Source organism: Pipistrellus hanaki, assembly GCF_964339955.1.
Source record: "Pipistrellus hanaki genome assembly, chromosome: 3".
Classification (NCBI taxonomy): domain Eukaryota; kingdom Metazoa; phylum Chordata; class Mammalia; order Chiroptera; family Vespertilionidae; genus Pipistrellus; species Pipistrellus hanaki.
Window position 1 is genome coordinate 169,550,574 of NC_140505.1, and position 72,089 is coordinate 169,622,662.

A 72,089-nucleotide genomic window follows, 5' to 3' on the forward strand; every position below is an offset into this window, starting at 1 on the left:
TTTGCAACAAAAACCAAACCAAACACAAACTTTTTCAAGCAAAACTTGTTAATTGCACTTCACACGTTCTGTAGATACCACGTGTTTGAAGGTTATGTCAATACAAGTCAACGCCAAGCAAGATTTTAAACGAATGTTTAAAAACGACATTAATTATTACTAGACCCGATATATCAGCCAGGAACTGTTAGTTACTTATTGAATGAGCTTAGTAGGTGGAGTGAAATAATGTAAAGAAGAGAGACATAGGATAAAGGGGCTCAATTGTACCGATATGATGATGGATAGAAAGCTAGACTTTTGATAGTGAGCATGACATAGGACACATAGATGTTCAGTTATAATGTTGAAGACCTGAACCTTGTATACTGTTTTAAACCAATGTTACTTCAATAAAAAATAAATAAATTTTTAAATAATTTTAAAAATAGATTATGACTCGCTGAACACTCATATGCTGGTTACCATTGTTAGCAAAAACGCATTTTACATTAATGTATGTATGTATACTGTATTTTGCACGGAATGCTATCGCACCCTTAACGTGTGACAGTGTCATAAATGTAACATTTATGTGCACCGAGAAACAAACAAAATAAATGTGTGTGACTCGTGTTGTTGCGGTATTTGTTTCGTTGTGGCGGTCTGGAATGGAACCCCGCATCCTTTCCGATGTGTGCCCATATAAAACCTAAAATAAGGGTTTCATTGAGTCCCTTACACTCGCAGCCCTGGACTCTAGCACTTTGCAACACCCCCCTCCCCCCACCCATCCTGTCTACCCAAACAAACCCAAGGTCTCCGACAGCTTCTGAAGCATTCTCTGCTTTATTCAAATTGCTTTTCTGGGCCAAGAATGTTGTAAGTCTGCCTTCTAGCTACCACCCCCTCCCTTTGCGGTTTTCATTCCGGAGGCTCTTGCACTGGATACAATGGAACCCGGGTCCGGGGGGTGGGGTAGGGTGGAGTAGGGTGGGGTGAATTTGTCCCCGGCTTTCTGGCAGAGACCCCCATCAGCCAAGAGCAAAGCTGCTGGTACCCGCAGTTTAGAGAGCTGCGGGAAAACTAGGCCTGGTGGCCTTGATCGTGCTCATTTACCAAACGGCTAATGGAGAGCCAGGAAGTCAGGTGTTCCTCTTTATTTATTTCCCCCCTCCATTTTATTGAGATGTAAACTGGCATATGACATTGAATTAGTTTAAGGTTTACAACATAATCATTTGATATATGTCCGTGTCACGAAATGATTACCATATTAAGTTAACATCTATTACCTCACATTCTCTTTTCTTAGAGAAACCCTACCCTTTTTTAAATGAGTCACAGGCCATCTGCCTGAAGCACCATGTCTTTCTACCCCCCACCCCCCCCAACCCCCCCACCCCCGTGTACTGGACTCCCCTATGCCTGACCTTCCTGCTCCAAAATAGTGGTCTGCAAAGACAAAGAAAGGTTACGAAGAATTTCCACCCCCTTGCTTGAACCCGGCAATATTTCTACGCTCACAAATTGGCATCTTTGAATTGTGAGGGGGAAAAACAACAACAGCCGAAACCGGTTTGGCTCAGCGGTAGAGCGTCGGTCTGCGGACTGAAGGGTCCCAGGTTCCATTCCGGTCAAGGGCATGTACATTGGTTGCGGGCACATCCCCACTGGGTGGTGTGCAGGAGGCAGCTGGTAGATGTTTCTCTCTCATCGACGTTTCTAGCTCTCTATCTCTCTCCCTTCCTCTCTGTAAAAAGTCAATAAAATATATATTTAAAAACAACAACAACAACAACAACAAACAAACAAATAAAAAACACACAGCTTGCACAGGGTCAACACCAGCAGCTGTAGGTGGAGACCCATGTAGCAGAGTGCATGGGGCGATTCGTCAAGAGTTGTATTTTAGGAAAATAAATGCTTGCGATTCCCTAAGGGTTTATTGTAGGGGTGGGAGATTGAAAGGGGGGAAGAAATCTTAAATTTCTTGGATGTTGAGTTTGGAAATGGGGAGGAAAGTTGAAAGCTGTAGACTGTTATTATCCTTGTCATGAATGTATTAGTGCTGGTACCCAGCTCTACAGACTGTCCCTTCGGAAGGCAAATGGAAAAGCACAGTGTGGGGAAGGAGTGTGGGTTGGAGGACATGACCAGATTGCCAGGCCAGAGGAGAAAAAGCTGATTTAGAAAGAGCCATTGGAGAGGAAAGCCAGAAGATGATGACTGTTTGGGGGAAAGGGGTAGAGAGGAGAGCAACCATTGACTCTAAAAGGAACCTATCAGAAACCTTCGGCAAGTCCACCGTAGGACTATCCTTTGCCTACAGATTATTTATTCTTCTTTAACTCCTTTCCATTGGGGTGGTCAATACGTTTTGGTATTTTGCATCTAGTAATTCCCCAGGCAAAATGAAAAGGTAGGGCTCTCATTCTATCACCTTGCCTACTGGGTGAATATAAAAGGCGTGACCACAAAAGGTAATTTGATGTTGAAGGTCATGGGCATAAGATCCTGGTGCAATTTCTATTAGCGGCCACCGTAATAGTGCATTTGGCATTTTATTTCCTTTAATTCTTACAACAGCACAGAGAAGGTACTTTCGCTCCTATTGATGGATAAGGAAACTGAGACTTTTTAAAGTGTCTGAACCAAGATTCTATCCAGGAACACGTGTAAAGAAACGAAAAATCTTCCCTAGTAATAGTATGTGCACAGTTACTACCAGGGCACCAGAGTGTCTTAGCAGTTTGCAGCTTCTTTCCTCTGGCTTTTGGTGAGAACAAGACAGCAAGCATTCCAGTTGGGAAGACCAGGTCGGTCTTTCTGAAAGCTGAAAAGCAAGAAGCAACTTCAGTGGAAGTTGCAGACGAGTACTATTTTTTGACATCCATTTAACACACAATGTGTGTTTTATTGTGGCCTCAGGGTGAGTCCAAGAGGAAGACGGAGCCAGTTGCAGCTTCTGCACATCTAGCCCAATTTCTAGGGGGTCTCGAGATCAAGAAATTGATTGTCCTGGTGGGAGTTTCATTCACCTGAGGTGCATCTTTGATTTTAAAAGGTGGAAACGGGATGAACCCAGAAGCATAGGATTGTTGGGTTTATGGCCGTCGGTGGCCCCAGAGCTCTGGTTCCCCTCCCAGTCTGAGTTATTCCGCAGCTACCTTTTGCATTACAATGGCCGTGGTGAGCCTGGCAGACGGGATTAACTGAGAATTCGCTAGGGTGTGTGTGGGTGTGGGGCTGCCAGAGGGCGGGCCTACATTGGGTTGAGCCTCCTTTATAAATCCAGAGCCTCCAAAAGTTTTCATCTTTTTGCAAAATTGACTGGTTGGGTCCTGTCCCTGCAACGCTGACCCATTTCCTCCTCCTTTTTATTTTAATTTTTATACTTTTATCTCTGGAGCTTTTCATATTTCTCTATGCTCTTCTAGCTAAATACTTAAGCCCGGCTCTTCCTTACAATCTACCTTTTTGGTGTTTTGTTTTGTTTTTCCTCTCTCCTTCCACTCAGCAACATGAGTATGGATTCGGCATATCCCCGGAGCCTGCCCTGCTCCGAACCATCCGATTCTAGGGATCCTGCACCAGTGCCTGAGACTTATGAGCCTGAAGAAAACTCTGCATCCGACTCCAGGGAGCCCTCACCAGTGCCTGTGAGTTATGAGCCTGAAGAAAACTCTGCATCCGACTCCAGGGAGCCCTCACCAGTGCCTGAGAGCTATGAACCTGAAGAAAACTATGCATCCTTGCAAATGTCATCTGCTGAGACACTCCACACGGAGACTGGTAAGGAAAAATGGGATCCTCAAAAGTCTGAGTTCCTGAAGGAAGAGGGGAAGGACGAAAGGGTGGCTGGTAAGGGTCATTATTTTGCCTCTTGAGCAATCACAGCCCATTTATGTATAACTTATATAGAGACAGGTGTCATTATCTACTAATCCTGGCAACACCTCCCTTTCCGTGGTAACTTAGTGGTGCGCGCCCGTTCACCTGCGTGCCAGGTGTCGGCTTGTGGGATGCAACTGGGGACGTGGAGCTCAGATCAGCTGTATACTGTACAGTTGAGCCTTCTTTATAAATCCAGAGCCTCTACTCCAGACTTTGTGAGCAGACACAGCGAAAACAAATGTGTCGAGGTGAATAAGCTGATGTTTATGTCTTAACACACATTAACAGTAAACACTACTAAGCGGTAACAGCACAGCTTGAGGTGTGGGGGGCAGGGTGTCTGCTGGCGAGGAGCATCACCTCCCAGGCTCGTCTCCTCCTGGAATGCCAGGAATGGCGCGGCTCAGTATACCAACACCACCTGGTTGAAACGTTTCCCCTTTCCACAGCTCTGTGAGCACAGGCGATGCTCCGATCTCCTCAGTCCCAAGGAAGTGTCCGTTCCTCTTTGTGGTGGATCCTTTCAGGAGGTTTCATTTAATCTGCTGACAGTCAAAGTGGCCAGAATTTGTAATTGATACCCAGTTTGGGTATCAATTAAAAATTTCAAAACCTGCCAGGACCGGTTTGGTTCAATGGATAGAGCGTTGGCCTGCGGACTGAAGGGTCCTGGGTTCTATTCCGGTCAAGGGCATGTGCCTTGGTTGCGGGCACATCCCCAGTGGGGAGTGTGTAGGAGGCAGCTGATGGATGATTCTCTCTCATTGATGTTTCTAACTCTCTATCCCTCTCTCTTCCTCTCTGTAAAAAATCGATAAAATATATATTTTTTAAATACTTCAAAACCAGTACTCTAGCACACAGGCTTCTGAATAATGACTGTGGGCGTTGGGGGATACTTAACGCTGGTACCATTTTATTTTATTTTTTTAGAGATCAGTTTTTTACAAATGAAAAAGTAAACCAACTTTTACCCAAGAGTGCCACTTTTAACATAGTGCAAAACAGTAGCTTAGCCCTGCCTTGCGTGTTCAGTGGTTAGGCGTTGTCCCGTGAACCGATGGATCTCATGTTTGACCCCTGGTTCTGTTACCTGTAGGAGGCAACGGATCCATGTTTTTCTGTTGTTTTTTTTCTCCATGTCTCTCTCATCACTGAAGAATAAAAGTCTTTGAGTGAGGATTTAAAAAATAAGAGCTTTAAAACTGTAAGTGAGGGAGGAATAATTTTGGAAATGAGGTTTCAGAGCTAATAAATACTAAGTCTAGGGCGGAAGAGGGCAAATGAGGGGAAAAATCCAAGAAGACATCTGTAATACTTTCAACAATAAAGATACGTTTTTAAAAAGGACAAAGTCTGGGGATTGAAATGGAAGCCTATTGAAAGTCATGTCCTGGTTGTCCTAGTATTTAGACATGGTAAACTGCTGACTTTAGGATGGATTTTCAGAATTGAATCATCAGTTTATATTTTTATTTTATTTTTAGAATGAACCCCTGTACTACATGAGCTAAGATGGGAAGAAGGCTTTGTTTGCCTTTCTGAGTCTTGATTTTCCTCAGCGGGAGCCCCGGCTCCTGCCCCCCCCCCCCCCCCCCCAGTACTGAGCCTTCTGCGCGGCCGCGCCGGCCCGCTCCTGGGGTGATGCGTGCAGGAGCTGGCCTGCGGGAACCGCTCTCCGGAAGACTGAGATTCTGGCATTCTTTTTCCTTTCACCATGTTTCTTCTGAATTTCCTCTGATTGTGTCTTTTTAAAAATTCTCTTCCTCCTTAACGTGGCCCCCTAGTTCCGGGTCCAGGGGCGGTGCCTAGGGGTACCCGTACCACTTGCGGGTGTGAGGTGCTGTAGTGAGCACCGTGCATTTCTTCCCTAAGCTCTTGGTGTGGGTACCAGCTCGTTGGTGGAATGTGTTGTAGACGACATCAGTAATCCTTTGTTTTTCGCGTACAACACCCCGAGTCGCAGGAGAAGTTGCCCGTGTCCAGCTTCAAGGTGCAACATTTGTTGCTGCTGCCTCCCCAAGTGGGGTGGTGTGTTTACTGCGGTGGGGTGGGGTGGGGAGGGGGGCAATCTTAGTGCTGGCAGCAGGGCGTCTCAGCTCCTATTTTGACTTCCTGTGGTGGAGCTTCCTCTTGCTTGCCCCCTGTCTTGGGGTGCTTGTGCACGTTGTCCTGAGAGATGTCCATGGCCCAGTGCTGGCTGGAAAGAGCTGATCATCAGTTTAAACAATTATGTAGATAATCATTAAAATTAGGAAAGGAAGGCCGAAGCCGGTTTGGCTCAGTGGGTAGAGCATTGGCCTGCAGACTGAAGTGTCCCTGGGTTGCGGCCACATCCCCAGTGCCCGGGGGGGGGGGGGGGGGGGGGGGGGGGCGGCGGCGGCGGCGGCGGCGGCGGCGGCGGCGGCGGCGGCGGCGGCGGCGGCGGCGGCGGTGCAGGAGGCAGCTGATCGATGTTTCTAACTATTCCTTTCCCTTCCTCTCTGTAAAAATCAATTAAAAATGTATTTAAAATTACAAAAGGAAGTTACCATGGGACATGTAGGTGGGAGTCAAGTAATCTGTTTTGACTTTTTTTGAACAGCCAGGGTGTTCAAAAAAGAGGCTGGAGTCCCACTCTGTTCCCCGGCAATATTAGCCACGTCCTTCGTATTGGCCTTAGCCATGTCCACTGTGTGTATACGTGGTGACACTGGTACACGTACTGGATTGTACAAAGGTTGCTTAGGGAATGTTATTACTTAGCTCTGAGATTGTGAGGACTTACTTGGAAAGTGCTTTGAAAATAATAAATTTGTGCTCAGCCAGTGTTGCTCGGTGGTTGAACATTGATCTATGAACCTGGAGGTCATGATTTGATTCCCCGTCAGGGCACATGTGCAGATTGTGGGCTTGATCCCAATATGGAGTGTGCAGAAGGCAGCCGATCAATGATTCTCTCTTATCATTACTGTTTCTATTTCTCCCTCTCCCTTCCTCTCTGAAATTAAAAAAAGAAAAAAATAACAATAAATTTGCATATTTAAGAAGCTTTAGAGGAAAGTGTCGTTTTTATTCCCAGCAGTCTCTCCTCTTCCTTCCTCCATGGACCTGCTTATTCAGAACAGCCCTGATTCTTCCACCAGTCCCAGCGCAACGCTCCCCGCCTCTGCAGAGAACGGGGCCGGGAAGGAGGAGCAACCCCAGGCCAAGAAACAGAAGATCCGAACTGTCTTCTCACAGACCCAGCTCTGTGTGCTCAATGAGAGATTCCAAAGGCAGAAGTACCTCAGCCTCCAGCAGATGCAAGAACTTTCCAGCATCCTGAACCTCAGCTACAAACAGGTGAGGCTGTTTTGTTATCTTTGCAATAAGAAATTAAAAAACAAACAAAAACAAAAAAAACAGCCGAAACCGGTTTGGCTCAGTGGATAGTGTGTCAGCCTGCGGACTGAAAGGTCCCGGGTTTGATTCCGGTCAAGGGCATGTACCTTGGTTGCGGGCACATCCCCGGTTGGGGGTGTGCAAGGGGCAGCTGATCGATGATTCTCTCTCATCGATGTTTCTAACTCTCTATCCCTCTTTCTTTCTCTCTGTAAAAAAATAAATAAAATATATTTTAAAATAAAATAAAAACCACACACACTAATTTGCAGATAAGCATTGCTAACATCTTTCTATGCACTCTGTTTCTATGTAACTCCCCCCCCCCCCAATAATTTAACATGAAAATGGGATTTTTTTGGTAATAACCATCTTTCATTAAATAGTCTACTGTGTAACTGTGTCTCAATTTATTTAACATTGTTCCCTGTTGCATAAACCAAAATTGTGAGAGTGTTTCCAATTTTGCCTTAATCAAAAGAGGCATAGACTCCCACCTTCCGGGTTAGGAAGTCCCAAATCAACACTGGTTCTTATTAAAGTAAAAATTGCATCTTTTGTTTTTCATCTGTGTGCCTTAGGTTACTAATGAGATTTATCATTTTTCACACACTTCTATTTTTTCATACATTTATTGGTATTCAGTGAAAAAATTTTTATCATTGGTGCCATACTTTGAAAGTTCTCTATCCCATGATTTTATAACAGGAATATATATTCTTGTCCCTCTGTGATCTCATTTTCTAACTCAAGTTTATACACAAAATGGACATTTTAGTTTATGGTGTGCTGCAATATAATGTGTTTTCTAAATAATTGCATGTTTCATAATTCTGAATTAAAATACCACTATTATGAACTATGTAATATGCTCATATTGGGGGCACATTATATTACAAACAGATTACCATTAACTATAACCAATGGCATGGGTAAACCAAAGGGAAATGAATAGACCCTTAAAGGTGCATTGCACTTTCTGGTTTAGTAGCGTTGCACTCTGACTGGTTAGGTTAGGTTAGGTTTTGTTTTGTTGTTTTGTTTTGTTTTGTTTTTAAATATATTGTATTGATTTTTTACAGAGAGGGAAAGAGAGGGATAGAGTTAGAAACATCGATGAGAGAGAATCATCGACCAGCTGCCTCCTGCACACAACCCCCTACTGGGGATGTGCACGCAACCAAGGTACATGCCCTTGACTGGAATTGAACCTGGGACCTTTCGGTCCACAGACCGACGCTCTATCCACTGAGCCAAACCAGTTTTGGCCTGGTTAGGTTTATAAATACAAAAAGCAGCCAACTGATTTGAGGAGCTTGGAAATTCATTGATAGAATATTAGATTAGTTTATGATTTTTAAAAAGACACTAGAAATCCAAATTTTGTTTCTGAGCTTTAGGTGGTTGTAAATGTCAGGGGGGGAAAATGTTAACAATATTCTTTGGTCCCTAGCCTTATCTGCATTATTTTTATTTTATGCTTTTTTTTACAGATTAAGACGTGGTTCCAGAATCAGAGGATGAAATGTAAGAGGTGGCAGAAATACAACTGGCCAAAGTATAGCCACCGTACGACCCAGGTAACAGTAAATGTTATTTATTCTGCTCTTTCCTTTCAATGGCTTTCTAGTTTTGTCTGTTGCTGAACATAAAACTCCAGCCACAGACAATGCCGATGGTCCTGTACCCTTTCGGTTCACCCATCCTTCTCTTTCAGATGAACTCGGCAAATACAGAGTACCTGGGCCTCTCCTCCTGCCACCAGGGATGCCTGCTGAACACGAACGCTTCTGGGAACCTTTCCATATGGAGCAACCATTCCTGGACCAGCCCGTCTTGGAACTACCCTGCCTGGAATAGCCAGACCTGGTGTCCCCAATCCTGGAATAACCAGGCGTGGAACAACCAGGCGTGGAACAACCAGTTCTGTGGTTATGGAGAGGAATCCCTGCAGCCCCAGATCCAGTTCCAGCAAAATCCTGTCAGTGATTTGGAGGCCTCCTTGGAAATGGCTGGGGAAGCCTATGATGCAATCCTGCAAGCCCCTATATATTATGGTGCCCAGCCGTCCGCGGATTTATTCTCAGATTTTTCCGTGAACATAGTGTGATGATGTGTGTATGACTCAATCTCGGTTTAGGCAGTGGCTGCATTACCTCTCTTAGGATTTTTCTAGGCATCTCTGCCTTGATATGCTGCTTCTTATTATGCCTACTGTGCCATTGGAGGGTGGTGGGAGGGTTGGGTATGACTGGAGTCTTAAGTTAAAGAGGCTCCTAGAATCTTGCTGCTGTTAGACAAATGATAAAAGATGCTTCTGGCTATAGATAATTAGATATAATACTAGATCTAGCATTTGGATGACGCTAGATCTAGAATCTTAACCTCAAAAATAGAAGGTAAAAGTACAAAGGTGTGTGAGGAAGGATTCATGTTTTCTGGGGTTGGGAGGCTTGTTAAAAGCCTCAATTCAGGTGAATGGTTAAGCTAGGATATGCTTCACTGATTTCCCTTTTGCTGTTTTACTACCTTTAATTTGTTTATTACTCAAGTATTTGTAAAAGATGTCTTTTGTACTTTGCTGACATGACAATAGTACCAGTTTGGCTGGTTGGTTTACAAGTTTACATTCAAATAAATAAAACGTCTATTTTATCATTAGTTGGCTCTACCCTGATTTCACCCAGTGGTCTAATAATTTGCTAAGCGTGGGTATTTATTGGATTTTTTTTATGGGGGGAAGGGGAGGTTTAACGGAAATCTTCTCTAGACTTTGGGGAGATTGCCATCTTAGAAATGAGCAAAGGAAAGGCCACGAGGATATGATGCAGGGGCTGATTGATTAGACCTGAACAAGCTTAGTCCTCCTTGTGTGTGAAACAATTTGTGGTCATTTTCAGTTATGAGAAGAGGGACCCATCTGGAACGTGATGAGCAGAGCTCCTGGGTCTGCGAAGGGCAGCAGAGGGGAGAGGCAAATGCTAGAATGTCAACTTGAAACGCATGAGTAGTTCTGTGATTGCTCTTCTGTGAAATTATACCCTGCCACAAATAAGTTTATATTTTTTAAAAATATATTTTTATTGATATCAGAAAGAAATAGAAATAATCAATGATGAGAGAGACTCATTGATCTGCTGCCTCCTGCACACCCACACTAGGGATTGATCCTGCATCCTGGGCATGTGCCTTGACAGGAAATTGAACCGTGGCCTCCTGGTTCATAGGTCGACACTCAACCATTGAGCCATGCCTGCCAGAAATAAGCTTATTTTTATTTTTTTAAAAATATATATTTTTAAAATTTTTTATTAAATTATTATCTTTGTACTTTTAAAATATATTTTATTGATTTTTTACAGGGAGGAAGGGAGAGGGATAGAGAGCTAGAAAATCAATGAGAAAGAAACCTACCAGCTGCCTCTTGCACACTCCCTATTGGGGATGTGCCTGCAACCAATGTACATGCCCTTGACCGGAATCAAACCTGGGACCCTTCGGTCTGCAGACCGATGCTCTATTCACTGAGCCAAACCAGTTTCGGCTATAAGCTTATTTTTAAACATTTAAAAAATAAAGTGCTTTTGTCTATTTATTTTTGGTTAATCCTCACCTGAGGACATCCTTTCCATTGATTCCTAGAGAGAGCTGAAGGGAGAAAGAAACATCCATAGGTTGCCTGGTTCGAGGTAAATGCCCTTGACTGCGACCTTCAGTCCATCTGCTGACACTAACCATTGAGCCAAATCAGATAAGGCAAAATACTTTTACCCGACTAAGGTTAAAGCACAATTTAACATGCCATTTTAATGTATGGCTCTATAAGTGTATTGATAACACTGAAGAAAAAAGGATCAAAGACCAATAGATATGTAAACTCTAGGGCTAATTTGAAATAAGATTATTTTTTCAGGTAAACTATGTTCTTGCCTTATAGGATCTAAGCAGGCCTCTAAAAAGTATGCAAATAATCCCCCTTTTACTGTCCTTTTCCCATCCAGGCTTGCCCCAAGTTTATTGGTTAGGGGCACTTTCATTCACTACTCTGCCTTTTGCTCCTTGGAAACCTCCAGCTCTCTGAGGCATCAGAGATGCAGAGAATAGCCAGGGTAGTTTTCTTGGCCATTTTCCTCGTGGTGTCCCCAATTGTCCAGTGTTCTCTAATCTCATCCAATCCAATTGTCTAGACAATTGACAGAAGAAGGCAGGGATAATCAACTTCTGCCAAGACCTAAGGACAACAAGCTATTCCTGTAAGCTTTTTAGTTGTGTGCCAAGTGCTCTATTATGGACCAAGGAGATAACTGAAACAGAAAGCATTCATTGGACAATGAAAATGCCATTCTCTAAGTTACTGCTACTCAAGCAGATTTTATTCTGACTTTGAAAATAACTGATCTGTTCCTGCCACCTGCCCTTTTCACTTATATTTTAGATGTATGAGTAAAGGGAAAAGATTAAACTAGAGCCTTTCTTTTAAAAGGCAATTTGTCACTTAACTTTTCTACAAAATTCTTGGCTCTAAATAAATGTACATAATTTGAGGAAATACTGAAAGGTGAACTATAGTCTAGAAACTTGGGGAAATAGTTATTACAAAGTGATAGGGTCCAGTCAGGATGTCATGGCTCAATGGTTGAGCGTTGGTTGACCTATGAACCAAGAGGTCATGTTTTGATTCTGGATCCCCAATGTGTAGGAGTGGGAGAGGCAGCCAATCAATGATTCTCATCATGGATGTTCTATTTCTCTCCCCCCTCTCTCTTCCTCTCTGAAATCAATAAAAATACATTAAAAAAAAAAAAGTGTTAGAGCCCAGCACTAAACCATACCATGGGACAATTTTTTACACACACACACACACACACATACGCCTGTTTGCTTCTTGTGCTTGCTTGGGATTAAGTTGGGAATAAGCAAGAAATGGCTAAGAATTCAGGAAGATTTAGAGTGGCAAAAAGGACAGGAGCACCCATGAACTTCAAAGCATTGTGCTAGATACTGAAGAAGAAAAAGGAAAGCAAGTAAGGGAGAAAAAGGAAATTAAAATTGAAAAGTAAGAAATGGACTGATTTTTAAAAAGATATATTTTATTGATTTTTTTACAGAGAGGAAGAGAGAGGGATAGAGAGTCAGAAACATTGATGAGAGAGAATCATTGATCAGTTGCCTCTTGCACACCCCCCACCAGGGATGTGCCCGCAACCAATGTACATGCCCTTGACCGGAATCGAACCTGGGACCTTTCAGTCCACAGTCCAACACTCTATCCACTGAGCCAAACCAGTCTTGGCTGGACTGATTTCTGATGTTAATAGTTTGCTTTTGAAAATTAGCCATTTATGGAAATGCCATTCATTTATTGTTTCTTATACCCAAAAGGTACATATTATTAGAGAAAGATGGAAAAACTTAAGGCAGAGAATAGTAAAATCCACAGTCATCAAGGAACCAAAGAACATTTCTAAAAATTAATTAATTAATTAATTAATTAATATATCTTATTGATTTTTTTATAGAGAGGAAGGGAGGATAGAGAGTTAGAAACATTGATCAGCTGTCTCGTGCACACCTACCACTGGAGATGTGCCTGCAACCAAGGTTGCAGAATCAAACCTGGGACCCTTGACCAGAATCAAACCTGGGACCCTTCAGTTTGCAGGCTGACGCTCTATCCCCTGAGCCAAACAGGTTTCGGCTGATTTATTTTTTATAAAATCAGACATTCTGATCACAGCACTAAAATTTGCTGTTAAGAACAATTTAAGCAATAGAGAAAATACATAATGAAGAGATTCTAGTGAAAATATCTATTCAGTGATAAACACTATTCCTACAGCTATTTTGTATATGGGTGATTTTACATGTGAATTTTAATGGATACATTATAACAGGATTATACCATATATTCTCTCTGTCTCTCTTTTTTTCTTTACTGATTTCAGAGGGAGAGAGAGAGAAACATTGATGTGAGAGAGATGGAACCTGTGACCTTTTTGGTGCATGAGAATGTGATCAATCAACTGAGCCACATACAATGTATGCCCAGGTCATACATTCTTTTCTTCAAAACTTGTTTTCACTTAGCATCACATCTTCAACTTATTTGCATGTTAGAATTTAGAAATATATTTATTTGAAAGAATCTAAGTATTGGTAATTACATTAAAAAATAGCAAGGTTCCCTATTTTCCCTAATTATATTAGCCAAGGTTGAGATGGTTTCTTTCTCCAATATTCTCTACCAAAGCATTTCTGATATGAAGAAATGAGTGGAATTCAGGTAGCAAAAGAAGAGAAAGATTTAAGTTTGGGCTCTTCCTAACATCTCAGTGTGACTTAGTCATTCCCTTAAAACAAAGAACAAAAAGACAACTATTAACAAAATATTAAAACAAAACCATTACAGTTAACTTTGTTAACATGTTAACTTTGATGTCTTTCCAGACATTCCATGCAAACACAGACATAAATAGAATTACAGCACTTCTCCCTATTCAAATATGGAATTATAGCATGCATTTTGTTCTACAACCTGCTTTTTCTTTTCTTTAAAGATATATTTTATTGATTTTTTTTTTACAGAGAACAAGGAAGAGGGACAGAGAGTTAGAAAAACATCATGAGAGAGAATCATGGACCAGCTGCCTCCTGCACACCCCCTACCGGGGGTGTGCCCGCAAGCAAGGTACATGGCCCTTAACCGGAATCGAACCTGGGACCCTTGAATCTGCAGACTGATGCTCTAGCCACTGAGCCAAACCAGTTCGGCTACAGCCTGCTTTTTCTACTAAGAATATATCATAATACAGCCCTGGCCAGGTAGTTCAGTTGGTAAGAGAATCATCCTGATATGCCAAAGTTGTGGCACAGCACCTACAAGAATCAACCAATGAATGCATCAGTAATTGGAACAACAAATCAATGTTCCACTGCCTTCATCTCACTCTCTAAAATCAATTAAAAATTAAAAAAATAATTTGTATAAAGAGTATATCATATTACAGATGTAATACAACTTAAGCTGTTTCTTTTTTGCCACCAAAAATGTTTGTTTCTGCCACCAAAAATTATGTTGCTACTAACATTTTATCATTTTAAACATAGACAGATGTTTTAAAATATGGAAAAACATTTCATAAATAATAGAAGTTGAAATTCGCCGAAACCGGTTTGGCTCAGTGGATAGAGCGTCAGCCTGCGGACTGAAAGATCCCAGGTTGATTCCAGTCAAGGGCATGTACCTTGGTTTTGAGCACATCCCCAATAGGGGGTGTGCAAGAGGCAGCTGTTAGATGATTCTCTCTCATCGGTGTTTCTAATTCTCTATCCCTCTCTGTAAAAAATCAATAAAATATGTATTTTTTATTTTAAAAAAAAGTTGAAATTCATACTTGAAATTACAGACTATTTTTGGATTGGCACTTTGTTCTTGCAGATTTCTTGGTTAAATAAGAGCTCATTAACTGGCTAAATTTATTAAAGCACTATTTGGTCTATAAGTGTTTAAAAACTTAAACATTTATAGTTAATACCTAAGAAGGTTGATCATGCCGAAAGGTCCCGGGTTCGATCCCGGTCAAGGACATGTACCTTGGTTGTGGGCACATCCCCAGTAGGGGTGTGCAGGAGGAAGCTGATTGATGTTTCTAACTGTCTATCCTTCTCCATTCCTCTCAGTAAAAAATCAATAAAATATACTATATTTTTTTTAAAAATAAGGTTGCTCTCTGAGAATTAAGCTAAAAGATATTAGAGCCAAATTACTTACCATCTGGATAAGTAAGCCACCATAAAAACTGGAAGAGGCTGCCAAAATGAATTAGGAGAAATACAAAGCTTTTCAGCTTATCTCTTTTGGCCACAGATTTATCAATATAAACTAGTATAACAGGACACCAGGTGAACATAAAATTAATTATAAATTCACTTGCCATCCTGTCCCATCTTTTCACATCCTTTCTCTTCACAATATTGCTCTCCCGAATCTCCTCCCAAAAGGAGGTGGCTGTTTCTCCCACTGTCATATTTCAGCTACTTTATTATATTGTACAAAGTGGGGCAAAAGCAGATTGACAGCTGTGACTATCTAAAACAGTTTATTCTTGTATTCTTACTTATTGTATTATTTTCCATACCAACCATTGTAAGTCTACTTTTGTCTCACCCTGTATTTTAGCTTTTAAAAATCACTTGGCCTGGCTTTTCAGCTCGTATCTCCGTTTCAGTTTGTACTTGAAGGAAACCAGCACACTGGGTTGACTTGCCTCCAGGCGTCTTCTGACTTTCCTGGTTTGGATTCAAAGTTCAGCAGCGGAAAAGAATAAGTAGTTTGCTTAGTGAACTTCAAGCACCCAATTCTCCTGGTAAAGGACACGTTTAATTCTGTCCCGAATAATCGTGCTGTTCTTCAAAAGAGCTGGTGTCTGCGGGGAAGAGGTGGGCGTCTGCAGGAAAAAAGGCCGTGACTGCAAACCCAGGGAAAAGGCAGACGACTGCCAGACGGAGGTGGGGAGGTGGGGGAGGGCCTGCCCCCGCTCCCGGGGCCCTGTGAGCTTAGCCTCCAGCGGGAGATAAAGGGAATTTGTTAAATAAAGAAGCCAGTGGGCGCAGACAAAAGCTTTGGGGGCAGGAAGTTGGTTGACTCAGGACACCGAAATGTAGGCATTTGAATAGGGTTCCTCGGGGTGAGGTGGAAGTGAAAGCGGATTGAAAAGGAGCAGCAGCTGGTGGTCAGGGACTCCCTAGGATTCCCGGTATCCGGGTGGTTGTTACCGACTCTGTGGTCCTAGAAGGATGTGCCCTTGAGCATTTGAAATGGCCTTTTAAGTGACTTTAAAGATAGCACTGCCTCCCTGTACACTGCTACGCAAGCTATCGAACAAACAAAAATCTTTCTCACACATGCACACACACACACACACACACACACACACACACACATCTCACAGATCAAACGTAAATGCATGAAGCAGATTATTATTTTTTTTTATAAAACACATCAGAATTTTATTGCTTGAAGAATACAGCATATGAAATGACAAGAATGTCCAAATGCAAAATCACTAGGCTTCAAACATATAATACATGATCAGATGCAGTAAAATATTAATTAACCTGAACTCTGCATCAGTAAAAAAAAGGTGTGAAAAAATATCTAAGTTGTTTACTTAAGAAACAAGTACTTAAAATAGCAAGTATAAGGATGTTACAGTACAAATTAGAAAAGCCAACACTTATTAACTTACTGTGTCTCAGACCAGACTACCTTTGGTACGTAAACTTTAAAATAACACACAATCCCTTCTATGTTGTCCAAAGCACGTCATAGATACAATGTCAACTTCAACTTAAAACATTCTGCAAAATTAACCTTTTTGAGGCATGGAGAAGTGTATTTAATAAATGTATAACAATATTTCATTTTCCTAAAAGTGCAAAATCTGATCCTTTATCTAATACTTGTAAACATTATTTAGCTCTCCAATTAAAATTGAAATCCGGACAGCCACAAATTATCCTTGGGCTTGGTGAATATAGAAATTTAAATAGTTTGGCAACTGACAAAGGAATTTAGATTAGATTACCTCATACAATGTTAAGTGGCTTTTTCCATTGTTTTCAAAATACAAACAAGATGCCATTTCTTCAATACACTGGATTACTATATAAATCGCTGCTATACTTTATTTATGAGAACCAAATTAAAGCTTCCTCCCTTTGAATGAGCAAGTTGAAACTCTTTTTATGTTTCATATAGGGCTGATTAGTTATGACATGCTTTTTAAAACAAAACAAACCCATTTAAAAATATATATATATTTTATTGATTTTTTACAGAGAGAAAGGTAGAGGGATAGAGAGCTAGAAACATAGATGAGAGAGAATCATCTATTAGCTGCCTCCTGCACACCCCCTACTGGGGATGTGCCCACAACCAAGGTACATGCCTTTGTCCAGAATTGGACCTGGGACCCTTCAGTCCGCAGGCCGACGCTCTATCCACTGAGCCAACCCAGTTTCGGCACAAATCCATTTTTTTAATTTAATTTTTTTATTTTTATTTTTTATTTATTTTTATTTATTCCCCCACACACAAATCCATTTTATTTATTTATTTATTTATTTTTAATATATTTTATTGATTTTTTACAGAGAGGAAGAGAGAGGGAAAGAGAAACATCCATCAGTTGCCTCTTGCACACCTCCTACTGGGGATGTGCCCGCAACCAAGGTATATGCCCTTGACCGGAATCGAACCCGGGACCTTTCAGTCCACAAGCCTACGCTCTATCAAACTGAGCCAAACCGGTTTCGGCAACAAATCCATTTTTAAAGCTATCACTCTAACATGGAGATGATATCATTTCAAAAGGAAGCATTGGACACTGTAGGCCATCTAGTAAAAAAAATTTAAGCGTAATGTGAAAAACAAACAATAACTATAAGTTAAATTACAAAGAAAAACAAACAAAAAAAAACACACCCTCTTTTACAGCAAGCATGCTCATTAACTTTCTTTTCCCCCAGGAAAGGTTTGAATATTCATTAACCTCAGTTAAACCAATAGAACCTAAGCAATTGTTTCACAAGTTCCAATAAAAATGGATGGAATGAGCAAGTAATACTAATGACAATTAATGGAGTGAAATAGTAATAATCATGACAGTCCTCAAAATTGGGCACTCTTTGAAATGTCACAGTGTAGCTTAAGATGAATTAATGCCATAATAAACCATAGGTTTTACCTCTACATAAAACAAAAATAAAAAACATGACCCACCAAATTTATGCACTACTATGGAATATACCCTTCCTAGTTTTTGAATGTCTTATTTTGAAATTCTTTCAAATAAATATATTTATCTGAGTATATATATATGTGTGTGTGCATGTATATATCTATGTACGTAGATATACACACACAAACATTTATATATGTAGCATATACATATACTCATTTTTTTATATATTTTTTTTATTGATTTTTACAGAGAGGAATGGAGAGAGACACAGAGCTAGAAACGTCGATGAGAGAGAAACATCGACCAGCTGCCTCCCGCACAGCCCCCAAAGGGGACATGCCCGCAACCAATGCATATGCCCCCGACCGGAATCGAACCCGGGACCCCCTAGTCCGCAGACCGACGCTCCACCACTGAGCCAAACCGCCTTCGGCCATATACTCATTTTAAAAGACAAAAAAAACACATACTACAGAAATGAATTAGTTCTTTTTAACCAATCTGGTCTAATGCCTACTGTATTACACAGCGCACCCCCCCCCCCAATAATTTAATATTCCCAATTTTTAGTTTAGTTAAAAGGAGAGGGGAAATGAAAATACACATTTAGGGTTTCTGTCACACTGTTTATTGATCAATAAAGGACTCACTGCTACCTAAAAATCTCATAAACTCCATTAAAAGCTCTAAGTTGACATTATACCGAACCATACATTATCAATTGTTCATAGAGACAGTTTTCACACGAATAGCACACAACAGATGAAAACCAAAGGCAGACATCCCCAGGGTACCAGTGGCAAGTCCATCCAGATGCACAGAAAGTTACAGATAAGCATTTCTTTCGCAGTGTCCTTGTGCAGAGGAAACAGAACCTCAGCTGGTGAATTTCAGATAGCATCATCATCACCATCATCGTCTTCATCCTGAGAAGACCCTGCCTGGTTAGACGCACTGGCTGAGGCAGCGGTGAGCTGTGCTTGCTGGGCAGCTTGCTGCATCTGAAGCCACTCCCACTGGGCCAGTTCTGCTTGTTGCTGCCTAGCTTTTGAAAACAGTTCTTGCTGCTGCCTCAATAACTCTTCTTCCGGAATGCCGAGGTTTTGCAAACGAGAACTGGCTTTCCTTCTTTTTAACGATACCATCTTGCAGTCTTGTAACACTTCTTTGACTTCGCTGATGTAAGAGCCAAAGCCCAAACTTTCTAGGGCTCGCATGACATGTTCTGGGGAGATGTTCTTCTTCGCCGATCCGTGGCAAATCTCATTGGCTTCCGAAGAGATGAGGTGAATGAATTCGGTGCAGCAGTTCACCACCAGCTCCCGGACCTCGCTGGCCACCCGGATGTTGGGGAGCGTCTCTTTGATCATCTTGTTGACAGCAGCTCTGGGGAGAGTCAGGTCCTCGTCGTTGCCACAGGAGGAAGCCATCGTCTCTTCCTAGCTCTTGCACCTCAATTAAAAAAAAAAAAAAAAAAAAAAATCCCCAGTCCTGGTCCACTCCTCCTCCAGGCAGGTTTTTCCAAAGGCCGCCCTCGGAGTGACGCAGGGGCGCTGGGGGAAGAGGGTGCAGACAGTGAAGGGGGACGGGCTGGCACCGGAGGAGGAGCTGCACCCCCTGTGAGGCTCTGGGTGAGGTTGGGGGAAAGTCGGGGAGCTGAGGGTTCTGGGCTCAGAGCTGCTGGGTGGGGTTGGGCAGGGAAAGAGAGGTGGTGAGGGGTCTCAGCACCAGGCACCACCTCCGTGTATCCCGCGAGAGGAGGGCGCTGTCAGAACCCGGGAGGGCGCCTGTGTGGGATCCCTTAACACAACCCGCTTGGTTCAGGGCCCACTCAGGCAGGGTCCGGTTTCTGGAGGAGGCCGCACACTAAAATGAAGAGACTGGAAAAAGAGTTAATTTGGAAAAATGGGGAGCCAGCAGGGAGTCAACCTCTAGTGGGAAGACTACCGCCAGGCTCTGGCCTTGCCAGCCCTTTTTATGGAGGCTGTGGGACACACCCATTCCCCTTAAGCGGCTTTGGGAGACGCCCAAGGCCCTTAGGCAGGTAATAATGTGATTATCATATCAGTAAGGACTTACAGGATTACAAGATGGGGAAGTGGCCTCAGTTATTACCACTGTCTCCATTAGATAGGGAATGGCTGGCTCTGACCTTTCAGAGCTTCAAGGTTGACCAGCCTTTTCCACCTTTCTGTTAGCGAGACAAGGATTGGTTTCGGGCACCCCTGCCAGCGACTAGGGGTAGAGTCAGACACAAGGAAAAGGAAATGGCACTCGGGAGCCGCCATGGCCGTTTGGCCCGAACCCAGATCGTGGAAGCCACGAAACCTTGGCAACCATGGTCCCTTAAGAAGCCAGAGAAGGTTTGCGGGAAGCCTCTCCCCAGACCCTTTTCTGTGTGAAGCAGATTAATTAAGCACAGGGCATGAAGCCTGGGGCCTGAGGTGGGTCATACGAATGCATAAGGTGCCAATGGGGTACAAAGGGTTGCAACGCTCTGATGACCCATCTCTCTGACCTGTGTGGGGTGACAAGCACTGAGTGCAAGGACTGAGGGCCAGAGCTTGAGGTTGGAGTAGGGCCAGGGTTCTGCGGAAGGAAGGTAAGCTGGACACAGCCACACAGGCTTGTACTATCAGAAACACTGAGGGCAAGTATTTTTGGCCACAAAAGGAGCTCTCCTTAGCTTGGTGAGGAGCAATGGAATTTGTTTTCACTAGTTGGTTAGAATCCTGTGAGCCTGGAATGGGTGTCACCAATGGATGTCCAATGAAAGGGATATGGATTTTGAGCACTTCTATGAAGAGAAATCCTTGTTTAAATATCTGCTACAGCCGAAACTGGTTTGGCTCAGTGGATAGAGCATCGGTCTACAGACTGAAGGGTCCTGGGTTCAATTCCAGTCAAGGGCATGTACCTTGGTTGGTGGAACATCCCCAGTAGGGGGTGTGCAGGAGGCAGCTGATGGATGTCTCTCTCTCATCGACGTTTCTAGCTGACTATCCCTCTTCCTTCCTCTCTGTAGAAAATCAATAAAATATATTTTAAGAATAAAAATAAAAATAAATATCTGCTACAGCACTAGCCAGTTTGGCTCAGTGGTTGAGTGTCAGCCTATGAACTAGGAAGTCCACTGTTGAATTCCCAGTTCAGGCTCTATCCCCAGTGCGGGGAGTGCAGGAGGCAGCCAATCAATGATTCTCTGTCATCATTAATGTCTCTTTCTTTCTCTCTCTCTCTCTCTCTCTCTCTCATCTATCTTTCTCTCTCTTCCTTCCTCTCTGAAAATTATATAAATTTTTTTTTTTTAAAGAAACTGCTTTATCTTCAATGCACTGCAATCCATTTTCTGTCCTTAACAAGCCATTGTAATCAAGCTAAAATTTTTAAATCACCTTAAAGTCACCCTTCATTAGTTCATTAAAAAACAAAACAAGCCGAAACTGGTTTGGCTGATGCTCTATCGGTGGATAGAGCATCAGCCTGGGACTGAAAGGTCTCAGGTTCAATTTTGGTCAAGGGCATGTACATTGGTTGCGGGCACATCCCCGGTAAGGGGTGTGCAGGAGGCAGCTGGTCAATGTTCCTCTCTCATAGATGTTTCTAGCTCTCTACATCTCTCCCTTCCTCTCTGTAAAAAATCAATAATATACATATATATATATATATATATATATATATATATATATATATATATAAAATAATAGGATGCTAGACTGCCCTGGCGGGAAGGAGACAAAGGCTCCAGGCTGGGAGGAGCCTGATGAGGAGCAGGAGCCGCCGCCAGGCACCGGCAAGGAGCCTGGTGATGGACCCTGGGGGGGAGGTGCCACTGGACCCTTGACTGCTGATCACCGGCCTCCAGGGCTGCTTCCTGGGTGGTGCCGACCCCGGCAACAGGCTGAAGCCATGCAGGAGGCCGAGGAGAACAAAGGGGCTCTGTGGGCCAGCCTGCTGAGCTTCCAGGATGAGGAGGAAGAAACTGAAGTTTTCAATGTAAAGAAATCAAGTTATAGCAAAAAGATAGCAAAATTACTTAAGAAAGAATACAAAGAAGATCTTGAAAAATCGAAGATTAATACAGAACTCAACTCAGCAGCCAACATTGCAACATAAATACGTTAAAAAAAAAAAAAAAAAAAAAAAAAAAGACAATGTTGGAGTGGCGGCGGGCAGCGGCAGCCGGACCTGGAGCAACAGTAGCCAGGCCAGGAGCATCCAGGCCTGGGGCAGTGGCAGCCAGGCCTGGGGCAGAGGCGGCCAAGTCCAGGGTTGCCAGGCCCGGAGCAGCCAGACCCGGAGCAGCCAGCCTTGGAGCAGACAGGCCAGGAGCGGCCAGGCCCTGAACGGCCGGGCCCAGAGCAGCCGGGTCGGGAGCCGCCGGGCATGGAGCAGCCCGGAGCAACAGAGGCCAGGCCCCGAGCAGCCGGCCCAAACAGCTCGCTCCTCGCCTGCCCATGCCCCAGGGCTGCTTCTCAGACATGGCTGGAAACTTTCAAGGGAACTTGAGAGTCTGCTGAATCAAGTGATGAAGGCTTAGATCTGGATGTGTTGAGTTAGTATAGCGCTGGGGTCTTGATCTGTGAGTGCCTTGTGTGGGGCCTGAATGAGGTTGGTTGATCTATTTGGAAATGTCTTTTGTGTGAGGTGTATCCCTGGGCATGTGGAGATATTATTGATTTGAGAAAATGCTAAGTAATTGATTTACTACCTGAAAAATTTAAAGTTCTGAAACTTTAAGGTCTCTTGCCAAAAAGAGGTTTTAAAGCTAACACCTTAATTTTAATGGAGAAAGGGAATGACAAGCCCTTCCCACCCAGAACAGGTAATCCAATTCCAGCCAGCAGCTATCTTTAAACAATGTGTTCATTTACATTTGAATGGCTACGCCTTTTGATAGCCTAAGGGCAAGTTTACATGTAAACAAGTTTGCTTCTCAGTTTCCAGGGCAGAAAAAAAACAAGGTTTAAAATTATTAGATTTTAAAATTTATTCTTAGAAGTGTAAAAGTTTATTAATTAAAAAAAAAACCAAGGAAATTAAAAAACCTGATGAACAATATTAACTGTTGATTATAATAGAATCAGAGATAAGGGAGGGGAATGGACTGACAATTCTCAGGGAAAAGGGGAGTGGTGGATGCGGGAAGAGACTGAACATAAACTGTGCACCTATGGATGAGGACAATGGGGGCTGGGGAAAGGGCAGAGGGGGGAAGAAATGAGGAACCTTTGTAATAATATGAACAATAAAGATTGATTTAAGCCGGGACTGGTTTGGCTCAGTGGATAGAGCGTCGGCCTGCGGACTGAAAGGTCCCGGGTTCGATTCCGGTCGCATGTACCTTGGTTGCGGCCACATCCCCTGTGAGGGATGTGCAAGAGGCGGCTGGTCGATGTTTCTCTCTCATCGACATTTCTAACTCTCCGTCCCTCTCAATTCCTCCCTGTGTAAAATCAATAAAATATATAAAAATAAAAAAAAAGAAAGAAAAAGAAAAAAAAAGAGATTGATTTAAAAAAAAAAAAAAAAGAAAAGAAAAGAAAAGAAAAAGAGCCGAAACTGGTTTGACTCAATGGATAGACCGTTGGCTTGGGGACTGAAAGGTCCCAGGTTCGATTCCAGTCAAGGGCATGTACCTTGGTTGCGGGGTGTGTAAGAGGCAACTGATTGATGACTCTCTCTCATCGATGTTTCTAACTCTCTATCTCTCTCCCTTCCTCTCTGTACAAAATCAATACAATATATTTTTAAAAAAAGAAAAAGAAGAAAAAAGAAAAAGAAAATAAGTTGTAGTGATGGTTGGACAACAGCATGAATATGCCAAAAGCCATTGAATTGTACAGTTTAAATGGGTGAATTATATGGTATGTGAATTATATATCAATAAAGCTGTTATATTTTTTAATTTACTAGAAAAAATGTATTTGTTAGTTTAATAAACCAAAAAGAGCCATGTTAAAATAAATAAATAAATAAATAATAAGCCGAAACTGGTTTGGCTCAGTGGATAGAGCGTCGGTCTGCGGACTGAAAGGTCCCGGGTTCGATTCTGGTCAAGGGCATGTACCTAGGTTGCGGGCACATCCCCAGTAGGGGGTGTGCAAGAGGCAGCTGATCGATGATTCTCTCTCATCAATGTTTCTAACTCTCTATCCCTCTCTCTTCCTCTCTGTAAAAAATCAATAAAATATATTAAAATATATATATATATATTTATAAGTACCTTTAAAAATAATAATAAAAAGAACTTGTTTTTCTCCATGTTGAGATGAGTAATATTTACTGCCTATCTTCTTAGAGATAACATAAAAGGTTCAATTTTTTTTTGAAATATATGTTTTTTTATTTTAAGAAATTATTACTCATATTTATTTTACAGATAAGGAAACTGAGTTGCAGAATCAGGTTGGCATACTAGTAAATGCAGACACCAAGTGGGCAGACATGTCTAGACTATAGTTGCTGCAAACTTTTAAACTATAGATACATATTTGTGAACAGTCAGCCTAGAGGTATGGAGATGCTAGTTAAAATTATACATTTAAAAAAAAAGTGTGTATATATATATATATATATATATATATATATATATATATATAAATTGATTTCAGAGAGGAAGAGAGAGATAGAAACATCAGTGATAAGAGAAAATCATTGATTGGCTGCCTCCTGCATACCCCACAGTGGGGATCGAAGCTGCAACCAGAATTGAACTGTTGACTTCTTGGTTCATAGGTAGGTCAATGCTTAACCACACTGGCTGGGCAAATGTTTAATTCAGTAACCTTACATATTATCTTACTTGACTCCAAACTAACATTTATAACAATTATACTGTTATACTGTGATAATTACTATAAATGCACTCTCAGTAAACAAGGGGAGATACCATTGTCCTGTTACAGATGTTGAGGGTTAGAGCCAGAGCAATGACTTCCCAAGAAACACTTACCTCAGAAAAGCTGACTCCAGGACCCCTAATCTTAGCTATACTTTTATATGAATTTCTCTCCATTTCAGAATGCTATATTAATATTGCTCTATATCCTTTAAAACACACACACAATCTTTTGTTCCGTGGCCTGTGAATGTCTCTCGGATCTCTGCCTTGCAGATGTTTAAGGGTTTCTCTTCCTGTGCTAATCAGGAACAGTGGTATTCCCCGGGATTCTGTCATCAGACCTGTTCTGTTCTCTGTCTTCCTGCTTCGCCCTTGTTTTTATTTTTTATTTTATTTTATTGGTTTAATATTTTGTTGATTTCAGATAGGAAAGGAGAGGAAGAGAGAGAAACATCAATAATGAGAGTCATTGGTAGGCTGTCTCCTGTATGCCCCTGAGGATCTAGCAACCTGGGCATATTCCCTGGACTGGAATCGAACCTGGGACTCTTCAGTCTGCAGGCTGAAGCTCTTCCCACTGAGCCAAATCAGCTAGGGCTTTGCCCTTGTTTTTAACTAGCATCTCCATACTTCTAGGCTGACTGTCCCCAAATATGTATCTTCAGTTTAAGAGTTTGCAGCACCATATGTCTAGATATGTATTCTAGACATATCTTCCCACTTGGTACCTGCGTTTGAAGCATCCATCTTGCATGAAAACTGCTGTTTGAAATTTTAATCCTGCTATTTGGCTTCTGTAAATTTAACCTTCCCCAGACAAGGTCATCAGTGCTGTCGCCAGGCTAGGCCTCAGGTTGAAGTCTCAAGGCCCCAGTACATACGAGCTCTTTAAGAACTTGCAAAAGGGGGCCAGAAACACTCCATATTTGGGAGACAAAGAAAGTAAAATCATATAAATAGGGAGAATTCCTGCATGTTGGGGCCCAGAATTTGAGATACATTTTCCTCTGAACCCGCGCGTAATAAATGTAATTCCATCTCTCTAAGTACTGCTATGTTCTTCTTCGGTTTTCTGTAACACATTTATACCAACTTAATTCTGCGACTCAGGTTCCTCATCTGTAAAAAAATAAAATAAAAAAAAATAGGAGTAATATTTTTTTAATTTATTTTTTCACGTCACAATTTATCCCTTCTATGCCCTCTTCCACACCACCTCCTCACCCCCACAATCACCACACTGTTGTCCATGTCCATGAGTTCTCTCTTTTTTTCTCTCTCAACCCCTCCTCTTCCCCCTCCACCTCCAAAACTGTCTGCTCACTCTCTACCTATGAGTCTGTCTCTATTTCACTTGGTAGTCCAGTTTGTTCATTAAATTCCCAATATGCCCTTGACTGGAATCGAACCCAAGACCCTTCAGTCTGTGGGCCAATGCTTTAATCACTGAGCAAAACCAGCTAGGGCACAACTTCTTCTTCTTCTTTTTTTCTTTTTTTTTAATTGATCTTTTACAGAGAAGAAAGGAGAGAGAGAGCTAGAAACATCGACCAGCTGCCTCCTGCACACACCCCACTGGGAATGTGCCCGCAACCAATTGTACATGCTCTTGACCAGAATCGAACCTGGGACCCTTCAGTCCACAGACTGATGCTCTATCCACTGAGCCAAACCAGTTTTGGCACAACTTCTTGAAGTAAGCATCGGTTAGATGTTTGGGGACTTTCACACCACTGATACCAATTTACCAGTGGAGGTGGCAATGACAAATTGCTGGTGTGTTCCATGCAGAGGAACTCGACTAAGAGACGGAAGAAGACCAGTGACACGTAGCTGGCCACTGCTCTGCTGCCTCAGAAAAACTATCCTGCAGCCTCTGTGGAGCCCAGGGAGGATGATCAGAATCGTCCCAGGAGTGATACTGGCCCAAAGTTTTCTCTCTTGCTGACTGAAGTGTTTCTTGGCTCAACAGTGTAGAGGTACATCTTCAGTAGGATAATATCTAGGCATTTTGTGACCTTGAACCACTCCGGTACCTACCACCATTCTTGTTGCCACCAACTGGTTTTGTGACAGTAGCAAGAACTTTCTCCTTTTCTTTTCTTTTCTTTTCTTTTTTCTTCTTTTTCTTTTTTTAAAAATATATTGTATTGATTTTGTACAGAGAGGAAGGGAGAGAGATAGAGAGTTAGAAACATCGATGAGAGAGAGTCTTGCACACCCCCCACTGGGGGATATGCCCACAACCAAGGTACATGCCTTTGACCGGAATCGAACCCGGGACCTTTCAGTCCCTAAGCCGACGCTCTATCCATTGAGCCAAACCGGTCTCGGCTCTCCTTTTCTTTTCAATCCTGGTTCTAGCTGCTGAATACTTCCTATTGTACATCTTCAATGGGGCTTCCCCTTCTCAGGCGTCTTGGCTTTGAGGTGACCCTTAGTAACCTTGCCACCAGCATCAGCCTTCTGGGCTTCAGTTTTCTTCTCCTCAGTATTTGGCTTCTCAGTTTTATCACCAGCCATTTTGCAAGATGGGAAAGAATGAGATTATTATTATTATTATATAATAATATAATTATTATATTATTACTTTCAATATTTGATATAAGTCATTATCTGGAACTGGAGATTGTTGTGGAGCAATTTTTTTAAATAATGAATTCAATTTATTTGACAGAAATCCAATGAAAGATGAATCAGATTAATGCCCATTTTGTGCCTGTCAAGGAATTTTTCTATATCATCAAACTGTTAAATTTGGTTTAAAGTTACTCATACTAACTCTCTGTTATTGTTTTGATGACTGCAGAATATTTCATTTTAAAAATTTCTGATGTTGGTAAATTGTATTTTCACCCTTTGTTTTTTGGTCAGTCTTGTTTTTGATTTATCAGATTTTTAAATCTTCAAATAACTAATTTTTCACTTTATTTTCTCTAGCCTATCTGCTTTCTATTTCATTGATTTCTGTTGTTTTATTATTTATTTATTTATTTATTTTAAAAATATATTTTATTGATTTTTTACAGAGAGGAAGGGAGAGGGATAGAAAGCCAGAAACGTTGATAAGAGAGAATCATCAATCAGCTGCCTCATGCACACCCCCCACTGAGGATGTGCCGCAACCAAGGTACATGCCCTTTACCGGAATCGAACCAGGGACCCTTCAGTCCACAGGCCAATGCTCTAGCCACTGAGCATTGAAAAAGCCAAACCAGTTTTGGTTCTGTTGTTTTATTTTATTTCTTCTACTAACTATGTTTTTAATTTGCTTATCTCTCTCTCTCTTTTTTTAAAAAAATATATTTTATTGATTTTTTACAGAGAGGAAGGGAGAGAGCTAGAGAGCTAGAAAAGTTGATGAGAGAGAAACATCGACCAGCTGCCTCTTGCACACCCCCTACTGGGGATGTGCCCACAACCAACGTACATGCCCTTGACCGGAATCGAACCCGGGACCTTTCAATCCGCAGACGGACGCTCTACCACTGAGCCAAACCGGTTTCGGCCTTATCTCTTTTTTTTAGCTTCATAAGGAGAAAATGAATATAAATGATTTTAAATATTTTATTTATTTTTAAATATGTTTTTATTGATTTCAGAGAGGAAGGGAGAGGGATAGAGAGATAGAAACATCAATGATGAAAGAGAATGATAGATTAGCTGCCTACTGGGGAATCGAATGGTGACCTCCTAGTTCATAGGGTCGATGCTTAATCACTGAACAACACCAGATAGCTTTTTCTGTTTATATTGATCTCCTTCAATAATCCTTTTCTTTTAAGAAAAATATGTGTCTCTTTTTTTTTTTCAGACAGACATTTTAGGGAGAGGGAGAGAGAGAAACATTAATGATGAGAGAGAATCATTGATTGGCTGCCTCCAAAAGACCAAAAGACCAAAAGGTGCCAGTTCCAGGTGAGAGAGATGGTGGGAGGGGGGGAGAGGGAGAAGAAGAGGAGTGGGGGGGGAGAAGGGAGGGAGGGAGGGAGAGATTGAGAGATTTGAAAAGAGAGAGAGAGACAGGAGGGGGGGAGGGAGAGGGGGGGGGGAGAGAGAGAGAGAGAGAGAGAGAGAGAGAGAGAGAGAGAGAGAGAGAGAGAGAGAGAGAGATTTGAATTTAATCTCTGAAATCTATCTTAATTCGGTGATTCAACCCTACCAATCAAGTCACAAAGCCTAGAGCCACTCAGAAAGGGAAAACTCACTTCGGAATAAAAAGGGCAGGAAAGTCCTGCATCGGAAGGTTGCTCCGTTCCAAAGGAGCCCTGGGTCAGAGGCAGAGATGGTTTTGGAGTCGCGGTCTGGAACAAAAACGGGGTGACAAGTTCCTGGGCCGCTCCCGCCTGCGCAGTGAGGCGGCTGGGCCGGCGGGGACCAGCCCGGCCCAGCCCGGTTCCCCGGGCTGCGGTTCCGCCCGGACCCGCGCCTCCAGCCACCGCGGGGCCGGGGCGGGGCGGGGGCGGCCGGTCGCGCCCCTCGGGGTGCCCCGCGCTGTGCCCTCTGGCGGCCGCGGCCCAGGCTGGGACCCTGAACCCGCTGGACCGGACCCGCGTGGCAGGACTCGTCTTTAGCGGCGCCCCTGCCCGCACCAAGGGCACAGGTTTGTGGTTAGATGCTTAGTCGGCAGGTTCTCCATGGTCCGTGGCGATAGGGGACGGTGCAAGGTCATCACGCAGCTCTGTGGCTCCAGTTTCTTTTTAAATATATTTTATTGGTTTCAGAGAGGAAAGGAGAGGATGAGAGAGATAGAAACATCAGTGATGAGAATCATTTCACTGATCGGCTGCCCCCTACTGGGGATCGAGTGTGCAACCTGGGTATGTGCCCTGCCTGGGAATCGAACCGTGATCTCTTGGTTCCTAGGTCAGCGCTCAACCACTGAGCCATTCCAGCTGGCTCCAGTTTCTTTTTAAATATATTTTATTGATTTCAGAGAGGAAAGGAAGAGGGAGAAGCATCAATGATGAGAGACCATGGTTGTTTGGCTGCCTCCTGCCTCCTGCACGCCCCCTACTGGGGATCGTGCTGCAACCAAGGCCCGGAATCGAAATCCGGGACCCTTCAATCCACAGGCCAACACTCTATCCACTAAGCCAAACCAGCCAGGGTTAGCTTGATTTTTTTTATAGTAAACATTCCATGTTTAAATCAATGTGTAATTCTGTTTTTCAAATAGGAGCCAGACTGATACACTTAATAAACATCAATTATATGTCAGGCAGTGTTCTAGGCATGAACAATGCAGATAAGGTACTTGCTTTTATGGAGCTTATGTCACACAGAGGTGGTGTTAACTAAGACCTCACAAGATAGACAGCCATGCAATTTTTTTAAAAAATATATTTTTATTGATTTTTTAAATAATTCTTTTATTTTTTAAAAATCAATTTTATTGATTTTACACAGAGAGGAATTGAGAGGGATAGAGAGTTAGAAACGTTGATGAGAGAGAAACATCGACCAGCTGCCCCCTGCACAACCCCCACTAGGGATGTGCCAGCAACCAATGTACATGCCCTTGACCGGAATCGAACCCGGGACCCTTCAGTCCCCAGGCCGACGCTCTTCCACTGAGCCAAACTGGCTTCGGCATATTTTTATTGATTTTTTACAGAGAGGACGGGAGGATAGAGAGTTAGAAACATCAATGAGAGAGAAAGATCGGTCAGCTGCCTCCTGCACAACCCCTACTGGGGATGTGCCTGCAACCAAGGTACATGCCCTTGACTGGAATTGTACCTGGAACCCCTGAGTCCCGCTCTATCCACTGAGCCAAACCGATTTCGGCAACCATGCAAAATTTTGAGGCAGAATATTCCAAGCAAAAAGGGATAAGTATAAATACCTAAGTGATAATGAATTTGATGTGCATGAGAACTAGAAAGATCAATGGGTCTAGACTTCAGTGAACAAGGAGAGCAACAAGAAATGAGGTTGACATAGCAAACCTTGTAGGTAACCACAGTTGTCAGGTTGTTTTGAGAATGCATGAAAGGAATATACTAAAAGTTACACCAGGGTAATAGGAGTAAACTGGGACTTATATAGTCACCCAATATAAAGGTCACAGTAAAGGAGTCTGGATACTATTTTAAGTGTGATAAGATGTAATTGGAAGGCTTTAGGCAGGGAGTGACATGATCCGATTTTTTTTTTTTTAAATATATTTATATTTATTTCAGAGAGGAAGGAAGAGGGGAAGAGAGAAACATCAATGATGAGAATCATTGATTGGCTGCCTCCTTCATGTCCTCTATTGGGGATAGACCCCGAAACCCCGAGCATGTGGCCTTGACCAGAATTGAACCTGGGACCCTTTGGTCTACAGGCCATTGAGCCAAAACAGCTAGGGCATGATCTGATTTTTATTTTTTATTATTATTTTTAAAATCTTTATTGTTCAGATTATTACAGTTGATCCTCTCCCCCCATTTCCCTCCCATACCTTCTCTCCACCGGGTTCCCACCCCACCCCATGCCCTTACCCTCCTCATCCATAGGTGTACGATTTTTATCCAGTCTCTTCCCACACCCTCCACACGCTCCCCCCCCACCCCCACCCCGCTCAGGATTGTAAATCCACTCCCTTTCTATGCCCCTCATTCTATTATATTCACCAGATTATTCTGTTCATCAGATTTTTTATTCACTTGATTTTTAGATTCACTTATTGATAGACATGTATTTGTTGTTCATAATTTTTATCTTTACCTTTTTCTTCTTTCTCTTCTTAAAGAATACTTTTCAGCATTTCATATAATACTGGTTTGGTGGTGGTGAACTCCTTTAGCTTTTCCTTATATGTGAAGCTCTGTATCTGCTCTTCAATTCTGAATAACTTTGCTAGGTAATCTTGGTTGTAGGTTCTTGCTATTCATCACTGAATATTTCTTGCCATTCCCATCTGGCCTGTATAGTTTCTGTTGAGAAATCAGCTGACAGTCATATGGTGCTCCCTAGTAGGTAACTGTTTTTCTTTTGCTGCTTTCAAGATTCTTTGTCTTTTGCTCTTGGCATTTTAGTTATGATGTGTCTTGGTGTGGTCTTGTTTGGATTCCTTTTGTTTGGGGTTCTGTGTGCTTCCGGACTTGTAAGTCTATTTCTTTCAGCAAGTGGGGAAAGTTTTCTGTCATTATTTCTTCAAATAGGTTTTTAGTATCTTGCTCTCTCTCTTCTTCTGGAACCCCCATAATTCGGATGTTGATATGCTTGAGGTTGTCTCAGAGGCTCCTTACACTATCTTCATATTTTTGGATTTTTTCCTTTCCGGTTGAGTGTTTTTTGCTTCTTTGTATTTCAAACCTTTCACTAGATTCTTGTGATCCTCTGTCTGCTGTTAGATCTCTGTATAATATTTTTTATTTCAGTCAGTGTATGCTTAATTTCTAGTTGGTCCTTTTTCATATCCTCGAGGGTCTCACTAAATTTATCACCCTTTTCTAGAAAATTCTTGAAAAACCTTATAATTATGGTTATGAACTCTAAATCCAATCATTTGCTGTCCTCCATTCCTTTCATTTGTGACCTGTTTCTTTGCCTCTGCATTTTTGCTGCTTCCCTGAGTTGATAGAGTAGCTTTGTGTGCTAGGTGTCCTATAGGGCCCAATGGCTCAGCCTCCCCAGTTACCAGAGGTGGGCACTCATAGTGTACCCCTTAATGAGCTGTGTGCACAGTCTTATTGTAGTTAAGCCTTGATTGTTTTTATTATTACTGGGAGGAATTGACCTCCATGCCAATTGGCTGTGAGGATCAGCTGTGTGTACAATGGGAGAACTTCTGTGCTGCAGACACCCTTATAAGGCAAGACTTGATTCAGTGGGGCTTGTTTCAAGACACTCAGTGCTCACTGAGTCTGCCCTGAGTGTGTTCCTTATAGATCTGAGGAGTTATAATTTGGATAGTCCCACTCTGATCCCTGGGTACACTGGCTCTTGGATCTCCAAGGAGGTGCTAATTTAGCCTCTGCCTGAGGCCACCCAGCAGGAGCTATGGAGAGATCTGCAGATTCCTCTTGTTTGGGTTTTGGAGGTTCCCAGATGAGGCCCAGCTGTGAAGCAATGCAAGCTGCTGTGGGGCCTTGGGCCTTCTTTTGGGTGTTCTGAGTCTCTCTGACTCAGCTGCCATTTGTTAATTTTAGTTTTCAAAGAACCAGGCCATTCATATGCAAAAGCCTCTGCACACAGCTTGGATGAGGCTGAGTCTCAGGTGGAGCAAACAGCAATGGCTTTCCATCAGCCCTGCCCTAAGAGGCCCCCAGGTCTAGTGTCCCTTGGTAATCACTGCAAGCACTTCTGAGAGAAAGCCGCCCTCGAGTTCTGCCCAGTGCCAGACAGTCCAGTTTTTCCCCATATGAATCTGGGTCCCCAGAATCTCACCTGGAACTGGAGTTCAGAGCAGTCGGGAGCTTGTGTCTCCCTTCAGATTGAAAAAGTCAGCTGCGTACTCAGTTACCAGCCCTCTCCGTGCATATGGCTCTGTATCTCTGCACTTCACTTCTGCAGCTCCTCTGATTCTCAATGTGCTTTTTTCTTCCCTTCTAGTTGGAGAATTTCCACTTTAGCCAGCCTTCCTGTGGTTTTGTCTTTTAGTTGTAGTTCTAAAGTGATTGTGCTAGCCAGCAAGTTCTGGTGTTTACCTATGCCACCATCTTGGTTTCTCTCTCTCATGATCTGAAAAGCTGTCTCTGGTTACCTAAAGAATGAACTATAAGGAAGCAAAGGTGGGAAAAGGGAGTGAAGAAAACAGTTATGAAGAATACTAGAGGTGCACGAAATTCAAGCACTCAGGGGATTCCCTCAGCCCCACCCATGCCCTCTCAGGAGTGGGAGCCCTTAGGGTATGTCTGCCATGGAGGTGGGAAGTCTCCTACCACCACCACTGTGTTCACCAGCCATGAGCCTGGCTTCTGGTGCACTGAACACCAGGGCTCCTGTGTTGAGTGTCTGCCCCCTGGTGGTCAGTGTGCATCACAGCAATTGATCTTTCTGCTATTCAGTCAATTTGCATATTAGCCTTTTATTATATAGGATGGTATACTCACTGAGGCTTTTTCCAGACAGTCAGGGGCAGTTCATTTTTTCATTCTGTCTAACAGAGTGCCATAGTGTGAAGGCATGGAGGTGTTAATGGTGCTGTAGTGAGTGAGGCATTTTCTTATCTAATTTGGAGCTAATCCTAGGAAATGCAGCCGGGACTTTGCATTGGAGTGGTTGTACCCACTATGGGGTGCAAGTTTTTTTTTTCTAAAGTTGACTGAAATCTACTGGAGGATTTTAAGGTGGATAGTGTTATACAATATATATCATATGGATGCCCTAACATCAGTGCAGGATGAATTTTAATGATCAAAGACTGATGGAGAAATGAAGTAGGAAAGAACATAAAAGAGAAAAACAAAATTCTCACTGAGGAAAGAAAGCGACATAATTTTACTATGCAAAGTAATGCACTAAGACATTTTAATTTTATGTGCATAACAAACAAGGGACACTATTTTCATATGTTCAAGACTGTCTTGCAAGGTTACAGTACTGAATGGCCACACTAGAATTTAAAGTGAATTTTGTTGAGGAAGGACAAAAACAAAACAAAACAAAAACACCCAACATGTACATTCAGAATTTTTATTTCAAAACGAAGAACCACAGTAACATTAATAATATAAAACCTATTTGGAAATATTCACAATCTGGTCAGTGAGAAATGGGAAAACTTTTACTGCCACCCATGGTTTTGAGGAGCCAGAAGTGGAGGTGCAGTTGGAGGAAAGTCACCTGTCCCCACAAAGCCCCACGCCACAGCTCTGAGTTTTTATCCAAAGGCTCAACGACCAGAGGGAATGGTAAGAACCGAGAACTAAATATTGTCATAGGCAAGGATTTGGCTGAAGGGCCTCAAATGTATAAGCACCAAGGAGGGGATGGGAGGTCAGGAGGTCAAGCAACATATGGAAAAGGGAATAGAGGGGGGGTGTCACCATTTATAAAAATACAGGGAACTAGATAGTGGAGGTGTCTGTGACCTATGGCAAGTGTAAATACCTTCATCTCATCTAACTCTTTGAAACTTTCCAGATTTACAAGTCTTAGTGTATATCTCATCCCCTTGAAAAGAATGCCTCCTTTCCCACCATGACTTCCTTCTAGCTCCCTTAGGAGGCCACATGTCCTCATTTACACTCTCCTGCTCCCAATGTCTGAGTCTAGAGTGAGGCAGAGTTGTTAGGAAGAAAGCCAAAGATGCGAATTCCACCCAGCAGAGGCAGTGCTACTTATGTACCCAGGGATAAACTTGAACACATTCCATCCAAAAGGGGGCTGGAGAAACACAGAGGAAACAAGTTACCAGTAAACAACTTCCACCCAGAGCAAAGTGACAGCGCACATACATTCATACTCTCTCAAGTGTGGCAACACTGCACCTTTACTCATACCATCTCAAATGTGGTCTACGGGAAAGACTCAAGTGCCCTGAGGGCACCTGACATAATACTATGGTAACATGATAACAAGAGTAACTTGACATGGAAACAGACAAAAACAGGCATGGGCTGACCCTAACGCAGTAACATATTTCAACTAGGTAACAGTCCTTCAGGAAAAATCCTCTCCCAATGCTGAGATTACAAATTCCAAGTTAGCTATGAACACTCTCCTCTGAATTCTTTTAAAGCTATGGCTTAAAACAAAATAATAATAATAAAAAAATCTAAATATCTAAAATTCCTCAAGAACAAAATACAGAAAAACCAAACCTTTACCAAGAACCAATTTTTAGGTAGCTCTCCCACCAGATAAATGGCAGGAGCACTTAAAAAAAAAAAAAAAAAAAAAAAAAAAGTGAGTCCACTATGAGAGGAAGATGATTGATTTCTACAAACAACCTTCCCTTCCCTGGACTCCATCCAAAATCAGAACCCATCAACCACCATTAACTACAATGCCCACCTTAGTAATAATCCTAGATTTCAAGTAATACTACATATAATCTTAAACAAAGAAAAACATTCCAAAGAAAACCAGTAGCTTCTTTACACAGGCACATGACTTTTCTGAGAAATTGAACTTGAGAATTTCCATCTGAAGGACAGAAATTGTTAAGAGGCAATCTGCAAACCTCACACACCTCATCATATACCTTCCAATAACGCAGTACATCTCTGTGTAAATCTTCCCTTATTAAACTATAAACTTCTTCAGTATCAAATCTTCCACCCTATAAACTCTTTAAGTACCTCCCCTCTAACCTCAATTTCCTTATGTTTTCATTATTTGGTAAAATTACACTTAAAAAAATAAATATTTATGCAATAAAACCAGAAGGTGAAATAAATAAAACTCAAATTAATTTGCTCAGCAGAGCTGTATGGAAGTGAGGAAGGTGCTCTTATGTAATTCCTCTCTGCCTCCACACTCTCACGTCTATCTGCTTCCTGGTGAGTCTGAGGTTGGGAACGCTTTCTCCCCTGCATGCCCTCGTGGAGCAATATTAGAACTTAAAGGAGGGAGAGCTGGCAAAGTTGTCAAATGCCACGCAGCCAACCCCTCCTGAAATGAAGGTCTCTTCCAAACAGAAGAGAATGTCCAAGAAATAAAATGTTTAAAAAGCCACTGAAGCTACAACTAACCCCAGCACTGGGGTCCTCTGAGTGCTCATGGAGTGTGGGGATGAGAAAAGAATCAAGTAGCAGCATTCAGAAACAGTCCCGGGTTACAACCTGATGAGGTCTCTCCCCATTCAGGGAGAGGTTACTTTTATGTTGGGAGGGAGCTGGGAAGGATGCGCGGCTTAGGCGTTGGTGTCCTTGTCGGGCTGCATGCTGTTCATCTCGACGGCTTTCTCAGCTCTGCCAGCCATGTGCGCCTGCCCTTCAAAGCCTCGTGTGATTTCCTCAAAAGTCCTGCCGCGGGTCTCAGGGACTTTAAAGAAGGTGAAGACTAAGAAGAGCACGAGGAAGCCGGTGAAGATAATAAACACGTAGGGTCCTAAATAGTACTACAAAAGGCGAAGAAAAAAAAAAGAGGAGGAATGTTGGTATAAAAATCTGGTCACTGGCAAACTTGTTTTCTCACATCCATATTTCCAATAGGCTTCAAGCCATAACCCTTTCATTGTTTATGAAAAACAGTTAAGGTTTCTTCTGAGATTCACAGATGAACCCCACTGCTAACTTACTATATTTCTCTGCAGCTTTGTGTCACTCCTTTTTTGTTCTTTGAAATTAGCTGCTTCCAAATACCTACTGAGTATTTTAGGATTTTCAGTTATCACTGTTAAAAAGTAGGCTTATGAAAGACTCACAGAAATAAGAAATGACTGTAGATGCCCATTACAGATTCCTTTATCCAAATCAGCTCCAGGTCATTTTATAATAGAATCCACTTCTTTCATTAACATCCTATGCTTGGTGAGCCTTTAAGATCATGAAGCCAAAATGCTAATTCAAATGATGGATTTTAAGAATTAGTTTGAAATCCTTTGAAGCTTGGCTTAGTACTATCATTTCAGACCAGTGGCCTTTTATTTTATTTTATTTAAAAAATATATATTTTATTGATTTTTTTTTTTTACAAAGGAAGGGAGAAAGATAAGAGTCAGAAACATCAATCAGCTGCCTCCTGCACAACCCCCACTGGAGATGTGCCCACAACCAAGGTACATGCCCTTGACCAGAATCGAACCTGGGACCCTTCAGTCCACAGGCTGACACTCTATCCACTGAGTCAAACCGGTTTTGGCTATGTGGCCTTTTAGTTGTTATTTATTTATTTATTTTAAAAAAAATACATATATATTTTATTGATTTTTTACAGAGAGGAAAGGGGAGGGATAGAGAGGAACATCGATGAGAGAGAAACATCAATCAGCTGCCTCCAGCATACCCCCACTGGGGATGTGCCCATAACCAAAGTACATGCCCTTGACTGGAATTGAACCTGGGACCCTTGAGTCCGCAGGCCAATGCTCTATCCACTGAGCCAAACAGGTTAGGGCAAAAATACCACTTAAAAAAAAATAAGTAAAATAGTAGTAATAAAAATATGATTGAAAATAAAAATTTTATAATTAAAAAGGTAAAATCAAGTGAGGAAAAAAGAAAAATATTAGTTTCCTAAAGATGAAAAAAATAAAATAAAATTTGCAGTAGTGAAGGTTATTCACATTCTCTGTTGGTATGTTTGGCCCAAATCAGGACAGTTCCCTGCATTCTACTGCACCTCAGTGTTGTAAGCCAGTACTGATTTTTTTCCCCCTCATTTTTTTTTTATTAAGGTATTATAAGTGTACATATCTTACCAATCCCCACCCCCCTACTCCCATACATGCCCTCCCTCTCCAGAGTTTTTCATCCATTGGTTATGCTTATATGCATGCATACAAGTCCTTTGGTTGATCTCTTATCTTCCCCAGATCTCCCTCCCCTCCCCGCTGTAATTGGACAGTCTGTTTGTTTCTTTTACTGTCTCTGTATCTATCTTTTTGTTCATCAGTTTATAATTGGAGAACATTATGTTGAGTGAAATAAGCCAGTCAATGAAAGAAAAACACCACATGATCTCACTCATTTATGGATAATAAGGAACATTACGTGGCCTTTTAAAAGTTCCCAGTTTTATGCTCCTACTTTAGTCTTTTCTGCTTTCATTCCTTCTTTTTTTTTTAATATATCATTAGAAATGGGGGGAGGGAGCCGAAACCGGTTTGGCTCAGTGGATAGAGCATCTGCCTGCGGACTGAAAGGTCCTGGGTTTGATTCCAGTCAAGGACATGAATACCTTGGTTACAGGCACATCCCTAGTAGGGGGTGTGCAAGAGGCAGCTAGCTGATGGATGTTTCTCTCTCATTGATGTTCTAACTCTCTATCCCTCTCTAGCTTCCTCTCTGTGAAAAATCAATAAAAATAAAAAAAATAAAAAGAAATGGGGGGAGGGAGACCTGGTTTAAAGCCCTTGAGATATAATCCTTCATTCATATTGTAAAATGGCTCATGTGGGTTGATTTCAAGGTGAGTTGTGCTTTAATTTACTTACTGCAGCTGAAGGGAAGAGCAGTCCGACCAAAAAGTTGGAGGTCCAGTTGGAACAGCCAGCCACCGCCATTGCAGACGGGCGGGGTCCCTGGCTGAAGAGTTCGGCCACAATAAACCAGGGAATGGGGCCTGGGCCAATCTCAAAGAAGGCCACGAACACCAAGATGGCCGCAATGCACACAAAGCTCATCCAGCTATACGAATCCTACGTGAGGAAGGAACAGAGGAAAGTTAATATCAAAGACGGCACCGTAAGGCAGGATCTAGCTTCCCAGAGATGAGCACTGATGGACACTGAAAAGCCTCTTTTTGTCCTGGGGTATAATGGAATAAAAATTTGAGGTTTTTGAAACCCAGCTTATATAATCACACATTTATCATTTTTACTGAGATCATTTTATCAATTGTAAAAGGAAATAGCTTCAAAATTACTTTCAGAATTAAATTGCATAATGTATTTTATAAGCTACATGTTACACAGATGTAAGGGTTATAGCAACTTAATTACCTATCGGTGGTGATCTACTTTTCTTAAAACTCTGGGCATGCTGCTTCTCCCAAATTGGACTTTATCAGCCTCCAGCCTCAACTATTCGCTGCTATCCCAGAGTCAACATAACCTCTCCCTCCCCCACCTCCCTTTTCTTCACTCAGAGAACACTCACCTTTAGTAACATGGAAATAGTCATCAGGATGGAACAACAAGCCATTCCTCCAAGGCCAATCATATGCAGAGTCCTCCTTCCTGCCCTTTCCACCAGAAACAGCTAAAGGAAGAATATAACATGACACTTCTGATTTCCTTTTCATGAAAACACTGTATAAGCTACCTGAATCTGCCTTAACAATAGCAGAGTACTTGCTACAGTCACACTTCCTCTTTTCCAGTTCCAAATTTAATATATCCTGTATAACCCTTTCTATAACCTCCCCCTCTCCATCCATTCTATATTTGTTTGAAAAAAGTGAAAACTACTTATACCTGTCATTCATTATTTTCCCCCACCCAGCACCCCACCAAAGAGAAATTAAACAACAGAAAATTTAAATAATGACAGGGAGCCCCGCCGGTGTGGCTCAGTGGTTGAGCAATGACCCATACATCAGGCAGTCACCGGTTTGATTCCCAATCAGGACACATGCCCAGGTTGGGGGCTCTATCCCCTGTGGAGGACATGTAGGAGGCAGCAGATCCATGTTTCTCTCTCTTACCTATGTTTCTAACTCTCTTTCTCCCTTCTCTCTCTCTCTCTAAAGTCAATAAAAAATAATAATGGTATGCCAAAACCGGTTTGGCTCAGTGGATAGAGCGTCGGCCTGTGGACTGAAAGGTCTCAGGTTCGATTCCAGTCAAGGGCACATACCTTGGTTGTGGGCACATCCCCAGCGGGGGGTGTGCAAGAGGCAACTGGTCAATGTGTCTCTCTCTAACTCTCTATCCCTCTCAATTCCTCTCTGTGTAAAATCAATAAAATATATATTTTTTAAAATAATAATGGTAGGGAGGTGGAAGTACTCACAACCTATCTTTGAACATCCTTAGCAAGAATTCCTCTCCCCACTAACCCCCGGCTCCCAAAAATTATCAAACTATGCAACTTACAGACACTACAGTGAAGATGGTATTAACTACCCCAGCACCAATGGTGGCATAGATCGGCTCCCGAACACCAGCATCTTTGAAGATTCCTGTTGAGTAATAGAACACCTACAAGGAAACAAAAGCCAAGGCATATAAATGCTCAGATAACTACTTTGGTTGTATGGCCTACGTTGTCACTGATGACAGTGTATAAGATAGATTAGAGTTAGAGAGGGCTGGAAATAAAAAACGAGTGGTCAAAAAAAAAAAAAAAAAAAAAAATATCTGTGTTCCCTTATATAGAGGAAAAAGCCTAGCAGAATACAAAAACTAACCATCTGTTCTAAGGCAAAGTATAAAAATTCATTTTTATTTACTTTCTCATTTTTCCACATGGAAAACATGTACTATAAATATAAATTTAATAAAACCAAAACCAGCCGAAACCGGTTTGGCTCAGTGGTGGAGCGTCGGTCTGCGGACTGGAGGGTCCTGGGTTCGATTCTGATCGGGGGCATGTGCATTGGTTGCGGGCACATCCCCGGTGGGGGGCATGTGAGAGACAGCTGGTCGATGTTTCTCTCTCATCGACATTTCTAGCTCTCTGTCCCTCTCCTTTCCTCTCTGTAAAAAATCAATAAAATATATATTAAAAAAACAAAAAAAAACCCAAAAAACAAAACCAAAACCAAATCAAAACTTGAATAGTCAACACTTTCTGAGTAGCTGCTATATGTCAAACATGTGAGGGGCTATGCAGGTAGGTGTTTTAAGTGAAATATTGAAGATGATATCTTGGACACAAAAAGTTAATACTCACAGCATTGATTCCAGAAAGTTGCTGAGAGAGCTGGAGCATGATGGATATCATGATGGGCTGTTGGTAGCTCGGTGATCTGAAGAGCTCCAGCACAGTGGCTTGCTTTTCTTGTGACATCCTAACACTCTCATCTTTCATCTCCTGGATGTCCTGAGCCACGTCTTGGGTGCCCCACAACCGCTGGAGGACTGGTGACGAGAACAAGAGGAAAGGATAAAGGTAAGGTGATATCCCAAATCCGTAAGTCAACTGGGGAGAAGCCACACACGATGAGCCCTAGACATGTCTAATCAATCAGCATCTTTGTTTTAATTTACCTCCTCACCTCATTCTAGGGGTTAAAAGTTCCTAACTTAGTAGTAATTAGGAAACTCTTCACTTGATTCTGAGGGGTAGGGAAAGAAGGTAACAAAAATAGAGCCAATATTCTCCCCCTAAAACAAACCACAACCCTACAATTCTTACAGTAAATGTGTGATGGATACTCACCCTTTCTAGCACTATCCTCTTCCTTTTTGTTAATCAGCAAGAATCTAGGACTTTCTGGGCAAAATGGAAGGGCTACGATTTGTAGGAAAGATGGCAGGATGGTGAAGCCCAACAGCACGGGCCAAAGTTCTTCAGTTCCCAAGATGATTTTCAGACCAAAGATCTAGAAACCAGACAAAGGTAACACTATAAACCCCATATTTAATATGCCACAAATTAAATGAAACAAATAAAAAATTCAGGAAATTATCCATTCTTTTACTATCCTGCTGCTTTTTCAGCTGTGAGCTATAATATCTGAAACCTACATAAAATTAAGTATGTGCCATTCTTTTGAGTACTTTACCTTTTAACTCTTTTAAATATTTTTATTGGTTTAAGAGAGGAAGGGAGAGGGAGATTGAGAAGGAATCATCAATAGGCCTCCTACTGCATGCCCCCCTACAGGGCGACTGAGCCCCCAACCTGGGCGGGTACTCTGACCAGGAATCAAACCCATGATTTTCTGGTTCATAGGTCGATGCTCAACCACTCCAACCAGGCTATTAAAACTTTTTAAAAATTTCATTAAACATTTTGTTTTGTTTAAAGTATTACACATATTAGTACATATATCTCCTTCCCCCAGCCTCCCCTTCCCCGTCGCATGCCCTCATCCCACCTCTAAAAATTTCATTTTTAGAGGAGAGAGAAACATTGATGTAAGAGCTGCCTCCTGTACACCCCCTACTGGGGATGGAGCCCACAACTCGGGCATATGACCTGGCAAGGAACCAAACCAGCAACCTTTCTGGTGCACAGGACAATGCCCAACCAAGTGAGTCACACCTGCCAGGGCTATGTTAACTCTTAATGAGTCTTAAAACTAACATTCGTTAAGTTCTAGCGTACCTGGGCTACCAGAATCCCGATAACGATGCCCAGCTGGTTCAGAGTGCCAAAGGCTCCCCGCAGGGCAGTAGGAGATATCTCTCCGATGTACATGGGCACAAAACCTGTGCAGAGTCCGCAGAAGAGGCCAATTATCAACCGGCCCAGGATCAGCATTGCAACTGACTCCGCTATTTTGCAGAATCCCATAAGGCAGCCACCAGTGATAGCCAATAGATTGACAATAAGCATTGAATTGCGCCTGAAAAATTTAAATAAAAACAAGTTAGCAAAAACAATCCCAACTTTCCCCTTCTTTCCTTATTATTCGATTTCCCAAGATCAAACATCTTTAAAAAAGGAGGCAGCTGGTCAATGTTTCTCTCTCATCAATGTTTTTAACTCACTACCCCTCTCCCTTCCTCTCTGTAAAAAAATCAATAAAATATATTTAAAAAGAAAAAGAGTATGGCCCTATACTCTTCTAAAAAAAACAAAAAACAAAACACACAAAAACACACACAGACACACAAAAAAAACCACCCTTGAATTTGGCCAGGCCAGTGTGGCTCAGTGGTTGAGCACTGACAAATGAACCAGGACACAGTTCAATTCCTGGTCAGGATACATGCCCAGGTTTCAGGCTGAATCCCCAGTAGGGGGCATGCAGGAGGCAGCCAATGGATGATTTTCTCTCATCATTGATGTTTTCATTTTTCTCTCCCTCTCTCTGAAATCAATAAAAACATACTTAAAAACAAAAACAAACTTGCATTCCATTTATGTTTCCAGAATATCTAATCAGCCAACTAAATGGTGTGTTTTTTTTTTTAACTCAATCTTCATTGTTCCTATTACAAAGGTTCCTCATTTCTTCCCCGCTCCACCAGGTTCCCACTCCACCCTCCGCCCCCTCCCCACCCCCCATTGTCCTCATCCATAGGTGCAGTTTATGTTCAGTCTCTTCCCGCATCCACCACTCCCCCTTTCCCTGAGAACAGTCAGTCCACTCCCCTCCCATATCGCCGACTCTACTACAATCAACAGCTATTATTGTTCATCAGGTTTTTCAATCTCCTTTTTTTGTTTTTTTGTTTTTTTTAATTAATAAACTTTTACACTTCTAAGAATAAATTTTAAAATCTAATAATTTTAAACCTTGTTTTTTTTCCTGCTCTGGGAATTGAGAAGCAAACTTGTTTACATGTAAACTTGCCCTTAAGGTATCTACGGCCCGGGGGGGCCACATGCGGCCCGCAGAGGAGTCTGATCCGGCCGGCCAGGTTTTTTGGGCAGTGAGCGCAGCCGAGGTGTTACAGTAGGAATTAGTAGTTCATATAGTCCGGCCCTCCAGCTCTCTGAGGGACCGTGATCTGGCCCCCACTTTAAAAAGTTTGAGGACCCCTGGTAGCTGCTGGTTGGAATTGGATTACCTGTTCTGGGTGAGAAGGGCTTGTCTTCCCCTTTCTCCATTAAAATTAAGGTGTTAGCTTTAAAACTAAATGGTCTTTTTACTAGTTATTATTGAAAATATTCTACCCTCTAAGACATTTATTTTATTAAGCCAGCATAGGTTGAGAAGACAGAATTTTCTTTTTCTTTTCTTTCTTTTTTCAGTAAAAAACCCCCACACATTTTAGGTTAGTTATTTGGCCATGATTTAGTTATTTGCCAAAGACTAAGATTATAAAATATTTCCTCCTTATAATGCTGTGTAAAATAATGAAGATATTTGCATAAAATCCCCAAATTTTTAAAGAAAAGCAAACAACTGACCTTTTAAATAAAGTATCATGCCGAGAAACTTCAATGAATTTTATTTGAAAACAGAGTTAGTGTAAACTGGACTGCAAAGCCAATCATTCCCAAGGCCCATCTTTGGATGGTTGGGTGGAAGCAAGAGTAGTCAGTGCCAGTTAGACTAGGTTTCCCTCGGTCAGAATTTGAGGTGCTCTCATTCAAATGTGTAATTACCATCACATCCTAATTCTCAATACATCTCAGTGCACCCAAAATAGCCCCCCTTCCTTGTCCAGTTTCTGGTCAATACCTGCCAAAGCGGTTGACAAAGAGTCCGACGGAAAAGGATCCAATCATGCCACCGACGGAGAAGATAGCCACAGACAAGGACCAGAGGGATGTCAGCAACACCTCACTGGGAAGGTTTTCTAACTGCTCTTCCAAAGTGTAATTGATAAAGTCCTTTATGATCTGCGAATTAAAATGGTTGGTGGAAGGGCAGATTGTTACAGTTGGATAAGAAAAGAGACTATTGGGGGGTCTGCTGCTTTATATGTAGAGAACCAAGGCAATAACTAGATGGGAATGGAAAAGAGGTAACAGATTGGAGTTAATGTTTCTCTGAAAAGAATTATTTGTTCTGAAAATCCCAGTAGTAGTAGTAGTACTGATATTCAGTGAATATCCCATGTAGAATCCCGAAGGCTCCTCTCCTCAGAGCCTTCTTTTTTCTTTGTAATTAATCCCTAAGGGATAATGAAGGAAGTTTATCGCTGTAGGGTGAGAGGAAGAATGGGTACCGTGCAGGATATAGGGAGCAAATGAACTTTGTTTTAATGGCTCAAGTAGACTTCCTCACTAATAGTATTCTCCCTCCTTGGTTTTAGCTACTAAGCTAGATTTCAAGTTTGTCTGACATTCTTAATTCTTGAAACCCTACTTAAAGAAGTAATTTCCCTTTCACAAATGCTAACTCTAGTTGCCTGGTACTCACCACCTCCGGGGCATTGATGACTCCGGTGTTGTAGCCAAACTGGAAAGAGCCTATTGCAGCAATGGTGATGGCAAAGATCAGAGGTGCGGTGACCTGGGGGTGGGTAAGGGAGGGAGAAACAATACTTAAAACTCTTGATAATTGCCTCTTATGAATTAAGGAGTTGTATTACAATAGCTTGTTCTAGGAGTGGTATAAGAAGAACAAGCCTGGCTGGTGTGAGCCTATGAACCAGGGATCACAGGTTCGATTCCCAGTCGGGGCACATGCCCAGGTTGTGGGCTCCATCCTCAGTGTGGGGCGTGCAGGAGGCAGCCGATGAGTGATTCTCTCTCATCACTGATGTTTCCATCTCTTTCTTTCCCTCTCCCTTCCTCTCTGAAATCAATGAAAATGTATATATATTTTAAAAAGAAAAACTTTCTATTGAAAGTCAGCCCTCGACACAAGGGTTTGTAATAAAAACAAAAAAATAAAAAAAATTAAAAAAAGAAAAACTTAATGAGATTTAGGTAATGACTAGGAACACAAAAGAACAGGTTATAATTGGAGACCTTATCTTCAGTGAAGAAATATGTGGACAAGCATTGTAAACGTGGGAAAGGAGGCAAGAAAATTTAGGAAGTAAAAAGTTAAGAGGAACTGAATTAGCCAAGTTTGGAATTTAAAACATTGCCCCAGGTCAAAGCAGACAGCAGTGCCAGGAGGATGGAAAGAATTTAGGAGGATATGGGTAAAGACATTTAGAATCCCTAAGATCAGATTATTTTGGAAACAGCTAGATCCAGTGCAGTCTCACTGAGATTCCACAGAAGCCCCAGAGAGGTGGTGGTGCAGATATCTTTTATCACTGAGCTGCTCTTTATCTCTCCCCGGATCAGGTAATCTATGGCATCTGCTATACCCATTGTATCCTGGCCCCACTTGGAATCCTGCCAGTTTACTGTACTGCCATCCCCCACCCAGCAGGGGGAGAGCACAGCTCACTCCCAACCCAATATTATGACACATTTCTTGGGGGAAGGGGACAGAAATCAACTCAGTCATCTCTCAGCTTCCCAGGAATAATTCAAGTGGGTATTATCTTAAATTTCCACCTCAAAGTAGCTCAATATCTATGCCTGAGTCCATCCTCTACATCCCCCAACCATTTCTTCAAAACTCCTCTCTCCAGTCTGACAAGAATGGCAGGCTGAGAATTTCAGTTGCCCAAACTGACCTTGCCTCCCAGGCAACTAGGTATAAGGATTCCTGGGCCCCCTGCCACTGCATAGCTCTTTCTGATGAATTCTTTTCCCCTTAGTTAAAATCTTACCGCCCCCCCCCCCCCCGCCATCATACTATCATTGAGTGCCTTTTCTTCACATTTTTCATCTTATCTTCCTTTATTTTCAATGTTTACCTTAATGAAAATTCCTTTCTCCCTAAATATACTGCATACATAATACACAATAATATATAACTGTATCGTGTGCTTACAATCATAACCACACTAGGAAGAACAACGAAAATTCTCTCTCGTTAGTACCCAGAAAACTCCATAGGCCATAGAACAGATGGCTGGACACCAGGCCTTCAAACAAATCCCAGGTCTTTTCAAGGCCGAATGCTACCAGAGAAAATACTCATATTATGCCTACACCCACACTTGTAATCAACACAACTGAGCAGCCGCTGATACCCTGTACACTCCATCGGCTCATCCTCAGTAGAGTGTAATTATACTAAATAAACCTGAGGAACAAACACAACTTCTCCAGGTGACTTTCTCTGAGACAGGAAGGTGATGGAGCTGGAATAAATCCTTTAAAGGACATGAAAATCAAAGAGAACTGGTGAAATCGTAGCACTGCAGGCTGGAGAAGAAGGGAGAGGGCCTGAAGATGGCTAGATGACAGAATAAAATAGAACACAGCAATCACCATTACGGTTTGCCTCTCAGAGTGTACCCCAAACATGCAAAAATAGCTGGTAATTGTGTCATCCTTACCTTCCGTGTCCCCATGGCTCTAATTTAATTCTCTTCGAATCTTCAAGAAAGATCTGGAGGGGATTCCACAGACCCCTTGGAGGGGGATTCCAGAGAACCCTTTTCAGCCAACAAAACCTTCAAAATGTCCTTCTCTGGCAGCAAGTTTCTCTTCAGGTCCTCAGTATTGCTCTCCACCTCAGCCTCACAGTCACGCTTACCGTGCTAAGTGCACACCAGTCACCAATTTATAATCCTGGAAAGGGTGGAGCCAGGAAGGGAGCCAAGCCCCCCGCTCCGCCCCCAAATAATCTCGTGATCTTGTAACATCGAATGCAGACCTCACCCTAGGCAGCAACTCCCTCTGCCCACTTAAAAAAAAAACCCACATCCTTTTCCATACCCACTAAGTCTTATAGCCGTCCTTCCCTTTTCTAAAGCAGCTATAGCATCTTAGTTTCACAGACAAAATGCTACCAGAAAAGCCTGCAGGGAAGGGCAAATTCACTTTAGTTTTGCTCCCACAACTGCTCAGAATAGAATCAATCTGTCAGGAGACAAAACGCCTTTTCCCCTGTATGTGTGTAAGTGCTGTATACGTGAGGCCAAGTGGAGTGGGTGTTATCTGAGAGTTAAGGTTGTTTGAAGGAGTGTAAGCAGAATTCACGATCCTGTGAATTTATCAGCTGCTCTTTGATTGTTAATTGGGCCTGCAATCTTGAAGGGGAGGAAAGGACAGTCTGAGAGAAGAGAAGGGAGGGAAGAGCTGAGCCAGTTTGTGGCTCTACCTATCCTCTAATTGGCTTAATTGCTCCAGATAGGACGGAGACCTGAGCATCCAGGAGCTGGGTCTACTGCCCTAAGCTGCAGGAAGGAGAAAATTAATTGCCTATAGGATAAGATCCAAAGTCCTTTCGTTTTGTTTTGTGGTTATTGTTTTTGTTTTTATATTTTTGGGGATCCTAACACTTTAATATTGCATGCACCAAACACCCACTTTTAATTCTACCCTATCTGCAAGCTTTGCCTCTGGCCTCAGGTTTATAGCATGTAGTGACAGGACAATTATCAAATTCAGCTAAGCAGATATTTGCTGATACTCTCCAAGGAACTGGGGATTCGTGAGTATACAGGACAAAAGAGTCCTGGCCCTTAAGGAGTTTATAGTGTTTCCCTTCTTCTTCCACTTAAAAAAGGGGGAAAGAGCACGGAGGGGACAAGACTGATTGATTTTTACACAACTGGTGATAATGATCAATATCCTATTAATTCTGGACTGGATTGTTTGAAAGACAAGTGTGAGATCAGTATCTCATTACGTATTCAGCGATACAAGAAAAATGAGCACATCAGTAGGAAAAAAAAAAAACCATAAAAATGTGAAGAGAGGAAGGTGAAGGATAACAGAGAAAGAAGAGGCTCCAGTGTGAGAGTAAACAAAGCAAAACAAACAAGTGGTTAAAGGTTGGGTAAGTGCGAGATACTTTCAGGGATTTGAGGGGGTTGGGGAGATAAATACCATTGGTCAAATTCCTAATGCCCATTCTTTGTAGCCCAGCAACCTCTTAAGTATTGGGGGCGGGGCGGGGAAGGGGGAGGGAGTGAGTTGAGGGAAGCATAGTTTTTCTGGGTAAACCAAAGGAAAAGTATATTCCTTTGGGGGTTTGGGTTGGTTGAGGGCCTAGAATTCAAACTGAAACTACTAGACGTGAAACAAATCGCATTGTCTCCTTTCCTGGAATCAGGATATTTTCTAAAGCGGAGAGAACTGAGGAGCAGTGAAACTCCAGGTCTAAGGAAATGTCCCCTGTGGGTACGCCTCCCCTCCCCCATCTTATCCTGTTTTCCAGGAAACATGGAGCCTACAGGCCCCTTTAGTTACCACAGCAACTGAATTAGCAGGTGAAGGACAATGGATATCCCCTTTGGCAGCGCTAATAGAAATATAATTATGTAAAATTATCTAATATTAAATTTTCTAGTAGCCTCATTAAAATTTTTAAAAGAAACGATTTTTAAAAGAAATTGATTTTAATAATTATTCCACTTGACTCAATATATTCAAAATAATGTCATTTCAGCATGTAATCAATGCAAAATTAAGTTAATTTTTTCTGCCAAGTCTTCAGAATTCAGTGTATATTCTACATTTATAAAACATCTCCATTTTAGACTTAAGTTTTCTATAGTTCAAGTAATCTGTGTTTAATGGGAAAATTTTTTAATTGCTTCAATTTAAAATTAGTGATTCACTTCCTTAATCCCACTGGCCATGTGAAAGTACTCAACAGCTACCCGAGGCTCATGGCTGGACCTTGCAGCTAACAGTATGACCAACACTCTGCCCTCTTTCCCATAGGCTTTCCTCCATTTTTTAAAAAATCTTTGGCTTTTTAATATGTCTTACAATGTCATTCTCTTAAAAAAAAAAATTTTTTTTTTATTGATTTCAGAGAGGAGAAAGAGAGAGAGAAACATCAATGATGAGAATCATTGATTGGCTGCTTCCTGCATGCCCCTACTAGGAATAGAGCCTGCAACCGAGGTACATGCCCTTGACTGGAATCAAACCTGGGACCCACAGGCTAATGTTCTATCCACTGAGCCAAACCAGCTAGGGCTCACAACGTTAGTCTTGCTTCTTAGTCACTTGTCTTTTCTTTCTCTTTCTCCCTATACTTAGAATAATTATTCTTTAGAGGGCCGTTGCACAAATCTTCATGCAATAGGCCTTCCTTCCCCTGGCTGCTGGATCAGTTTTCCTCCAGCACGTGGGACCCAAGCTATAGCTCTTGCCACAGCAGAGAAGCCAAGCCTCTTCAGTCTTCAGTCTTTGCTCAGGCCTAGCCTTCAGTCATCCTCCTCACCTGCATATGCAAATTAACCAACCATCTTTGTTGGGTTAATTTGCATACCCACTCCTGATTGGTTGGTGGGTGTTGCAGGAAGATTCCTGCAATAGGGTTTCCTGCTATGGTCCCGCCCGCCTTGCTTCCCTCTTTTCTCCCTACCCACCTGCTTCCCTCCCTTCTTCCCTGATAGCAGGGTCACCTTAGACTAGGGGTCCTCAAACTTTTTAAAGTGGGGGCCAGATCACGGTCCCTCAGAGAGCTGGAGGGCCGGACTATATGAACTACTAATTCCTACTGTAACACCTCGGCTGCTCTCACTGCCCAAAAAACCTGGCTGGCCGGATCAGACTCCTCTGCGGGCCGCATGTGGCCTGCGGGCCGTAGTTTGAATACCCCTGCCTTAGACGATTGGAAAACACAGATATTTATTTATTTATTTATTTATTTATTTATTTATTTATTTTTTAAATATATTTTATTGATTTTATACAGAGAGGAAGGGAGAGAGATAGTTAGAAACATCGATGAGAGAGTCATCGATCAGCTGCCTCTTGCACACCCCCTACTGGGGATATGCCCGCAACCAAGGTACATGCCCTTGACCGGAATCGAACCCGGGACCCTTCAGTCCCCAAGCCGACGCTCTATCCATTGAGCCAAACCGGTCCCGGCGGAAAACACAGATATTTAAACAGTAGCAAAATTACAGTTATGAAGTATTAACGAAAATAATTTTATGGTTGGGGGTCACCACAACATGAGGAACTGTATTAAAGGGTTGCGGCATTAGAAAGGTTGAGAACCACTACTCTAGAGAAAGTGTATCAGAGTATGCCAGCAAGGCAAATGTCCTAAAACATGTAGATTCCTGAGACGTGTTCTTCCACTTTCACTGAAAACAAGAGTAACATTATGAAATTCCTACCTAATAGTTACTGTAGGGCTTCTTAGAATAAAGACAATGAATGGATTAACAGTCGGAAATTCTTTTGATCCAAATGTAGATATCTGCAGATATAAGCCTTAATCCTCGTCATGTTACTCTGTGGGAGGATGTCTGCTAGTGTGATAAAGGCTGGGAAAACTGCCTCTATCACAGAACAATGTAAATGGCATTTCACGGCACACAAAAAGCTAGTAATGTCCTAAAGTCTGCCAAGGTTAATTCCACTCATTGCTTGTATTTGTAATTTATTTATTTATTTATTTATTTATTTATTTATAAATATATTTTTTATTGATTTTTTACAGAGAGGAAGAGAGAGGGATAGAGAGTTAAAACATCGATGAGAGAGAATCATCGATCAGCTGCCTCTTGCACACGCTGCAACCCAAGTACATGCCCTTGACCAGAATTGAACCTGGGACCTTTCAGTCCGCAGGCTGACGCTCTATACATTGAGCCAAACCGGTTTTGTCTGTAATATTTTTTATAAAGAACAACTTTTGTTTCAGCATACTTAATCTTTTATTAGTTTAATTATAGGCAGAGTTCATACTGAATCTGAAAACACTGGAAAAGACACATTCAGGGGGGAAAAAAAAAAGAGAGAAATGTTGGTTTTCCTGTCTAAACCGCTTTCAACTATTCATCACTCCAATTTACCCTGAGAGATGCAATCTCAGCTCCCAGACCTTTATCACTTTCTAAAGTGTCTTCTCTCCTCCAGTTCCTCCAAAAATTAATACATCACACCCAGTGTTAGGAAAACTGTCTTAAATTATATTTTTTATTATATCAATTCCCCATGCAAAAATCTTCAATAGGTTTTGTTGTTTTTTAAATATTCACCCAAGGACATTTTCCCATTGATTTTTGGAGAGAGTGGAAGAGAGAGGGAACAACAGAAATATTGATGTGAGAGAAACATATCGATTGGTTGCCTCCTGCATGAGCCCCGACCACGACCCAGGCCTGGAAGGAACCTGCAACCTGCAACCTGCAAGTTGAAACCTGCAACTAGCAACCTGCAACGGAGGTACGTGTCCTTGACTGGAATCGAACCTGGGACTCTTTGGTGCACAGGCCGACACTCTAGCCACAGAGCCGAACCGGCCTGGGCTTCAATAGTTATTGAATAAAGTCTAGATCAGTCCTGCACAGTAGCTACATAAAAAAACAAAAACAAAAAACAAGTAAGTTGTTATTTATGTATTTATTTATTTTATCCTCACCAAAGGATATGTTTTATTGATTTTTAGAGAGAGAAGGACAGAGAGAGAGAAAGAGATGGGGGCGGGGGGAGAAAGAGAGAGAGAGAGAGAAAGAGAGAGAGAGATGCTTTCTGTACACACGTGGACTGGCTAGCATCTAACCTACAGGTTCGGGGTGTTCTCTGACCAGGAATCGAACCCACAACTTTTTGGTGTACAGGACAGGGCTCCAACCAACTAAGCCACCTAGCCAATGCACAAGTTGTTAATTTTAGTATATTTTATTTTACCTAATATATCACAATTTTTTTTTCATTTCAGCATGTAATTAATATAAAAATTATTGAGATATTTTTCTCTTTCTCGGTATTAGACCTTCAAAATCCAACCTGTATTTTACACTTAACAGCACATTTTAATTGAGGCATTAAATTTTCAAAGATAGAGTTGAAATGTTGTCCTATTAAAATAATAAAGTTTGTTTAACAAAAATATTTTATATTGCTTTAAATTTTTAAAATACAAACTTAAATGAATTAAAATATGATGAAATTAACAATTAAATTATGTAGTCACACTAGCTACATTTCAAGTATTCAATAGCCACATGTGGCAAGTGACTTATCTATTGGACATGCAGATCTGGATTCCTTAGCATGATCTGGAACACAGACTAAACACCAAAGAAGTATCTCTCCCCTTTGCCCAAGCCAAAGTGAATTATTTGTCAATATAGACAGGCTCCATCTACTGTCTCACAGTTGTTGTTTTTAGGTGTACACTAAGTAGTAGACACCTAAGTGGTAAGGATGCTATGAAGTAAAAGCTGAGATCCTTGGGCATTCCAGTAGAGACCACCACCTCTGTCCCAGTTGATGGCTTCACCTAAGCTTCCTCATACTCTGACCCTTGTGGTATCTTTTATTTATTCATTTATTTATTTTGTTGTTGTTGTTGTTTTTTATTTTATTGATTTTTTAAAAATCAATCTGTATCATTCGTATTATTACAAAGGTTCCTCATTTCTTCTCCCCTCCACTAGGTTCCCACCCCACCCTCCGCCCCCTCCCAACTCCCATTGTCCTCATCCATACGTGCACAGTTTAGGTTCAGCCTCTTCCTCCCTCCCTTTCCCCATAACAGTCAGTCCACTCCCCTCCCATATCGCCGACTCTACTACAATCAACAGCTATTATTGTTCATCAGGTTTTTCAATCTCCTTTTTTTTTGTTGTTGTTGTTGTTGTTTTTTAATTAATAAACTTTTACACTTCTAAGAATAAATTTTAAAATCTAATAATTTTAAACCTTGTTTTTTTTTCTGCCCTGGGAATTGAGAAGCAAACTTGTTTACATGTAAACTTGCCCTTAGGCTATCAAAAGGTATAGCCATTCAAGTGTAAATGACACATTGTTTAAAGATAGCTGCTGGTTGGAATTGGATTACCTGTTCTGGGTGGCAAGGGCTTGTCATTCCCTTTCTCCATTAAAATTAAGGTGTTAGCTTTAAAACCTCTTTTTGGCAAGTGACCTTAAACTTTCAGAACTTTAAATTTTTCAGATAGTAAATCAGTTACTTAGCATTTTCTCAAATCAATAATACCTCCACATGCCCAAGGATACACCTCACACAAAAGACATTTCCAAATAGATCAACCAACCTCATCCAGGCCCCACACAAGGCACTCACAGATCAACTCCCCAGAGCTATACTAACTCAACACATCCAGATCTGTCTCACAGTTTTTATTTTGCTATTGTCTCTCTTACAAATCTTATTTATTTATTTAATAAATCTTTATTGTTCAGAATATTACAATTGTTCCTTTTTTTCCCCCCATAGCTCCCCTCCACCCGGTTCCCACCCCACCCAAATATATTTAATTGATTTTTTACAGAGAGGAAGAGAGAGGGATAGAGAGTTAGAAACATCGATGAGAGAGAATCATTGATCAGCCGCCTCCTTCACACCTCCCACTGGGGATGTGCCCGCAATTATGGTGCATGCCCCTGATCGGAATCAAACCCGGGACCCTTCAGTCTGCAGGCCAACGCTCTACCACCGAGCTAAACCAGTTAGGGATTTATTATTTAAATATGTTTTTATTGATTTCAGGGCAAGGAAGGGAGAGGGAGAGAGATAGAAACATCAATTATGACAGAGAATCACAGATCGGCTGCACCCTTTAAACCTCCCACTGGGAATTGAGCCTGCACCCAGGGCATGTGACCTGACTGGGAATCAAACCGGCACACCAGCCAGGTAGCAATAACTTCTTAGATACAACAACAAAGGCACAATCCAGAAAAGCACTAAACAGCTATTAGAAGGACCAAAAATCTAGAACACTGACAGAATCAAACACTGGTGATGGTGTGGTATGACAGGAACTCTTATACATTGCCAGTGGGATTGTAAACTACTACAGCCACTTTGGAAGACAGTTTGGTAGTTTTCTATAAAACTAAACATACTCTTACTATATAATCCAGCAATCATACTCCTTGATATTTACCCAGAGGAGTTGAAAACTTATATCCACACAAAGATGTTTATAGCAGCTTTATTCATAACTGCCAAAACTGGGAAGCAACTGAGATATCTTCCAGTAGATGAATGTATAAACAAACTGTGGAATACCCAGACAATGGGATGTTATTCAATCATAAAAAGAAATGAGCTATAGCCCAGCAGGCCTGACTCAGAGGTTGAAAGTTGACCTATGAACTAGGAGATCACAGTTCAGTTCCTGGTCAGGGCACCTGCCCTGGTTGCTGTGTCCATACCCAGTTTGGGGCACACAGGAGACAGCCAATCAATGATTCTCTCTCATCTTTGATGTTTTTATTTCTCTTTTCCTCTTCCTTCCTCTCTGAAATCAATAAAAATATATTTAAAAAAAAGAAATGAGCCAAAACCGGTTTGGCTCAGGGGCTAGAGAGTCGGTCTGTGGAATGAAAGTCCCGGGTTGGATTCCGGTCAAGGGCATGTACATTGGTTGTGGGCACATCCCCAGTGGGGAGTGTGCAGGAGGCAGCTGGTCAATGTTTCTCTCTCATTGATGTTTCTAGCTCTCTATCCCTCTCTCTTCCTCTCTGTAAAAAAATCAATAAAAATATATTAAAAAAAAAAAAAAGAGCCAGGACCGGTTTGGCTCAATGGATAGAGCATCGGCTTGGGTACTGAAGGGTCCCGGGTTCGATTCCGGTCAAGGGCATGTACCTTGGTTGTGGGCATATCCCCAGTGGGGGGTGTGCAAGAGGCAGCTGATCGATGACTCTCTCTCATCTCTCATTGATGTTTGACTCTCTCTCATTGATGTTTCTAACTATCTCCCTTCCTCTCTGTACGAAAGCAATAAAATATATTAAAAAGAAGAAGAAGAAGAAGAAGAAGAAGAAGAAGAAGAAGAAGAAGAAGAAGAAGAAGAAGAAATGAGGTATAAGGTGATGAAAAGACATAGAAGACCCTTAAATGTATATTAGTAAGTGAAAGAATATAATCTAAAAGGATACATACTGTAAGTTTCAACTATACAACATTCTACAAAAGGCAAAAGTTCAGAGACAGGTAAAAAGCTCTCTGGTTGCCAGGGATTTGGATAGGGGTGGGAGGAGGGATAAAAAGGCAGAGCACAGAGGGTTTTTAGGGCAGTGAAACTATATATATATAAAAGCCTAAGCAATTGTTTGATTGTTCGACCAGTAGTTATGATGCACACTGACCACCAGGGGGAAGATACTCTGACCAGTAGGTTACTGTGCTACTGGGGTCCAGCCGATAGGGACAGGGAGAGATGACTGGACACACTCTAGAGCCCTCTTGCGGTCCCCTCCTCGGCCCCAATCATGCAACAGTGGGGTCCCTTGACTGGCCTGTGCCCTCTTGCAATCAGGATCCTTCAGGGGATGTCAGAAAGCCACAGGCCAAGCCGAAGGGCCCCAGCGGGGCATGAATCCGGGCACCAGGCCTTTAGTTCTATATAATGCTGTAATGGTAAATGTATGTCCTACATACATGTGTCCAAATTCATAGAGTGTACAAGACCAAGAGTGAACTCTAATGTAATGTCTAAGGGCTTTGGGTGATTACGATGTGTCAATGTAGGTTCATCAGTTGTAACAAGTGTACCATTCTGGTGGAAAATGTTTATAATGAGGAGCTTATGCTTATGTGGGGGCAACTGGTAAATGGGAAATCTCTAAAAAAAAAAAAAAAAAATCTGAAAAAAAGAAAAAATGACCAATTCCCCTATACAAGCAATCTTCTCCAATCTTGGAAGCAGAGGCTGTGCTTATTTCATTTTATTCATTTCTGTTCTCTTCATCTTCATTATCTTTTTTTTTTAATCTTAATAAATTAAAATGTGCATATATTTTATGTTAGAATGAGATACAATAGCAAATTCAATAAAATCAAATTTGTATGAAGTCAAAACATTCTTCTTGACTCCTGGCTCTCTGCCTCCCTGGCCAGTCTGTCTTCCCTCAAAGCCACAGCTAGTCTCTCTCTTGTTTTCCTCACTCTGAAATTCTGTCTCTGGATGTCTCCCCGGGTGACCTGTTGGCTGCCCAGAAGCTGTGGGCCGCAAAGATCTGTTCCTGGGATCATCTCTGCCCAAAGTAACAATTGTGCTGTGCTGGGCTGGGGGCTGCTGTGTAGAGACCCAGGACCCATTATCTCCTTCTTAATACTTGGCACATTATATTATTTAGAGTATTTACTTGATAAGCATTTTAGGGAAATTAAGTAATTTCATTTTGGAGGCAGACAGTTCTGTATGAGACAGAAGGTACTGATTGGACATAAACTCTTTATTCTTATTGGTAAACCAGAATGGCAATTAAATTTATAATATGTCTGGTGAATTTCACTAGCACAACTTGCCTTTTAAGCCCTAGCTAATCATTCAACTAGGCTTGCTCCTTGTCCCTCTTTAATAAAATCCAATTATTAATTTCTATTAATCAGTTTGAAAAACATCTTATGAAAAAAACAGTGAACTTTTCTATTTAATACCCCTAAACTTATTTGAATATGTGTCCTTATTTAGTGTTTATCTCCTTATAAATGAAGATACTTCATTTCATGCTTTTAAGTCTGTTTGCCAATTCCAAGTATTTATTTTTGGGGGGATCAAATCTCTTTAATACTTGGCAGAGATTAAATTGACTTACTAGGCCATAGCATTGTGCAGCTTATACTTATTAATAATCAATGACAATATGTCAAAATAATATCTAAAAGATAAGTAGGGCATTCTAGTTAAAAAGGAAAGAGCTAAAGAAAAAGGAAGAACCAGGTTACCCAGAGGGGGAAGTGAATCTCTATGTCACAATTTAAACTTAAAAAAACTACCTTTTAGACAACAGCTGCCCACAATTCAGCCCCACACTCTCCCCAATGTCCATATGCTAAACTATCTCTGAAGACCAGCACAGAGAAAAATCTTTGAGCTTATAGTTATAGACTCTCTCCAGTGTTTGTTTAACTGGCCTTCTTCCAGGGTCTGAGAAAGAAGTGGCAGAGCATCTCAGTGCTTTCCTGAGTTTACCATCTCCCACTAAAGCAGAAGCTTCTCTGACACCTCCCCTTACTGACCATCCACTGACTGAGTGGCCTTGGGTGCGGCACAGATATCCTCTCATTCACTCTATGTCCTTTCTAACACCCAGCAGAGACTCGGCATGATCCATTTCCTCTTATCATCAACACTAGGAAGAATAGTAATCAACTAAGCAGAGGATTGGAAGTAAAAAGAACAAAATCTGAGTCCCAGCTCTGGAACATGAATTAGAATTTAGATATCTGAACAGGTCATTTAATTTCTCTATCACTTTCAGTATTTAAATTGGAGGCTGTAATACAAAGCTTATGGAATTATTATAAGAATTTAAATGAGCTGAAACTGGTTTAGCTCAGTGGATAGAGCGTCAGCCTGCGGACTAAAGGGTCCTGGGTTCGATTCTGGTCAAGGGCATGTACCTTGGTTGTGGGCACATCCCCAGTAGGGGGTGTGCAAGAGGCAGCTGATCGATGATTCTCTCATCGATGTTTCTAACTCTCTATCCCTCTCTTTTCCTCTCTGTAAAAAATCAATAATATATATATATATATATATATATATATATATATGAATTTAAATGATATAATGCAAGTAAAAAACAAACAAACCTTAGCTCAGCCTGCATGGCTCAGGGGTTGAATGGCTATCTATGAACTAGAAGGTCACATGCCCAGGTTATGGGCTCCATCCCTAGTGTGGGACGTGCAAGAGGCAGCAGATCAATAATTCTCTCTCATCAGTGATGTTTCTATCTCTCTCTCCCTCTCCTTTCCTCTCTGAAATCAATAAAAATAAAATAAAAAAACTAAAGTCCTAGCAAATATTAATTCAGTCAGTTGGTCAGTTATTTATGTATTTTCATCAATTGCTTATTGAATTTTTCAAATACTTTATGCATGTTATAGTCCTAGGTACAGGCAATGCAGATGTCACTAAGAGAAAGTGCTTATCTGCATAGAGCTTACATTTCAATATGAAAGGCCTATGTGATGGTTAATTTTATGTGTCAACTTGGATGGGCCACCACAGATACTTGTTAAATATTTTGTATGTGCAGGTGTTTGTGGCTGAGATTTACATTTAAATCAGTGAGCTTTGAGTAAAGCAGATTGCTTTCTGTAAGGTGGACCAGCTGAGGTCTGACTAGAACAAAACTCTGATAAGGACTTGGTTATTTTAAAAATATATACATATACATGTACATGTACATATATACATGTACATATATACATATACATACATGCGCAAACACACACATATGAAAGGAGAAGGAGAGAGAGAGAGAAACATTGATGATGAGAAAGAATCACCAATCAGCTGCCTCCCGCATGCCCCCTCCCCCACTGGAGATCCAGCCTGCAACCCAGGCATGTGCCCTGACTGCAAATCGAACCGTGACCACCTGGATCACTGAGCCTGCCGGCTGGGCTGGAGACAAGAACTTTACAAAGGCTATTAAGGCCCAGTGGGTGTGACTCAGTGGTTGAGTGTCATGGTTTGATTCTGGTCAGGGCACATGCCTGGGTGGTAGGCTCGATCAGCAGTCGGGGGTATGCAGGAGGCAGCTAATCAATGACTCTCTTTCATTGATGTGCCTATCTCACTCATTCTCCCTTCCTCTCTGAAATCAATACAAATATGTTTTATATTTTAAAAAAAGGTTAAGTTTAAATGAGGTCATAGGAAATGACTAGTGTCCTTATAAGTAGAGAGATACCAGGAATGTGCGCCCAGAAAAAAAGGCCTGTGAGGACATAGTGACAAGGTAGCTGTCTGCAAGGAAAGAGGTCTCAGGAGAAACCAGCCCTGCTGGCAGCCTGCTTTCAACTTCCAGCCTTCAGAACTGTGAGAAAATACATGTTTTTGTCATTTAAGCCAGCCAGTCTGCGGTACTCTGTTATGGCAGCCCTGGCAGATCAATACAACAGATAACAAGCAAATAAACACATAATGTCAAGTAACAAGAAGAGAGCACTTTGAAGAATAATATTGCAAAGTGAAGTGGGGAAGGAGAATTGTTTAAGGTACAGTCGTTAGGGTTGCTCTCAGTAGAGATGACTTTTGAACAGAAACCTGAATACCAAGAGGGAGCAAACTTTGAGAGCATTTGTGAGGACAGCATTTCTAGCAGAGGCATTTAAAATACGACACCAAGAGCCAAAGCTGGTTTGGCTCAGTGGTAGAGCATCGGTCTGTGGACTGAAAGGTCCTGGGTTCGATTCCAGTCAAGGGCATGTACGTTGGTTGTGGGCACATCCCCAGTAGGGGGTGTGCAAGAGGCAGCTGGTCGAGGTTTCTCTCTCATCGACGTTTCTAGCTCTCTATTTCTCTCCCTTCCTCTCTGTAAAAAATCAATAAAATATATATATATATTTTAAAAATAAATAAAATAAATAAAATATGACACCAAGAGAAGAATGTGTGGTTGGCATGGTGCCAAAAGGTTGATATTTGCATTGCTGGAATGAACCAGGGGCAGAGGGGCAGGCAATGATATTGGATAGTGAGAGTCTGATCATGCAGAGCATCGAAAGTGATGGCCAGGATCTTGGATTATATTTTAAATGTGACAGAAAGCCCAAAAGCTACAAAGCCATTTTAGGTTTGGGGGCAGAATGACATTAGTTGATTTGTGTTTTAAAAAAGGTATTTGCTGTTGAATGGAGAAGATACTGGAGTAGAGCAAGTGTGGAAACATAGAGACCAATTAGGAGGCTACTGGTTCAGGTGAGAAATGATGAGAGTAAGACTAGTGGAAGCAGTGAGTTGTTGGATTTAAAATATATTTTCAAGATAGAACCCATAGGGCTAACTGGAAGTGTAGATGTTGGGTATAAAAGAAAAATAAGTTAAGAACGACCTTAAGGATTTTGGCCTGAGCAGCTGGAGAACTGGAGCTGTCATTCATTTCCATCAGGAAAGCATAGAGATGAGCAGGTTGAGAGATCAAATCAAGACTTTAATTTTTTAAAATATATTGTTATTGATTTGAGAGAGAGAGAGAGAGAGAGAGAGAGAGAGAGAGAGAGAGAGAGAGAGAGAAAAGCCAGGCAAGAGTTTTGTTTTAGACATGGTAAGTCTGAGATATGGTTAGGGTATGCACTAATAAGAGAACACTTCTATTTCACCCCTAGATTTTGGGAATGAAAAGATACAAAAATATGGTTCTTGCCTTTAAGGTCTCATGGAAGGTGATAGAGACATATGAATTGTGGGTGTTTTATTTTTAAATTAATATACTTTATTTTGGGATAGCAGTTTTAAATTTACAGAAAATTTGAGCGGAAAGTACATAGAGTTCCCATATACCACCTCAACTTCCCTATTATTAACATCTTACATTAGTGTAGTGCATTTGTGACAATGGACGAACCTACATTGACACATCATAATCACCCAAATTCCACAGTTTACATTAGGGTTCATCCTTGGTCTTGTACATTCTATGGGTTTGAACAAATGTATAATGATGAGGATCCATCATTACAGTATCATATAGGATAGTTTCACTGCCCTAAAAATCCTCTGTGCTCTACCAATTAAACTCTCCTCCCCACCCCCAACCTACCCCCCACCGCCTGACAACAGTGTTTTTGCTGTTTCCATAGTTCTGTCTTTTGCAGAATGTCATACAGTTGGAATCGTGCAGTATGCATCCTTTTCAGATTGGCTTCTTTCACTTAGTAATATGCACTTAAGGGTCCTCTATGTCTTTCCATAGCTTTATATTTAGCATTGAATAACATTCCATTGTCTGAATATACCAGAGTTTATCTCTTCACCTACGGAAGGACATCTTGGTTGCTTCTAAGTTTTTGGCACTTATGAATAAAACTGCTGTAAACGTTCATGTGCCAGTTTTGTGTGGACATAGGTTTTCATCTCTTTTGGGTAATTACCAAGGAGTATGATTCCTGGATCATAAACAAGTATTTTATTTTATATTTTATTGATTTCAGAGAGAGAGAGGAGGGGGGGGGTGTGGTGGATTGGTTGCCTCCCATACACAACCCGCCCAGGGATTAAATCTGAATCCTTAGAGCAGCTTTTTTTAACCGCTGTTCCGCGAGATGTTGCCTGGTGTGCCGTAGGTGCAGACAAGACAAGAATTTTATAATTTTTCACTATTTTGTTTACTTAATATTTCATAATAAAGTAATTATAAAATACTTTCTTTGTGTTTATTTGATTCCTATTCAAGAGAATTGCTTTATATATAGTCAATATAGGCACAGAGTTAAATTTTTTAACATTTTCTAATGGTGGTGTGCCTCGTGATTTTTTTCATGAAACAAGTGTGCCTTTGCCCAAAAAAGGTTGAAAAACACTGCCTTAGAGTGTACACAAAGTTCCTACCAACTGAGCCACACTGGCCAGGGCCATAAACAAGCGTTTTAAATGGCAATACAAGTGCAAATAGGGAACAAAGGCTATTGCTTTCAGGAAACAAAGAGCTTTCTCTGAGGTCCTTAAGTTTACTCTAGCAATGCTCTAAAACTGTAAATGTTTTCCTTCTCTGTGTGGCTATTAATCGGACCTTATCACCAAGACACCCTTTCCTGGCTCATTTCCAGAAAGACAGTTACTGAATACTGATAGCTGAAATGTTCACGCTGACTCACATCCACCCTTCTTTCAAAAAACCATAAGGGAGTGTCAATCTGCGGATTGAGGCAATGAGCAAAACCACATTTCAATGCAGAGTTTCATAATTAAAGGTCTGTGTTCTTGTAGCAGGTCTATGTTTTCTTCCCTAACGTTGATGACCCTCTAGACCAGCAGAGACAAATCAGAGAAGAAGAAGAAAATCCATCAAGTTGTCTAGGAAGAAAAAGGCTATTTGAAGCTCTAGGGGGCTGTTCATTAACATGGGGTTCTAAGATGGACGAGGCAGAAGCACAAGCCCCCCTGAAAGTGATGTGAATGTATTTCAATGTACTTTTCCTAGGGGGAGGGGGACCCTAAGTTCTTACCACAGACTCAAACATGAGGACAGGACCCAGAAAACAGCTAAAGGAGCTGCCAAAACATGGGTGGGTAGAAAGGGGGAGAAGAATCTGACCCCTCTTGGGTCATCAGAAGACCTGTAGGGTGGAAACTACAAGTATTGTTTGCCTTCACAAAGCTTCTCCTCCCACTCTTAAGAGAGGGTCTGGGCTGCAGGTGGAATCACAAAGAACAAGCCTTTTTCAAGCCAGGAGGCTCTAATTCCCTCCTGGCAGGGGGGAGGATAAAGAGAGAGCAGTCCTCAGAACAGGGCATAATTTGAAGACACTAAAAATACTTCAGGCTTACTCATTCAAGTGGTAATATTTTAGCATTTGCCTTTAGTGCCTGGAAGAGGAAGAGATGTGAAGCAGTGGAGCACAGCTCTCTTGAGCTAAACAAAGAACCATGTCTTCTCCTTTTCATAACTGTCCATCTACAAGTTTTATCAAATGCCCATTATGCACCACAGCGTTTTAGCCATTATATTTGTAATAATTTTTACAAATACAAATAATTTTACAAATATAATAATATTGCCAATTTGTATAGTCTCCTCTATGTGCTTCACATACAAGTGCTATGTGATCTTTCTGTATAGTGAAAATATAAAATAAAATAAAATCACCTCTCCTAATTTACACATCTTTCTCACAAATAACCATGGCCATTGGCTTTTCTATTTTCAGCCTCAAAATGAGTCACGAATTTTTGGATAAAGCGGGCCCAGAAACCAAAGAATTTCTTTTAGTCGTGTGGACCCGGTAGGTTGGCTCCGCCTGTTTCGGGGGCTACGTAAGCTAGTGCAGACGTGCTTGGCAGAACGTCAGCCAAATCTCCTAAGCGACCAGTTCCATCACTCCGAGCGGACCAAAGGCTCTGGTCCCTTCGTTATTCTGCTGCCCCCCCCCCCCCCCGACTCCCCCACCCGCTCCCATAATTATTTTTATGACAATGCTACCCAGGGATACAGGCAATATTTCTATCTCCCTTACCCTGCTTATCCTCATCTTCTTTGGTTCTGGATCCCTATTTGACATGACACATGATTTCATGGGTGTGTAAAACCCCGAGTGCTTCTTGTATGGCTGTATGCAAACTTATTGAATGACTATGTACCTATTTCAAGAGTATTGGCTTTGATGGCCTGACCATATAATTCTATAACTGTTTAGTATTGAAATGTTGGGATGTTACTTATTATAATCACAGTCTAAATTCTTCAAATATTGTTTCAAGTGGACTTTAAAAATCCAATTTCATTCCAATTACATGTAAATAGGTGGGGGTTTTTTGTAAATAGCTGTTTTAAGCTAATTATAAATAAACAAGTTTATACATGTTTTTACAAAATTAAGAGGGAACAGAATAGCCATTGAATCTTGACAAATGGTCCTTTAAGAGCTGCTATCATCCCAGATAAATGAAGTTTAATATAAACTAGTGTGTGGTGGGCAGGGAGAAACCCATCAAGGCCTGTTTGATCAAAGTCCTCTCTGGGTCCCATTGTTACAGACAGCCGAGCAAACCTTATTTACCAAACGTTTGCTTTTCTGTCTCCATGTGAATTGTCTTCCTCACCTTTGAAGTCCCAAAGGATAACTGTCCCCCTTCTTCTTAGCTCAAGATGCCATATAAGCCTTAACTGCCCTATCTGTCCTGTGCCCCGTATTCTTTATTTTTTATTTATTTTTGCTATACTTACATTTTGCTTTGTTTATTTTTCTGTAAACCCATACACATGCAAACATTATTAAAAAGATGGATTGTTTGTTTGTTTATATTGTTTAAGGTCTGCTTCATTTTCCAATAAGGCTAATCATTCTATTTCTTTTTTGTTTTTGAGGGTCTGAACAGATTGTTTTATTTTCCCCTTTTATTGAAAAGGGAAAACATTGGGATGACATTGGTTAACAAAAGTATACAGCTTTCAGGTGCACAATTCCACAACACATCATCTGTACATTGTATTGTATGTTCACCACCCGGTCAAGTCTCCATCCATCACCATATTCCCCCTAATGGACCCCATATTCTTCCAGAACCCCTACATGCATGTAATAAGTTTGGTTATTTTCTCTGGTTACTCTGATGTCAATTTAATCAAAGTAACTTCCCAACATTTGAACACTAAACAATTATAGAATTACTAGAGGCCCGGTCACAAAATTTATGCACTGGGGGTCGGGGGTCCCTCAGCCAGGCCTACACCCCCTCACAGTCCGGGACCCCTCAGGGGATGTCCAGCTATTGGCCTAGGCCCTATCCCACGAGGCAGGACCCCTCGGGGGATGTAGCAGTGCGCCAAGTGGCAGGCAGCCAGGGAGGAGCCCAAATTGGGTTGGGCAGGGCGCTGCTCACGTTCATCCCAGCTCGCTGCACCTGCTGCCACGGAGTCAGGACAGGCTCCCGCCATGGCAGCTGCACTTGCCAGCGGTGAGCCCGGCTTCTGGCTGAGCAGCACTCCCCTGTGGAAGTGCACTGACCACTAGGGGGCAGTTCCTGCATCGAGCATCTGCCCCCTGGTGGTCAGTGCGCATCATAGTGACCGGTCATTCCACCATAACAGTAGCTCAGGTTTTTATTATATAGATTAGAACAGCCAGAAGAACTGGAATGACAAAGAACAAGCCTTTCTCAAGCCAGAGGCTCTCTTTGTTTTTCCCATTAGAATAGAAGGAAGATTATTTTTTCTCCCAAAGCTTGATATTCTTTGGCCTGCTCCCTCTCCTTCTCAATACTAGTAACAACCAGCAACAGACCAACATCCTGACTGCAAGAGTGAAGAAGAAAGATTTGGGGGATGAGGACAAATATGTGATACCTTAATCAATGAAGAAATTTAAACAAACAAACAAACAAACAAACAAAAAACCAAAACAAACAAAACAAAAAAAAGAAGAAAGACCAATGGCCTGGAAAATCCACAATGGTATCTAGGTCTGGGTTAATCCATTTCTTCATTCATGCAGTTCTACTATGTTGCCAGGCCCAGTTTTCATTTTATTTTTTAAATTGATTTTTAAAAGAGAGAAAGGGAGATGGAGAGAGAGAAAGATCGATGAGAGAGAGAAACATCAATAGATTGCCTCCTGCACCTGGGATCGAACCCACAACCTGGATATGTGCCCTGACCAGGAATCAAACTGGTGACTTTTCAGTGCAAGGGAGGACATGTTTTATTTGTTTAAATTTTTATTTATTGATTTTTAGAAAGAGAGGAAAGGAGAGGGAGAAACATCGATTTCTTGTTCCACATATTTATGCATTCATTGGTCAATTCTTAACATCAACCAACTGAGCTACAGGCCAGGGTCGGGCCCAGTGTTAGATACTGAGGAGCCCGAGGGTGAAGGTGGTAGAAGAAATCCATTCCTTGATTGCATAGGACTTATATTCAAGTGGGTTAGGGTTACATACACATTTTTATTTCTGTTTTTAAGCTCGTTTAAAGCAAGTGTCATTAAAAGCACATATCTGGAGCCAGAGACCTTCTGGGTTTGAATCCTAGCTCTACTACTTACCTTGTGTGATCATTTAGCCTCATGTGCTTCTATTTCCTCAGCTGTAAAATGAAGGTAATGATAGAGTCTATCTTTTTCATCAGACTTGTTATGATGATTAAATTAAATCAGTTAGCCAAAATCAGTTTGGCTTGATGGATAGAGGGTCAGCCTGCGGACTCAAGGGTCCCAGGTTTGATTCCGATCAAGGACATGTATTGTACATTGGTTGCCAGCACATTTCCTGTAGTGTGCAGGAGGCAACTGGTGAATGATTCTCTCTCATCGATGTTTCTATCACAGAGGGATTAAAATGCTTCCTGAGCGTTGGGCACAAGTAGTAGAAAACAACGGCAACTATATTGTTGATTAAATTTTGTTGTATTGTTTAAATAAATTCGATTTTAAAAAGGTATTAGAAAACGACATTAATTATTACTAGACCTAATAGCTATCTATCCTTCTCCCTTCCTCTGTGAAAAATCAATAAAATATATTTTAAAAAATGCGCAAAATACTTATAATAGTGCCCAGATTTATCAAATGCCTTATTATTACTGCTGCTACAGAGAATATTTATATAATGTTTGTTTGAACTTTCACATGTAATTGAAAACTTTTTAGAAAGTCTTTAGATTCTTACTAATAAAAAGAATGGGGATCTAGACTTAAATATTTGACCAGTAGTAACTTCTTCATCTCTGAGCTTATATATTCAAATATAAAATCAGATAGTTATGGTTGCTTTTTTATTTATTTGACAAATAGTTGTCTGACACTTAATATATACAAGTTTATTCTCCTCCTTAACAACTCCACTAATAATTACTGCTCTTCCACTCTCTCATGCTGTGACTTTTCTCAGCCTTTTGATTGGTTCAAAATAATTGCTTTTCTACGCATCAACTATGTCCACTAACTACTCTTTCTCCCTCTTTTTCGAGCACATCCCGCTATTCAGTCTTTTCCCTATAATCTCTCCATCCCTTTTCACTTTCATTTTAGTGCGCCTCTGCCTCCTTGGCTAAAATTGGCCTGAGAGAGAGAGAGACACGGGCGGAGAAGTGTGTGCACGTGAGGAATGTAGGTCTGGACCAGCTGAGAGGGTTTCAGCGCAGGCTCCCGGCGGGAGGGGACAGGATGCGAGCGCCGTGCCACTTTGCACGTCCTCAGAGGGTGACGGAAAGGCAACCATTACTCATCCGGGCCGCGGCCTCCGCCCGCCTCCCCCCGCGGGGACAGATGCGAGAGGAGCCCAGAGGGAACCCGTAGGATCGCAAAGAGAAAGTTGCAGTTCCTAGGAATCCGAGGCATCTGCGGAGATGCGCAAGGTTATACAGGGTTATGCCTCAGGGGCAAATATTTCTGTTCCAGGCAACTAATCCCCAAACGGCCTGCTGAAAGCACGACTCGGCAGTGTCAGTCCGCACCCCCAAGGCTACCCCACAACCAGCCTGTTTAACCGGATCCTGTCTTCTCTTCTTTTGTCTCCCCTCCCCCTTCTCTTATCCACATTTCACCCCACATTTCACACTTCACAGGGCCTCGGATCTTTACAACATCTTCCCGTTCTTTCTGCTCCTGCAGCACCCTGATTCTATTTAAGTCTATTTATTTTTTTGTATAAAATGTATACAATAAAGTTCATGCATTTTAGACTTAACAGCTAGATACATATCCCGCGCAGCCACCACCCCACAGATCTGCACCTTTTCACAAAGTTCCCTCGGCACCCTGATTCTTGCTGATGGTTACTCTGTCATTTTTGAATAATACCTCATAGTTTTATTCTCATGCACGCATCTTTTTTATATGTTGGCGACTATTTACTAAGGACCCTCTGTGAAGCAAACACTGACGCCTTTACAGAAACACGTAAGAAATTAGAGCCATTCCGTTTAAAGGAAAGGCACATATGATGTGACTCATGCTTTCTGCTCTCCCTCCACTTTTATATTTCTCATAATCCCTGATGTTAGTCCCTCAGACTACCTGTCAGCTGACTGATCCTTCCAGAGAAAGAGCTGTTTTGTTTTGTTTTGTTTTCCTAAGGAAGCCCGAGGGTGACTAAGACACTGTAGAGCCAGAGCAGCCACTGGGAAGAATGCCGGGTGGGAAATGATTAAAAAAGGGATTTCCTGAAGGTCTGGAAGTGGACATGTCCAACTAGCGGGAATGTCACAGGCGCTGTTTTGAAAACAAGTAGGTAAAAGTCTGTGAATGCGGCTGTAAAGGCTCCTGATGACTGCTGGGGCAGAGGGACCGGATGGGAGCCCCTGGAAAAGGCTCCTAAGAGAAAATATCAGCACGGACTACTGGAGTTTAATGAGCTACATTGGAAAATATGGGACAGTGGACTACAGAGGAGAGATGAAGAAAATGTCAAGGCTCCCCTCCCTCAAAGGTAGGGTGCCCTGGCTGGTGTGGCTACATCAGTTGACTGTCATCTGGAACACTGAAAGGTCGCCAGTTCGATTCCTGGTCTGGGCACACGTCCAGGTTGCAGGTTCCAGCCTTAGTTGGAGTTCATATAAGAGACAACCAACTGATGTTCTCTCTCCCTCTTCCTTCCCCTCTCTCTAAAAATGAGTAAAAACATTAAAAAAAAAAGAAAAAAGAAAAAAGAAAAAGTGTGTTGTATGAAGGGAGAGTGAAAAATCTAAGAAAAGTAGGACACGAAGATGAAAAATAAGAGATTCATTGCAATGTTGATGTAAGCCTGGCCCTCTTCCTGAACCAGTGACACAGGGTTTCCACTTCCCTTATCATCAAGTTGCTCAAGTCTCTAAACCCGAGCTATCTGAGCACCAACTCTGAGTGAGGGGATGACTTCCAAGCCCATATATCAGGTGCTCACATTACAAAACTGAGCCTCTTCAATAGTGCGGGGACAAGTAGAATTCAAACATTTCAAGAATAAGAATTTGTCTCTTAGTGGTGTTAGAACTGCGGGTGAGTTCTTTCTTTTGTGTTTTTCTTTTTTTACTGAAGCAAAGTAGATAAAATGCACTAATGTTAAAGTGTAATGTGAAAGCTGGGTGAATATTTACATTTGTATTTACCTGTATAAACACTACCCAGACAGAGATCTAGATTCTAGAATACTCTTAGTTCCCCAGAAGGTTTCCGTGGGCCTGTTCCAATCCTTAGCCTCCCTCACCACTGGTAACCACTGTACTGACTTCTATCACCATCAATTAATTTTATTGTTCTTGATTTATATAAAAATGGAATCAGATTTATATAAAAATGGAATCATAGTATATATTTTTATACCAGGATTCCCCCCCCCCAAACATAGTGTCTATGAGGATTACTGTTATGTGTATCAGTGGTTCCTTCTTTGTTATTGCTGAGTAGTATTCCATTTATTGATACGCCAAAATTTACTTATCCATTGTCCTGTTTTCAGTTTTGAACTATTAAAACATTCTTGTCATTTGCCACAATCTGTGAATTTTTTTCTCTTGGGTGTATATTTAGGAATGAGATTGCCAAGTTGCTAATCTTTGGCAATATATAACAAATTATAAATAAAAAACAAGTGTCTCAATCTTAACATATGTATGGAATTTAATGAAAATCTTTTATATACATTGTTTCCATTGATCGTCAAACATTTTTTGTGAAGTAAGTAGAGTAGGAAATACCATCTCCATTTTATGGGCATAGAAACTGAAACAGAGAATTTACTGTAAATGCCCAATTTAAGTCATAACGCAATAAGTTGTGAATTAGGACCCGAAACTACATTTTCTGATTCCTATCCAAGTTCATTTTTTCTTTTTCTAGTACATTCCTCTTAGTTCACTGGCCTCATGAGATTGGAGAGGTCACCTTAATGTCCAGTTTGCCTGGGACTGTCCCAGTGTTAGCCCTGAAAGGCCCTGGGAAAACTGGGATAGTTTTCCTTCCATAGAACCAAGAAAAGAGCCAAGTGGATATCATGGCTTGAGAAAAACAAAACTTGTCTTATTTAGCCCTGGCTGATGTGGCTCAGTGGTTCAAGCATCAGGTTGTCAAGGGTACATATCTGGGTTGCAGACTGCAGGTTCGATCCCAGGCCCAGTCGGGCATGGGCAAAGGCAACCAATACATGTATCTCTCACATTGATGGCTTTCTCTCTCCTCTCTCTAATTTTTTCCTCTCTCTTTTTTTCTTCTCCCCTTCTCTCCCTCCCTCCCACTCTCTAAAACTCAATAAAAAACACCTGTCTGATATACCTCATACATACTCTTCCATTCCCAAAGTAAAAGATATATATATATATATATATATATATATATATATATATATATATATAATTGATTTTTTTACAGAGAGGAAGAAAGAGGGATAGAGAGCTAGAAACGTCGATGAGAGAGAAACATCGACCAGCTGCCTCTTGCACACCCCCTACCGGGGGATCTGCCCGCAGCCAAGGTACGGTACATGCCCTTGACCGGAATAGAACCCGGGACCTTTCAGTCCGCAGGCCAACGCTCTATTCATTGAGCCAAACCGGTTTCGGCAAGATATATATTTTAAAAAATACATTTTTATTGATTTCAGAGAGGAAGGGAGAGGGAGAAAGAGATAGAAACATCAATGATGTGAGAGAATCATTGATTGGCTGCCTCCTGCATGCCCCATACTGGGGATCAAGCCCACAAGGGCATGTGCACTTGGCTGAAATCAAACCTGGGACCCTTCAGTCTGCAGACTGACACAGTATCCACTGAGCCAAATGGGCTAGGCCGAAAAATATATTTTTAGTCAAAGAACAATGGAGTAGCCACACATTTATGCTCTATGTATGTCAACTGTATTCCTTCATTTTGGAATTCCTCTAGACCAGTGTTTTTGCAAATTGTGGTCCGAGAACCAGCAGCAGCCGCATCTCCAGGGAGCCTGTTAGAAATGCAGATTCACTTTTTGTCCAACATTTTAGAGAGGGTGCAGCAGCCGCTGCTCTTCACATTCCTCTCTGTCACCCAAGGAGGACAGAAGAAAGATGCTGGAAAGTCAGCCAAGAAAGACAAAGACCCAGTGAACAGATCTGGGCACAAGGCCAAGAAGAAGTGGAACAAAGGCAAAGATGGGGACAAGCTCAACAGCCTCGTCTTGTTTGACAAACTGACATTATGACAAATTCTGTAAGAAAGTTTCCAACTATGTTCATAACCACAGCTGTTGTCTCTGAGAGACTGAAGATCCCCAGTTCCCTGGCCGGAGCAGTCCTTCAGAAACTCCTTGGTAAAGAATTTATTAATTGGTTACAAAGCACAGAGCTCAAGACATTTACACCAGAAATAACAAGGGTGCAAATTCATACCGCTTCCACCTCCCCCCACTCCCCAACCCCAGACCAACAGACTCAGAGTCTCTAAGGGAGGAGCTCAGGAATGTGTTTAAAAAGTGCTGCAGGTTGAAGTCAAGGGCAGCAGTGGGAAAGAAGCTAAAGTTTGAGAAGCACTCATCTTTAAAACCAAATTCCTTTCCAGCTATATGGTTATCTATTGGTTTTAAAGGCCTTGGGACAGAATGATTACATTACTTCACTGAGTAAACTTTCTCTAGCTAAAACAAATTCCATTGTAGGTAAAATCTCTATCTGCTTATTGACTCTCTTATCTAGTATTCTAGTCTTAAAAGAGTACACAGTATCATTTCATAGTTGATTTTTTCCCTTTTTCTAAGGCCATTGCAAGTGTTCTCTATT

The 72,089-nt window shown here is 41.7% G+C and overlaps 3 protein-coding genes across 3 annotated transcripts; 1 reads left to right on the plus strand and 2 right to left on the minus strand.

Moving 5' to 3' along the window:
- Positions 1-3,503: 3,503 nt before the first annotated feature.
- On the plus strand, positions 3,504-9,349 carry NANOG (Nanog homeobox; the record flags this gene model as incomplete). Its single annotated transcript, XM_084878293.1, has 4 exons — positions 3,504-3,774; positions 6,938-7,200; positions 8,733-8,819; positions 8,957-9,349. The coding sequence occupies 4 exons, from the start codon at positions 3,504-3,506 to the stop codon at positions 9,347-9,349; spliced, it is 1,014 nt and encodes a 337-aa protein (XP_084734419.1).
- Positions 9,350-18,731: 9,382 nt separating this feature from the next.
- On the minus strand, positions 18,732-19,483 carry LOC311618832 (protein Dr1-like). The gene has a single exon (XM_084876450.1). The coding sequence runs from the start codon at positions 19,412-19,414 to the stop codon at positions 18,875-18,877; it is 540 nt and encodes a 179-aa protein (XP_084732576.1). The 5' UTR covers positions 19,415-19,483; the 3' UTR covers positions 18,732-18,874.
- A 14,958-nt stretch (positions 19,484-34,441) lies between these two features.
- SLC2A3 (solute carrier family 2 member 3) lies at positions 34,442-47,674 on the minus strand. The gene is made up of 10 exons (XM_084878022.1): positions 47,348-47,674; positions 45,358-45,450; positions 44,674-44,834; positions 42,645-42,885; positions 41,754-41,916; positions 41,265-41,452; positions 40,466-40,570; positions 39,528-39,629; positions 38,864-39,067; positions 34,442-36,826 (listed from the first exon to the last, which is right to left on the minus strand). Exons 1-10 carry the CDS (start codon positions 47,360-47,362, stop codon positions 36,620-36,622), a joined length of 1,479 nt encoding a protein of 492 aa, XP_084734148.1. The 5' UTR covers positions 47,363-47,674; the 3' UTR covers positions 34,442-36,619.
- Positions 47,675-72,089: the final 24,415 nt, after the last annotated feature.

What these genes read in the sequence shown, in the direction of transcription:
- LOC311618832 (XM_084876450.1), bottom strand. Translation starts at nt 19,414, where the DNA reads ATGGCTTCCTCCTGTGGCAACGACGAGGACCTGACTCTCCCCAGAGCT.
- SLC2A3 (XM_084878022.1), bottom strand. An exon ending in TCATCAATGCCCCGGAGGTG is followed by an intron (nt 44,835 to 45,357) that starts GTGAGTACCAGG and finishes TTTAATTCGCAG; the next exon opens with ATCATAAAGGACTTTATCAA. An exon ending in AACTTTCTGGAATCAATGCT is followed by an intron (nt 40,571 to 41,264) that starts GTGAGTATTAAC and finishes GTTTCCTTGTAG; the next exon opens with GTGTTCTATTACTCAACAGG.